We start from the raw sequence: 72,089 nt of genomic DNA on the forward strand, positions 1-72,089 counted from the left end.
CGTAATGAAGTCCATAGAAACTGAAGACCATGGTCGGTGCAGAATAGGCAATGGCTGGAGAAGTCCATACGGACGATGTCGAGGGATCTTGGATCTTGAACAAACATCACAAGAAAGGACAAATTCCTTCACATCCTTCCACATTTGATGCCACCAAAAATCTCGTGAAATGAGCTCCAAAGTCTTGTTGAATCCAAAATGTCCCGCAGCTGGAAAGTCGTGGCGAGATTGAAGTACTCGGAGTCGAGTTGGTCCTTTTGGGATATACAACCGCTCCTCAAAATACAAAAGATCTCCCTCCACCTTAAACTTGTCATTATCGACACGTTGTTTGATGTCAAGAGCTATAGAATCCTCAATGGTCGCAGTACGTACCTCGCTGAGGTAGCCGTCATCGATAGTTGCAACAGTAGCAAAAATCCTGAATTTTTCTGGTTTCAACAATGTTATACATTGTTGATCAAACGCTGCTTCTTCAGCCTTTAGCGCAAGATACGATCTCCTCGATAATGTGTCAGATAATCCTTGCTGTTTTCCAGGGAGGTAGGTGATAATAAAGTCAAATCACAATAGAGACATATTCCATCGAGCTTGACGACGATTCAAAATTCGAGCTGTCATGAAGTACTCCAAATTCTTGTGGTCCGTATAAACAGTCACTGGATGTGCAGCTCCTTCGAGGAAGTGACGCCACTCTTGGAAGGCATCCACTATAGCAAGCAGCTCTTTGTCGTGGATCTCGTAGTTGATCTCAGCAGCAGAGAACTTCCGTGAATAGAACGCAACTGGGTGAAGCTTCTTGTCTATGCCCATCTGTGAAAGCACAGCTCCCAAAGCAAAATCTGAAGCATCGGTCTCTAAATAGAAAGCCTTTGCAAAGTCAGGGTGTACCAAGATTGGAGCCGTAGTGAATGCCGTCTTGAGATCTTGAAATGCTTTTGCTGCTTGTGATCCCCATTCGAGCTTGTCTTTGCTTGTTAGACGCGTGAGTGGTGCAGCAACTTGAGAATAATTCTTGATGAAGATCCGATAGAAGTTAGCAAATCCAAGAAAACACTGAACATCTCTAACCGTCTTCGGAACTTCCCAAGATATAATTGCTTCTACCTTTTTTGGATCCATCTTCAAGCCCTCTGTAGTCGCAATGAAGCCCAAAAATTCCATCTCATTCTGGTGAAATTGACACTTCTCCAACTTGGCGTAGAGTCCTCGTTTGCGTAGTTTTTCAAGAACCAAACAAACGTGCTTCTCATGTTCTTCTTCATTCTTGGAAAATATCAAAATATCATCTAGATAGATGACAACAAAGTCATCGAGGTACTCCCGAAAGATGTCGTTCATCATATGCTGAAAGACCGCTGGAGCATTGGTAAGACCAAAAGGCATGACATTGTACTCAAAATGGCCATACCTTGTACGAAAGGCTGTCTTCCATTCATCTCCTTCTTTGATTCGCACAAGGTTGTAGGCTCCTCTTAAATCAATCTTTGTAAAAATCCTTGCACGTCCAAGTTGATCTAAGAGGCCGGAGATCAAAGGTAAGGGATAGCGATTTTTCTTGGTCACCTTGTTGAGTCCTCGGTAGTCCACGCACATCCGCAGTGAGCCATCCTTTTTCTTCACGAATAGGATTGGTGCTCCAGCTGGCGACTTTGAATATCGAATAAAATTCTTGGCTAGATTCTCATCGATGTACTTCCGCAATTCTGCCAACTCCGTCTGCGATAGGTTGTATATTGGACCAAAAGGTGGTTGCGCTCCTTCCTCTAAGTCTATGGCGCAATCATATGGTCGATGTTCCGGCAGTATATCGGCGTTCTTCTTGTGAAACACGTCTTCAAAATCCCTATATTGCTCTGGTATATTCGATGTTGAGATATTCTCGCCGCTAGTTGGAGCTGCATAAATGACAAATGGTGCGCCTTCCTTGGACGATCTTAGGAACGCTCTCGCTCCAATAAACATGGATTTCTTCATGTAGGTTCTACCAACAGGTTTATTATTATTTTTTTCAGGAAATTTTATCCTTCCTAGCCTCCAATCAATGGACGGATTATGATCTTCTAACCAAGAAAGACCAAGGATAACAGGGCTTGATGGGGTTCTAATAATATTAAAAATAACGTGACTACTATGGTCCTTAAACACCACTTCTATAGGTTCTGATTCGTGGATAACGTTGCCTGACAATAAGGGTCGTCCATCTATCACCTCTACGTGAACAGGTTTGGACTTCTGTACTAAACGGATCTTGTGGCATTTAGCAAACTCTTCATTTAAAAAACAAGTAGATGCCCCCGAATCCAATAAAGCTAAAGTTTTTTGTTTTTGAGGGCCTAAAAACAAAGGAATTGTAAAACAACGGGCAGGTTGGACAGAGAAGGAGGAACCTGATTGTTGTCGTGATATTAGATTGTCCAGCCGCACGGTTCCTACTGTGGCTGGGCGTGGTCATTTTCCGGAATCATCGCACTTCTAGTCTTGACAGGGTGCCAATTTTGCTTCTTTGGGCAATTTCCAACCTTGTGACCTTCTTCTCCACAGTACAAACATAACCCTTCCTCCATACGCCATTTCTTCTCTGTTGGAGTAAGAGATCGGACACGCGCCATGTCGATTTGCATGTCTGTTGCCTCCGAATGTGAGTTTAAGCTATTTGCAGACATAGTCACGTCGTAACCAGTCATTTGGTGTCTTGGACGTTGGTCTTGGCGACGCTGGAATAGGCGGTTGTCACACTTTACAGCTTGGCTAATAGCTTCGTTGAGCGTTTGAGGATCAGGAAGAGATAACAGCAAGTCCTTCACATCATCCTTCAAGCCCCAATAAAACTGACTCACCAACGCCTCTTCACCCCAATTAATGTCACTTGCCAATTGTCTGAAATCCGAGGCATAGACTGATGCAGAGCGTGTTCCTTGTCGTAGCGATCGGATCTTTGTTGTAGCCCATCGAACTTTATCATGCTCGCCAAATGCTTCTGCAAACGCCTCCAAGAATGTTTCAAAGTTGCTCAGGATTGGCGATCGCTTCTCGAACAAGGAAGTAAACCAAGACAGAGCTTGTGCTGTAAGCAAGGTTCCAACAAGCCCAACACGCGCTTCCTCCGTCGGATAACGTTTGGGCTGTAAAATTGTTATCAACCTGATTTGGTTGACAAAACCTCGAAACTTGGAACGAGTTCCATCAAACTTATCCGGAAGACTAACTCGAGGCTCCTTTCGTTGTAGGACTACTCGATCTTGTTGAAATGGAGGTAGAACTGCTTCTTCTGGCGCAGAAGTTTGAGGCTGATATGCTTTAGATGGCGCTATCCCAGATGCTCCATTGTTATGGAGTCCTACCATGACTCCTTCGATCTCTGTTGTCCTATGTGACAACGAGGCAAGAGCATTTATGATGGTGTCTAGTTTGGATTCCAAACTTTCAGCCATTTTAATGTCTTAACCTTCGGCTAACCTTCAGAAAGAAGAAAAAAGAGTTTTGACAAGAGGACAATATTGGTTCAGAGGAGAGTACTCCGCAACCTCTAAAACGCCTTAAGACTCCAAGATGAGGGGTAATCCACTCTCTCCAAGAAGAATAAGGCTCCAATGTTGAGAAAGAAGAGATATCAGTTTAGAGGAGGGTAATCCGCAACCTCTAAAACACTAGCACACCTTCAAGAAGAGGGGTAATCCACTCTCTAATAAGAAGGAACTAGCTCTGATACTAGTGAAAATGGAGTCTCGACAAACTGTCACGGACACAAAATACAGACTTGAAATCTAACAAGAAGTTCAAGAAGAAGTGGTAGAACTAGATTAAACAGATGAGTACAAGAACAACACCAGAAAGGTGAGCTAGAACTCCAAGAGATGTGTTGTCAAGACTGAAGAACCCTTCAGCCTCGACTCCTATATATACTACTGAATAGGAAGCTTCTCGAGCTACTTCCGCTAACTAGGACGCTTCTCTAACAACTTCTACTAATTAGGAAACTTCTCGAGCAACTTCCTAGAATCTATCAAAATATTCTAGAACCTTCTAAGAGAATCTTTAGGAAATATTCTAAGAATCTTCTAGAACCTTCTAAAAGAATCTTTAGAGAATCTTTAGAGAATATTCTAGAAGAATATTCGAAGAATCTTCCAATGTATGTCCATGACACTTGGGTATTGGCCGGCCTCCTTCTCTAATCTTGATACTAATCTCCCAAAGTCAATATCTCTCTTTTTCACCATTCGATTGATGTCAAAATTTTCATACATATAGAAAAAGAAGTCTTATATTCTCTCATATAAATTTCACTCCGATCTAACTAGTAGATTGCAAGAAATCTTAAAAACCCTCATTAGACCTAAAATTCTACTTTTTAAGACCTTGACCCACTTAAACCTCAATAACCTTCAATTCAATCATTAGATCGAGCTAAGATTCACAATGCATATTAAGCACACCTATGACCATTAATCCACAAAATTTTACTTGTAGATCTGTTACAAAACTCTTAAAATCACTAAAAACATCAATCCTATTTTATTTCACAAAACCCAAGTCATCTGAAAATAATCTTGACTTTGTAAAGCTTTTAAAAATTCATAATAAATCTAAATTGCCCAAAACCAATGCTCATAAAAACCTTATCCCATCTCCTATCAAACTCCACTCTTTGATTTCCAAAAGAACCCCAGAGTTGTCATCGAGACTCGATTTTGTGCCTCAAGGTCTGATTTCGACTCTAGTTCATAACTGGCCTTCTCCAAGTATCAATGTCTAGTTTTTTTAAGTAAGTTTTACTAGAATTTACTCTTAATTTCCTTCTAAACATGCCTATATCATTTATTTTTCCAATATACTTTGTTTTGCCTTATTTATGGTCCTACAAAGTAAGTAGAAGTCACCTTTTTAAAAAGGCAGCATTACTACTAAAAGTTTTACTACCTTCCTATCTTTCATCCATATTTTTCTACTTTTTCTTTTAACTTGGTTCTTCTATAATAAGATCTATATTATTATCTTTCACCATATGGTTGTGTTACAACATGATACCATAATAAAATCCATAGAAATAAAAGACCATAGTTGTTCTGGAATAGGTAATAGTTGAAAAAGTTCATAACATTGACAATGGAGAGTTTTTGATCTTGAACAAATGTCACATGACTGAACAAAGTCTTTCACACCCTTCCACATTTGTAGCCACCAAAAATCTCTAGATATGAGTTCCAAAGTCTTGTTATATCCAAAATATCCTAGTGCTCGAAAGTCATGACATGCTTGAAGAACATGTAATTGTGCTTCTCCTTTTGGAACATATAATTGACCTTTGAAATAGAGTAGGTTGTTTTTGAACTCAAACTTAAAAGTATCTTGGAACTTTGAAGAAGGATTCTTGATATTATGAACAAGAGGATCAGAAGACATACTTGATTGGATTTGTTTCACAAGGATTGAATCAACAACCAACGTTGATTTCATTATTCAAAGATGAAAATACTCTGGCTTTAAAAAAATTATTCTTTACTAATCAAAAGATGCATCTCTTTCTTTTGGTGTAAGATAAGAACGTCTAAAAAGGAGTCTGACAAACCTTGTTGTTTTTTGGATCAATATGTGATCTTGAAATCAAAACTTAATAAGAACATGTTTCAATGGACTTAACAACGATTTAAAACACATGCTGACATGAAGTACTCAAGTTTCTTGTGATCCATATATACCATGACTGGATTAGAAGCACCTTCTAGATAATGATGCCACTCTTGAAATGAATCCATGATTACAAGAAGCTCTTTATTATGGATTTCATAGTTAATCTCGACTGTTGAAATTTTTTTGGAATGTAAAGCTATTAAAAGAAGTTTATCATCTGCTCTTATTTGTAATAATACAACATTCAAAGCAAAGTCTGATGCATTTTTTTCCATAAAAAATACCTTAGAAAAGTTGACGCAATACAAAATTGATACAAAAATAAAGGTTGATTTCAAAGTTTCAAAAGATGCTTGAACTTTTTTATTCCACTTAAGTTTATCTTTGCAAGTCAAATGTATAAGTTGAATTACAACTTGCAAGAAGTCTTTGATGAAGATCCAATAATAATTGAAAAAGCCTAAAAAGCATTGGACATCTCTTATCGTTTTTGAAATCTTTCAATCTATAATCGTTTGAATTTTTTTGAGATCCATCATTTGAAATGATATATCATAAGAAGTCGACTTGAGTAGTATGAAATACACAATTTTTTATCTTGATATAGAATCCTCTATTTCTTAATTTATGTAACACATGACAAACATAAAGTTCATGTTCATCTATTTTCTTAAAATAAATCAAGATGTCATCTAGATAACAGACAACAAAATTATCTAAAAACTCTAAAAAAAATATCATTCATTACATGTTGAAAAGCTGTCAATGTATTTGTAAGTCTAAAAGACATGATATATTCAAAATACCCATACCTAGTTTGAAATGCATTCTTCTATTCATCTCCTTCTTTAATACGTATTAGATTGTATGCTCCTCATAGATTTATTTTTGTACAGATCTTAGTTTGATTCAGTTGATCGAGAAGTGTGAGTATCAAAAGTAGAAGGTACCTATTTTTTATGGTGATCTTGTCGAGTCCTTCATAATCAACATACATCCGCAATGATCCATCTTTCTTCTTTATAAATAAGATTGGAGCTCGTGTTGGTGATTTGAAATGGCGTATGAAATTCTTGGCCAAATTTTCTTCAATATATTCCTTGAATTCAGCCAATTCATTTTGTGATAAACTATAGATTGGTCCAAATCGTCGTTGTGTTCTTTCTTGAATGTCAATTGAGTAGTGATAGGGATGATGTTCTGGAAGAGTATCTGTATTCTTCTTCTCAAATACATCTTAAAATTCTTCACATGGGTAGAAATGCCACTTGAAGTCTTCACATCATTAGAAATAAGTGTGGCATAAATAACACAAGGTGATCTTTCTTTTGCAGCATGCAAGAAAGCTCTTGCTCCTACAAACATAGGTTTAATTGTACTAGACTTATGACTTTCTACTGAATTAATTTCACCTTTAATTATGCTTTTAGAGAAGTCAAGGATATGAGAAATCTAATCTATGCAAGGATTATATTTTCTAACTATGATAAACTTAAAATGACTGGATTAGAGGAAGATCTAATTATATTAAAGATTATGCAACTACTATGACCATTTATTACTATATCTATAAGAAGTGTTTCATGAGTAATATCTCCAAAAGATAATGGACGACCATCTATGACTTTTACATGAATAGGTTTGGTTTTTTGAACTAACAATATTTTATGACTTTTAACAAATTCTACATCTAAGAAACAAGCTGAGGCTCCTGAATTTATAAAAGTAGAGGCTTTATAATTATTAGGTCCTAAATACACATCTATTATAAAATAAAGAGAGGGTTATAAGGAGAAGATAGGACCTTCATTAGAAATTGTGTAAGATTCCAGCCGCACGGTTCCTATTGTAGTTGGACAAATTTTTTTTTTGACATATTATCTTCTTTGACAGATGTGCTTCTCATTTTGTGATTTCATTGCTTCTTTGGATAATGTTGAGCACTGTGTTTAGATTCTCCATAATATAAGCACAATCCTTCTTGATGGCGACAAGTCTTTTCTTGTTTGATAAGAGGTTTAAAACATACTACATCAATTTATATATCTTTTACTTTTGATAACATATATATTTACTTTTTACATCAATTTATATATCTTTTATTTTTAAAACATACTACATCAATTTATATATCTTTTAATTTATATATCTTTTATCTTTTACAAATGTTGATGTTGCCATCGAATTATAGTACCGTTGAGGCCTATTTGTACGACTCTCAAATTAAAATTCAAAAAGTCAATTGTTGCATTCCATAGCAAAGTCAATTGCTTAACTCAATGTTTGAAGATCAGGTAAGTTGAGCATCAATTTCTTTACTTCATATTGTAATCCATAGAAAAATTGGCTAATAAGTGCAGCATCATTCCACTTGATATCAGTTCCAAGTTGTCAAAAATGTGAAGCATATAACATTCCAGATTGATTTTTTTGTCATAAAATATGGATCTTGTTGGTTGCAACACGAATTGCATCATGTTCTCTATACATGGACCAAAATTTTGCCAAAAGTGCTTCTAGATTATCCAATATTGGATCTTGTCATTCAAGAAAAGAGGAAAATCTCAATAGTGCTGAACCTAAAAGAAGTGTACCAATGAATCTAACTTGTGATCCTGAAGTTAGATAGCTTTGACGTTGAAGTTCAATCACAAGTTGTACTTGATTGATAAATCCTCAAAATTTAGATCTTATGCCATCAAACTTCTCGGACATGACAACTCTTAATTCTTGAACACTTAAAGGATGTTTCATTGTGGCTAGAGGGACATGATTTGTTGTAGATATTGAAGCACGTCTAATCATCTCTATGTCCTCACTTCCTACCATTCTTGTTGATTCTTGTGGTAGTAAGCTAAGTTGATGCATCGCAAGCATCAATTCTTTCAATTGATCTTGCATTTGTGCGATTGCACTCTTTATTTCAACAAGCTTTGTCATAATAATACTCAAAAAAATATCTAATATTACTCAAGACAAATAGAAAAAAGGACTTGAGGACAAAGAAAATACTAAGAACAATATCAAGTTAGAAGAGGGTAATCCGTAACTTCTAATATCCTTATGTCTTATCATGAGAAAGGAGTACTCCACTCTTAATCAAGACAAGACAAAGCTTTGATACTGTAAGTGTACTCTTATCAATTTGTCAAGGACATGAACTAAAAGATGATGCATAAATCAATGAAATCCATGTCAAAGAAAGAGTGACAAATTGAAATAAAGAAGTACATATATTAAAAGAAAATAGAATGGCTTATTGCCAAAAGACAAGAAAACTTGAGACTCTTGAAAATAGATTAGAAGCAAGAAAGGAATTGATAAGAGTGAAGAGGGCTTCACTCTTGTCTCTATATGTACTATCTAACTAGGGGCTATGTGGCAATGTTCTATAGGACCTCCAATATGTGTTGACTTTGTAGGCTACATGCCTTGACTTACAAGGCAAGTTTTTCTAAGTGTGGGCCATATAGTTAGCTTGGTCTTCAAGCTAACAACATGTATAGCATATGGCTAACTTGTTGACCACATTTCTAACCCAAAAAGACAATTAAAGACACCTATAAATTCAAGGTAGCATCTATGAAGCTTTTATAGAAGATATTATAGAATTAACTTATTTTTACCTACTTCTATTTACTTTTATTTATTTATACATGTAATTATTGGCTTACATGCATATATCCATGATATGTATCTTTTTTTAAAATAACATAAGTAAAGATGATCATGTTGGCAACAAGATGTGATTACTTCATTATAATATCAAGATATTTAATGTTTTTGATAAATTAGATTATTATAGACTAAAATTATTTCTTATTTATAAAGAAAGCAATTCAATTACTTATTAATTACACATATCAAAGTCTATGAAGATTCATCTTGCCTTTCATATATCTCTTTATAAGCCATTCAATATAGTGGATATATTGCGAAGAAGACAAATACCATCTTTTCTTATAGAATTTGATAATTATTAAGTTTTTAAAATTAAAAAAAGTCTTAGACTAAAGGCAATACCAAAATAGGTCAAAATATTTTGTTTATTCGTGCAAATATATGAGCTCTCAATTATGATCTAAAATTTAATTTTTTTTATTTTCCTATTTTATATTAATTGAACATATTAGATTAAGATTTATATATGTAGAGTTTGGTTTTATAGAATTTTTAGGATTGCAATTTTTGATGGTACAAACTACAGTCTAATTCCTTGAATTAGGTTAATTAGGACCAAAATGATAAGAGTTAGAAAATTAAAATAACAACTTAGTTACTTTTAATAACTTAGAAATTGTTAGTCACTACTATGAAGGTTGACTAAAAGCCTATGAATTCACCTATAATCATTTCACATAATTTAGAATGAATTATAATTATAATTTTATAAAATATTAAGTAAAATTTAGCAATGACAATTTTAAAATTTCCTCCAATTCAACAAATTCAAGCGGCATAGTAGTTCTTCTAATTAATGGAAGCCTTTTTAATGCTATAGTGACACAAAATTCACCCCATGGAGTGAAGAAAATAAGATCAGCATCCTTTCCTTTAAAATACAAGTAGAGCAGTGAAATTCTCATTTTATAGGATTTTACAATAATTGCTAAGATCCTTAAAGGTAAAAACTTTCATAAAAATTACAAATGAGCATGGATTGAGGCATGAAAGTAGTCGATTTTAGCATAAAAAAGTATTTTGAATACAATGATGAAGTTAGATTTATCAAAAGGTGCTTTCTTGACCACTTAGAAGAGCCATCAGCTTTGATAACGAAATTGGCTCTTGGATGAATGAAGGCTACAGATCTACATAAGGGATCTTAGAGATCAAAAGAAGAGATGTTGCCACCCTCCCACAATCCACCACTAAATTTGTATAAGAGTGTCTTGGTTCTCCAAGCCTTTTCTCTCTCTTCTTTTGGTGAAGGACAAAGTCATGCTAAATTTTGGCTCTAAATTCTAATCTTAATTTTATTTTTGATTTTTAATCTCATTGTGAACTTATAGTTGTGTATGTATGGATCTTAAGTTGTGAATCATGGTCATTGGATTTTAAGACATAGGTCATTGTGATAGATAGCTCCCTTGTATTAAAATAAATGGAAGATAAGTTAGAAGATAAAAGATATTATCTTAGATAAGTTGCTAATGGTCAAAGGGTAGACAAAGGATGAAAGAAAGTTACTAAGGTGGCGGCTAGGGTTTAAAGTGGCGGCTAAATTAAGAAGATTCTAGGGTTTAGTTGGATGAAAGTAAGATAAATACTAGCCAAAATGGATGTAACCTCTACCTATAAGTAAAAGGATTTGAAAGTGAGAGGCATCTCATTCCACACTTCTCTTGTGTCTAACCTTGCTGATTTCTACTTATTTGTGTCTTGTTTATAATGTTTTTTTAATAGGTTATGGGCCCACACACACTTTGTTGTGCTATTCAAATAAGTTGAAGTCATTTGCTGGTTGTTGCTCTTGTGTGGAATAGATCCTATGGTATTTGCTAATATTAGAGATTCTATGATCTAATCTGGTGTTTTGACATGTGGAGGTTATGATTTGGGCCTTATAGATCTCATACATTAGTTTGAAGGTTCTTAACTCCTAGGATTAAGTGATTAAGACCTTATACAAAGACCTTGATAGTGTCTTTAATTTTATAGTGAAAAAGTGAGTTTTATGAGTCGAAGTACTTTATAGTAAGGATGATTCGAGTTCACATACTTGTAAGAGGCTTCAAAAGTTGATTTGGGAGTGTTTGGAGTGAAGAAATATTCATTTGTTTACAAGAGGGCATTCAGAGATTTTGCTAGTACAAAATTATTTTAGTGCTTTTAAGCACATAGAGACTCTTTTTCTTGATATATTTTGATAGACCTCTTCTAAGACATGGCTTCACGTAACGGTGAAGGTTTGAGAGTGATTGAGAAGTTTAGAGGTGACAATTTCTACCATTGGAACGTCAAAATGGAGCTTTTGTTGGAATCTTTGGACCTTTAGGACATTGTAGATGAAAATTTTTCTAAAAAAATAATAAAAATAAAGAATATTTTTTATATTCTAAGAATAAAAAACTAATCTATATATAATTCAAAAGTTTATAGATTTAGAATTAAAAGTTTTGAAAAGAATCAATAATTGTGGATTCATTGAAAAATATTGTGATTTTTTTAAAATATATGATAGTAGATCCAACATCAAATAATTTGATTTAAGGTGTTTATTTAGAATTAGATGATAATAAGACACTAAAAGATGATTATTTCACTAATAAGTCTATTTTATTTCTTTAAAATTATAATATTAATGAGTTAAATTAGCATGCTATGTAAAGACTTCTTAAAGTTTTATGTATTTATTTCAATGTAAATATAGCAATTATAGAAGATGGTATAGATAATGATAATTATTATCCAACCAAGTATTTGAAAAGTTTAAATCCATCTAAATTGCCACTATTTAGCTTAAAACTTAAGATTAGATGTTTTATTATACTATTGTAAAATATTATTCTGCATCAAGGACTTTGCAATGGATCATGGTTTATCATCACGCAATTGATTAATTGAGTTTTATAGAGGTAAGTCTTTTATTTAGAGACTACAAATGACGATTGGCTTTCAAAGATCATATTATGTCTATCATCTAAAGATATTCCTTTCAAGTTGCAACAAAGAAAGTTTCTAATAAAGGTAGGATTTGCAATGACCATTAACAACTCTCAAGGACAATTGCTAAAGAATATAAGAATAGATCTTAGAACCTTGGCATTTGTACATAGACAATTGTATGATGCCCTATGATAATGCACTTCTTTGAATATGATAAAGATCCTATATCCAAAAAATAATGATGATGAAAATACCACCATAAATGCAATTTATCTAGAAGTTCTTATAACTTAGTTATTTTAGTTATTGTTAATATGAAATATAAAAAATCGTATGTGTAAATTAAAATAAAGAAACATTAATTTTTCTATCTTTATGCATATACTCTTTTTCTTATATTGTTTTAGAAGTGGTCAATTTTTAACTTACCAACTAAAAGTTAAGATTTTACAACTTCTTTGTTGCCAAAAACTCAAATTTCAACTAATAAATTTCTAATAATTAATAATTAAATAATTTAATTTCTAATAATTAATAAATTTCTGTTATTGATTGTGTTTTTATAGATGGAGGTGTGTTTATGAACGAATTAGTATACTTTTACACATATGGTTTTTACACAATTGGATGTTGCACATGAGCTGGTTATTTGTTGAGGCAATTCGATGCCTAAGGCAAAGATCTTTATTAAACATATTTTAGACAATTCAATTGCTTGGGGACATTTTTTTTAAAGCTATAACTCAATAACCCTGGTTTACATATGAAAAAAAAAAACAAAACAGACCAAAATAAAACAAATAGATAAAGCTGGTTTTTATATATATATATATATATATATATAGACATATACATATGTAATTAAAATTTCAGTTTGAGGAAATGATGCATCTGTAACTTATGATTGTGTGTAATTTTCTGTTTTTCATCCATAACCCTGATCATGTTAATTTATTGTATTTTGTAAATGTAAAATAGTTCTTAACAAACGACTCAGAATAAAGTCACATGATACATAAATTAGAAAAATGAAATGTAGTATTTTTGAATAAATTTGATTTTTTTTATTTATTAAAGTTTCAAAAAAAATACATAAAAGGAAGGTAAAATAGATGAATTGGTATATATACATATATATATAAAAAAATATATTAAAGTGTAAAAAGAAGCTTTTTCATCAATAACACTATGTTGAGTAAATTATTTGGATTTTGATTTTTGACATATTGAAGCCTTAAGTATAAAAATAGGTACTAATGCCACATTAATTTTTTTATAATTTCTTTTTTAAATATGCTTCAATAGATTTTTAAAACTTTGGTGCATTTTTAAATGTTTTGATTAAGAATACCATTGAAAAAAAATCTGAATTTGTAATTTGTTTTTCATTCATTTACAATCTTTTAAAAATTATAATCTTCACTTCCATGACTTCTTGATACTATATTGCACTTGAGGATTTGTATCTTTATGGATTGATTCGTTTGTAAGTGAACTTAGTACTAATTTGTAGAATTACATTACATAAGACAATAAGTTCTTACATTTTATTTTGGAAATTTTTTGTGGTCAATGGCACGGGTATCCACTAATGTATATATATACATATATAAGAGAGAATGTAAAAGGAACCCAAATTTTTACTAAATTGATCTACCTCTTTAAACTATCATTGCATTTTCTTGACCCATGTCTTGGTTCTCTTTGTTTTCTACATTTCCATGCCCTCGTTTTTCATTTTGACCTTTCAAACTCCATCTTTACTCGACCTCTCTTCCTCGATTTTTAACAACTTGCTTCTTGTGTAGGAGGTAGAAAAATAAGAAGACTTCACCATAAATTTTATATTGTATTAGATGAAATTATAAACCTATACCAAGTTTAGGTTAAGTTGCATCAAACTACATTAGATTCAATATTGCATTGTTATAATTTCATATACTTGAATAATAATTTTTACATCCATTATTTATAAATCTATATTTAATATATACATCACAAAACCATTTGTTACATCTTCACTTGTTGTCGTATTGTAGTTATTTATAGTATATAAAAATTAACTAAAATATTTAATATGTTTATAAGTGTTGATGTACATTAGAGTGGTTAGTAGATTAATTTAAAGAGAGTTGATGTAAGAATATTTATTTTGAGGTTTATTTATTTTAATTATAGTATTTAATTTATATAGGATTTAGATACGTAGTATAAAATTTAAGGAGAAGATTGGAAATCAAAGATGAAGATCCAAACCTCTAAGAAACTTATTTGAAAGGATGAAAGTAAGGTATGGATGGATGAAGGTAAAAGGTAAAGATCTTCATCCCTATTGATCAAAGACCATGCCCAATAGGCATTCAATAGGTTGTTTGCCACCATAACAAGGATTTTGGCAACTTTAGAAGGGACATTTGAGAATAAAAAATAAGGATTTTAAGGTTTAGGATTTGGACTATAATTTGTGCATAGATTTTAGAGGATTTAGAGTTAGAATTATGAAATTATAGCCATTTGAAATTAAGGTGTCTTTTAAAGATATATTGTTGCTCTTTTGAAAATACAAGGAGTTTTATGACAAATTTTGGAGATTGGAAGGTGTAGCCGCAAAGGTGACTTCAAAATCTACATGTTTCATGGAAAAAAATTACATTTGGAGTTTGTATAAAGAAGTTATAGAACATTGAAGATAGCACATGTAATTCAAAGGCAATAAGTGAGTCGTTTTATTGATAGTAATGGTTGGAACCATATCTTGAGTTTCCAAATGAATTTTTAGCTCAAAATTTTTTAAAGTATATGTTATTAGATTAAAAAGCTATATATCAAAATTTTATGATATTTGAGTGCTTAATTTGTGAGATATAAAGAAAATTACATATATATATATATATATATATATATATATAAGCAAGGATTTGAAGCTACTGTTAGATTTTTGGTGATATCTTAAGTTCCGTAATAAATTTGTAATTGAAATTTGTAGTAATAGTTATAAAAAGTACATTAGTACTTCATGTAAAATTTTGGTTTTTTTGGATGGTCGAATTTTGAAATATGAGCTATTGAAGTTTGAAAAAAATCCACCTTAAGGATATATAAGGTTTTATAATATTTTTATTATATTTTGGATGATCTTTGGTACTTAGGGCTTATGTATTAATGTAATTGCCTCTATAGGAAACGTTTTATATATAAACTTGGTATTTTTTTAATCTTGAGTTTTGGTTGAGCAAATAGTGATAGCCAAAAGTCCAATGCTTTCTTAAGGCAAGTTTTTTCTAGCCTGACATCACCACCTCCAACAACTATACCTTCTATTGCCTCAGACTTTCATCTATTTTTTCCTTTTTTAGCTACTTATTCAAGAATATTAGTAGGCCTAGCTCTTTCTTGTTGAACTTTACAAACAACCCTTCTTAATCTATTTGCAACTCATTTTTGTTAGATTCCATGCATGAAAGAATCATTGGTAGGAACTCACATTTTATCAATAACTTCTTGCTCTTATGTTCCTTGTCTTCTTCTTGCTCCAACTTGTGCACATCTTATTTCTTGATATCCTTACATAAGAACTTGCTATGAGTGCACCTAAACCATCCAACTATCATCTTCAACATCTTTTTATTTTTAGATTCTACTTTGATTCTAATTCCTTACAATTAATCAATTGCACCTCCATTCAATGAAGTCAAGATCTTTAGCACTTGTCTTTGATCATCTACAATTGCACGACAATAAATGGACTAAGAAAAATAATGGTTCCAATGTCACAATGTCATATTATGTGGCGTTTGGCTTAAGAATGCACCGGACACGTCACTGTAGAAGATAAAAGAAAAATTGCAACAACAAGTCTTAATAACTCTAATAGATTCTTAAACAAATTAAAATTAAAGATTATCAAATATAATCAAACATACAATCAAATTCAATCAAAATTTCACAAGAATTATGTAAGAAACATAAAATATTCTTAAAGGATCTTAAACAAAAACATAAAGAAATAATATAGAATTCAAAAATATACTAAAATAGAAATATTAATAAAATATTAAAATAGAACCTTAATTAAATCCTAATCAAATCCTAACCAAATACTAAATAAATCCTAATCAAATCCTAACAAATCTTAATCAAATACTAATCAAACCTTAATCAAATCTTAGTCAAATCCTAACCAAATCCTAAATAAACCTAAATAAACCTTGACCAAATTCTAATCAATCCTAAACATACCCTAACCAAACTCTAAATAATCTCAAGTAACTCCTATAGTAGATACAAACCTCAATAACTAATAAATTAACCATTGATTTTAACTCAAATTTTGCATATCTCTTCAAAATTAAGTTAACAATAAGCACAAATATTTATTTTAAGAAGATCAAACTCACCAAAAAGAAGATCAATCCTAATATTTGCTCGGACATTGGCCGGCTTCCTTCTTCAATCTAAATGTTAAACTTCCAACATCAATATTTCCTTATCCAATTGTTTGATTGTTCTCAAAATTCTCACATACGTATCAAAATATGTCTATTATCCATGCACCTAATTTTTATTCCAATCCAATTGATAGATTGTAAGAAATCTAAGAAACCCTCACTAGACCTAAAACTCTACTTTCTGAGACCCTAACTCACTTCAACCTCAATAATCCTTGATTTACTAATTCAAAATTGAAACTTTTTATTTCAAGGTTATAATTTTTAGTTTCAATAGAGAATCTAAGATTCATTACATTTCAAAAGAAAAACAATCAAGCTCTATATTTTAAAATGCTATGATTGTTTATAATTGTGGACTAAAAATGAACTTTGTGAAGCCAATTACATGCTAAAAGGCCATTGCACATATTTACAGCTTCTTATTGCAAGGCAAAGCTTTTGTCTACCAAATCCTCAAAATAAGTCATATACAAAATTTTAAAAATAAAAAATAAAACTATCTAACTTCTCCATGGTGTCTACATCTCTTATAATGCCTTTAAAGGGAAAAAAGTCTTTATAAATTGGTATAACCAATGTCTCTATTGTCATTGTCTATACAATATTTTTAGTCATCCTAGAATACAAAAAAAGAAAGAATATTTACATCAAATTAGATATATCAACTTTGACCTAAAATGGTTCTTTACATTGACCTCCAAGGATGTACAAATGTTCTTGACTCAAAGCAAGTTGTGGTGCATAATAACACACTTGGATGATTGAATACTTGAAGCAATTATGAGTTACAACAGTAGTATAGACACTAGTTCTATTATATGTAGTAGTAGACAAGTAAGGGCTACCTACAAAATTAGGCACATGAAACATTTATATTAATCAGTACCATTGCTCATAGACTCACTCTATTTGGTTGTATTACAAAGCAAATTTTGGTATTCTTCCAAAGCTTCCAACTATCCGAATAGTTGAAATATCCAATGACATCTTAGCCTCTAGATTCCCATCTCAATTCATCATAAAATTTGCAATAAAGTCCTCTCATTTTTCTACCTCCTAAACAAGAAGTGAGCTGTTGAGAAACAAGGACAAGGGATTAGATAGGAACGTGATTAAAGAGGTTGGAACATGGGACAAGGGTATGGAAACAAGGAGAACATGGATATGGGACATGAAGATGCAATGATGGTTTAAAGAGGTGGATTGATTTAGTAAAAATTTGGATTGCTTTAACATTCTCTTCTCTCTTTTTCTATATATATATATATATATATATATATATAAAATATCACATCAAAAACATATTATTTATGTCAATTCAATTTATGAGCAATACTTTCAATTTTCAATTTCAATCAATTAGGTGGTTTTAATAAAAAAAATTTATTAGTACAAATTTAATGCTATTTAAAAAGAATTAATTATAAAATAAAAAAAAATAAAAAAATTGATAGTTTTTATTACACATACAGCCTCCAAAGGTGAAATTAAATATTATAAGATGTGTTTAGTCTCAGAAAAACTTCGTCCATGAAAATTTAATCTAATCCAGTATGTTATAAAAAAAATGGCAAGTTTAAAAGCAAATGTGTGAAGTAGGAATAATTATGCATTTATTTCAAGGGGAGAGATATTTTTATGTTCACTAAAAAATTAACAAATAGATGCTATGCTGTGTGTGTTATTATGGCCCCAATATTTGAAAATCAAGTACCAAGGTAGAATCACAAATATTTTATAAATATTTTTGCTTCAGTTGCTTCAAAAAAGTGGAGATCAATCTTTGTAAGAATCTCAATTGAAGTTTTGCTAGTTCATGGCCTTAAAAATTCCAGTAATTTGTAGCCAATTAGATACATATGTCATGGATGACCATATTTTCTACAATTTACAAGTAAAGGATAGTAAAAAGAAAAAGTAAAAAAAATGTCAGAAAGAACTTAAAATTACACAAATGTGCAGTAGATTAATTTGTTTGATTGGTTTTTTCATGTGTTTTGTTTTTTTTGTTTTTTTTTCATTCATCAATAATTAAACAGTTTTGTTGCGTTTTCCGAAGCCTCAGAACATTGGTGAGGTTGTGCATTTGGTGGAGTGGATCCCGTCGCGGGGAGCGAGAATGAGAAGCTGCGGTTGAATTGTTTCAGATGTGGACATTTGCAGCGACATGTACAATAGAAGGAGCGTGTGTGGGTGATGGCACAGACAACACAGACGTGCAGCGACATGTACAATAGAAGGAGCGTGTGTGGGTGATGGCACAGACAACACAGACGAGATGCAGCCTTGTCGGGCGAACGCTGGCGGGACTCATTTCTTGGGCGCAGCTGGTGTAGTGGTATCATAGTACCCTCCCACGGTACTGACCGGGGTTCGATTCCCTGGCTGCGCACGAACCAGCTTGGCTTGCAGTCGCAGCTTGCAGTCGCAACGTCCAACTACGGATGGGCTTCAGTTACCCTTTTTTTCAGTTACCCTTTTTGGTTGCGCATCTCATCCACATCCACGCATGAGAAATGGCGAAATGGAGGGCTAAAATGGAGGGCTCATGCGGCACTACCTCATCTTCTGTTGTTGCAGATGATCAAGGAACAGGTTGTAGCCTTTGAGCGTGCCCGGTCATATCACCGCCCACACTGATATTGAGCTCCCCAACGGCCCTATAATCCAGTTCCGAACACTCACCGCAAACGCTATGGCTCATCTGCCCACCCCCAACCTCCACCATCTTGTGAAATTACACGATGTGACATGCGCGACGAATACAAATAACCATGCTTGTTAAGATACTTGAGTATCAATCGCCAAGAGTTCCGAGTCAGTTGGGGACGAATTAACCCGAGAAAACCAGTCCTCAATTGTAACATAGATTTTTCCTAATCGTTGGCGGCTCCTTATCAGCTTGTCAGTGTATCGAATTTCTCGCACTGACCTCAGATTTCACTTCACTCTCCCCACAGTCTCGACCTTTTCGATGACCCAGCTTTCTTCCATCCTATCGCCTTTTCGCAGTTGGTGCAGGGTCTTGCAAAGTTTGCAGCGCAGGCTCTCATTTTCTAGACCAAACGAAGGTGTCAGTTCCAGTGGTCGTAATAAATTCCCGTAAGCTATCAGGTAGGACTGTCTCCTCGTCCCAAACCCAGTTCGCCGAAGGGACGGAGTTTTATCACTGTCGCGATCGTCCTCTACCATTCCGAGGAGGTTTCGTTGATATCCGGGAAATTTCATCCTGGAAACATATCTGGGTAGTAGCGAAAGAGAGAGAAATGAGCACAAATTTTGAGTGCACAGAAGGTATGGCAGTGCTCTTTGTCCAACACAGCATTCCACTAAGAAGGCTCAAAACTGAAACGATTCTGCCAATTCGTGCATGAAGGAGATTCTTATCGTGGAGAAATTCGCTCCCCTCGAAAGTCTCCGAAATCACGGTTGAAGACGACCTGTCCGTGCTCGATGTTTGATCCGGACCGCAGACCAGACCGCGATACGCGTTGGTGGATGGACTGTCAACCTCACATCCGCGCCCTTAGGGAAGTCATGTACTCAGCCGACGCGAACAAAGAAGTGGAGATACTCTTGCACAAGTGTGTCTCTGTACATGGCCACGATCAACTATAATTCGTCGCTTGACAATGAGAAGATTTACATTGCTCTCACAGGTTGAACGAGTCGCCCCGCTCTCATTGCGATCATTTCTCTGTACCCTCTTGTATGCGATATTTGTTCAGAACGTCACGAGTTTGCGTAATTTGTTCAGAACTTCTGAACTTTGCGTAATCTGACCAATCTGATCAACTTCACATCATTTCTCAGGACGTTTCGTCACATGTAAGGAGGCGTCCTTGCTGCAAGGGAGCGAAATAAAAGGGCTCATACTGCACTGCATCTTTCATCGAGCTAGATGGTCAAGGAGCAGGTTGGGCCCTCGAACCGTGCCCGATCATATCACCGCCCACACAGGTGCCACTCCCCCCAGCGGTCCTATACTCCAGTTCCGAGCACTCTCCACAAACGCTATGGCTCATCTGCCCACCCTCCATCCTCACCTCGCCGGCTTCGCTCCTGCTGTCTACAACGTCTCTCGGTCCGGCTATCTTCACCCCAAGCTTGCACAATATGCCACTTACCCTTTTCACACGTACTCACAACCTCAACACCGAAGTACCACTTCATCACACTATCCCAAAACATTTCTCAATGCATCGGGCACATTTCATGTGGAGTCGCTTAATGTGCACATAGATGCGGTGAATGCACTTGCGGTGTACACACAAAATGTCCCTCTCTACAGCGGCTCCGGCGATACCACCATTAAGGTGTTTCAGAAGCAGGAGATGTCGTGTGAAGGGCGTAGTACCTCATGGGGCAGGCACGCAGCTGTGAAGAGCGTGGGTGCTGGCGCTTTCTTCAGCGTACAGGGGCCCAGTGGAAGCTCTGTGGAGGATGGCAAACCAGGAACATATTCTATTGTGCAGGATCATGGATAAAACAGCTTACAGATTCTCACCTGAGGTAATCCCTACCACAAGTGATGGTCTCGAGTAGCTAGATGACGTGCTCAAGAGGTGACTACTCAATCCTGGACGATTTGTTCCATAAAGGAGAGTGCTCAACGACGGCAAATATTCTTATTATCAAGCCTTAAACCGCAAGATGTTTTCCACCCAAGCTGCTGTGCTCATACAGATTCTAGGACTGGAGGACAATGAAAGTAAATTTCACCAGTCATGCAAATTCACAAACGTTTCTGATGAAGCTGATTTTGATCAGCCTATTCCGCATTGATTGATGGTGTTTCCCTCGTTGCTGGACATCTAATTGCTTTAGAAATCTTTGGTTGAACAGAGCCTAATTATGACCTATGCAATCCAATCCTAACAGGTTATACTTTGTGTACCTACATTGCGTTTCGCTCATAAGAACAAAAGACAGATGAACAATAACAGTGTAACTTATGAAAATCATGCAATCTTCCAATCGTCATGAATAGCACATATGACACAATAGATAGACTTTATTTTTACACACTTTCCATTTACAATATGCAAAAAAGATAGAGAAGACGATCAATACCATAAATATCTCTACAGCTTGAGTAAGTGTGTATCCATCTATAGCTTGAGTAAGTGTGCATCCATTGATAGGGTTTTTAGTAGTGTTGCGTGAGATTTTCCACCCAAAAACTCAGCTACTAGATTCAGCCATTTCTTCTTTCATACTACTTTTCAGCAATCAACCAATAAATTAAATTACTATACACTAGAACATCAAAGTACTTTTGGCACATCACTTTTTTGCACTTTGTGCAAGTAGTGGAGCATTGAAATAGGTTTGAGCTCTCATTTAAATTGTTATTGTTCTTTTTCCTCTACAATCATCTTGTCTTATCATTTTTGATTTTCTTCTTTTTGAGTTAAGAGTGTGATTAGTTCATCCTTGTGTTAGGATTAGCCTTGAAATTGATTTATTTTTTGATGAATCTACCTCCATTATAGCTATAAGCACATCTTTGTTGCTTATAAGCATCTGCATATGTGTGAGCACCTTCTTTAGTATATACCTACTCAGTGAAGTATCAAACATCAATTTTGGTATTACACACATTTTCTTCTAATAATCAAACTTGTATAAGGATAATATTTAGCATGTATCAAAGTACCTAATTTACAAATATTAATAAAATGGCATTCAAGTTATTGTTTTGTTTTCTTTAGTGGAGTTATTCAATAATATAAGCATCATCTATGATATCATTGGTCACACTTTCTTTGTCATAGTGCACTATTTTCTTACACTCCTTCTTGCACTATACACTATCCATTGATTTTTCAAGAATTTCCATAATTATCACATTTTTTGAAGGTATCTTCTTTTTATTAGTGAGTTGCAAGAGAATCAATTTAGGAAAGTTAAATTAAGATCATTGAAGGTTTATGTTGTTTAAACAAAGTTGGTACTTGATTTGTATACCTCTTGAATTAGGTATGAGCAAAAAGTAAAAGATTATAATTTAAGAAGTTTTAAAAGCTTTAAACTAAAGAATACAGATTGGTTAAAGGTGATGATTTATAGTCTAGGATTTATAATTAGTAAATATATTAAAAATTTTAAACTAGTCTTAGAACTAGGCTTTTGCACTGATATTGTCAAAAACATGATTCTCAAAGAAAGAAAATCCTCGATACTCTCTTGTATTACTAAAAGGAATGAAAAAGTCAATCAAAGATGATGTGATATTGAACTAGAATGGCTATTACTAAAAAAAAGACTAAAAAGTCTTTAAACAACGCTAAGCATTAGAAAGTATTGAGAAGAGTGAAGAATACTTCACTCTTACCTCCATATATACTCTCTAACTAAGAGCTACATAGCAATATTCTATAGGACCTTCAACATATGTTGACTTTGTTATCCACATGTCTTAACTTGCAAGGCAAGTTATCTATGTATGTGCCACAAATTTAGCTTATTTCACAAGGTATAACATGGAATTAACTTATTCCACAAGCTACCAACAAGTGGTTAACTTGTTGGCCAAGTTTCAAACCTACAAACACATCTGAAGTCAAAACCGCATCTATAAAGCTTTTAAAAAGCTTTTCTAGAATATTTTATGAAATTAATCTATATTTATGTACTTCTACCTAATCATTTAAATAACCATTGGGATAAATGTTTATATCTATGACAAGTTTATAATACAATTAGTTAAAATTAATGAATTAAGATTAAATAATTAAAAACCTTTAACCTTTAATATCATCAACTACATCAATGTCCTCCACTTTCTAAATATCATTATTAAAGCTATTTAATAACTCATACTTAAATACTTAAATACTTGATGAGTTATTAAATTTGTGCATAGATTAAATTTATGACAAGTGCAATTGTAGATGATCAAAGACAAGTGCTAAAGATCTTGACTTCATTGAATGGAGGTGCAATTGATTAATTGTAAGGAATTAGAATCAAAGTAGAATCTAAAAATAAAAAGATGTTGAAGATGATAGTTGGATGGTTTAGGTGCACTCATAGCAAGTTCTTATGTAAGGATATCAAGAAATAAGATGTGCACAAGTTGGAGCAAGAAGAAGACAAGGAACATAAGAGCAAGAAGTTATTGATAAAATGTGAGTTCCTACCAATGATTCTTTCATGCATGGAATCTAACAAAAATGAGTTGCAAATAGATTAAGAAGGGTTGTTTGTAAAGTTCAACAAGAAAGAGCTAGGCCTACTAATATTCTTGAATAAGTAGCTAAAAAAGGAAAAAATAGATGAAAGTCTGAGGCAATAGAAGGTATAGTTGTTGGAGGTGGTGATGTCAGGCTAGAAAAAACTTGCCTTAAGAAAGCATTGGACTTTTGGCTATCACTATTTGCTCAACCAAAACTCAAGATTAAAAAAATACCAAGTTTATATATAAAACGTTTCCTATAGAGGCAATTACATTAATACATAAGCCCTAAGTACCAAAGATCATCCAAAATATAATAAAAATATTATAAAACCTTATATATCCTTAAGGTGGATTTTTTTCAAACTTCAATAGCTCATATTTCAAAATTCGACCATCCAAAAAAACCAAAATTTTACATGAAGTACTAATGTACTTTTTATAACTATTACTACAAATTTGTGCATAGATTAAATCTATGACAAGTTTATAGTACAATTAGTTAAAATTAATGAATTAAGATTAAATAATTAAAAACCTTTAACCTTTAATATCATCAACTACATCAATGTCCTCCACTTTCTAAATATCATTATTAAAGCTTTTTAATAACTCATACTTAAATACTTAAATACTTGATGAGTTATTAAATAGCTTTAATAATGATATTTAGAAAGTGGAGGACATTGATGTAGTTGATGATATTAAAGGTTAAAGGTTTTTAATTATTTAATCTTAATTCATTAATTTTAACTAATTGTATTATAAACTTGTCATAGATATAAACATTTATCCCAATGGTTATTTAAATGATTAGGTAGAAGTACATAAATATAGATTAATTTCATAAAATATTCTAGAGAAGCTTTTTAAAAGCTTTATAGATGCGGTTTTGACTTGAGATGTGTTTGTAGGTTTGAAACTTGGCCAACAAGTTAACCACTTGTTGGTAGCTTGTGGAATAAGTTAATTCCATGTTATACCTTGTGAAATAAGCTAAATTTGTGGCACATACATAGATAACTTGCCTTGCAAGTTAAGACATGTGGATAACAAAGTCAACATATGTTGAAGGTCCTATAGAATATTGCTATGTAGCTCTTAGTTAGAGAGTATATATGGAGGTAAGAGTGAAGTATTCTTCACTCTTCTCAATACTTTCTAATGCTTAGCGTTGTTTAAAGACTTTTTAGTCTTTTTTTTGGTAATAGCCATTCTAGTTCAATATCACATCATCTTTGATTGACTTTTTCATTCCTTTTAGTAATACAAGAGAGTATCGAGGATTTTCTTTCTTTGAGAATCATGTTTTTGACAATATCAGTGCAAAAGCCTAGTTCTAAGACTAGTTTAAAATTTTTAATATATTTACTAATTATAAATCCTAGACTATAAATCATCACCTTTAACCAATCTGTATTCTTTAGTTTAAAGCTTTTAAAACTTCTTAAATTATAATCTTTTACTTTTTGCTCATACCTAATTCAAGAGGTATACAAATCAAGTACCAACTTTGTTTAAACAACATAAACCTTCAATGATCTTAATTTAACTTTCCTAAATTGATTCTCTTGCAACTCACTAATAAAAAGAAGATACCTTCAAAAAATGTGATAATTATGGAAATTCTTGAAAAATCAATGGATAGTGTATAGTGCAAGAAGGAGTGTAAGAAAATAGTGCACTATGACAAAGAAAGTGTGACCAATGATATCATAGATGATGCTTATATTATTGAATAACTCCACTAAAGAAAACAAAACAATAACTTGAATGCCATTTTATTAATATTTGTAAATTAGGTACTTTGATACATGCTAAATATTATCCTTATACAAGTTTGATTATTAGAAGAAAATGTGTGTAATACCAAAATTGATGTTTGATACTTCACTGAGTAGGTATATACTAAAGAAGGTGCTCACACATATGCAGATGCTTATAAGCAACAAAGATGTGCTTATAGCTATAATGGAGGTAGATTCATCAAAAAATAAATCAATTTCAAGGCTAATCCTAACACAAGGATGAACTAATCACACTCTTAACTCAAAAAGAAGAAAATCAAAAATGATAAGACAAGATGATTGTAGAGGAAAAAGAACAATAACAATTTAAATGAGAGCTCAAACCTATTTCAATGCTCCACTACTTGCACAAAGTGCAAAAAAGTGATGTGCCAAAAGTACTTTGATGTTCTAGTGTATAGTAATTTAATTTATTGGTTGATTGCTGAAAAGTAGTATGAAAGAAGAAATGGCTGAATCTAGTAGCTGAGTTTTTGGGTGGAAAATCTCACGCAACACTACTAAAAACCCTATCAATGGATGCACACTTACTCAAGCTATAGATGGATACACACTTACTCAAGCTGTAGAGATATTTATGGTATTGATCGTCTTCTCTATCTTTTTTGCATATTGTAAATGGAAAGTGTGTAAAAATAAAGTCTATCTATTGTGTCATATGTGCTATTCATGACGATTGGAAGATTGCATGATTTTCATAAGTTACACTGTTATTGTTCATCTGTCTTTTGTTCTTATGAGCGAAACGCAATGTAGGTACACAAAGTATAACCTGTTAGGATTGGATTGCATAGGTCATAATTAGGCTCTGTTCAACCAAAGATTTCTAAAGCAATTAGATGTCCAGCAACGAGGGAAACACCATCAATCAATGCGGAATAGGCTGATCAAAATCAGCTTCATCAGAAACGTTTGTGAATTTGCATGACTGGTGAAATTTACTTTCATTGTCCTCCAGTCCTAGAATCTGTATGAGCACAGCAGCTTGGGTGGAAAACATCTTGCGGTTTAAGGCTTGATAATAAGAATATTTGCCGTCGTTGAGCACTCTCCTTTATGGAACAAATCGTCCAGGATTGAGTAGTCACCTCTTGAGCACGTCATCTAGCTACTCGAGACCATCACTTGTGGTAGGGATTACCTCAGGTGAGAATCTGTAAGCTGTTTTATCCATGATCCTGCACAATAGAATATGTTCCTGGTTTGCCATCCTCCACAGAGCTTCCACTGGGCCCCTGTACGCTGAAGAAAGCGCCAGCACCCACGCTCTTCACAGCTGCGTGCCTGCCCCATGAGGTACTACGCCCTTCACACGACATCTCCTGCTTCTGAAACACCTTAATGGTGGTATCGCCGGAGCCGCTGTAGAGAGGGACATTTTGTGTGTACACCGCAAGTGCATTCACCGCATCTATGTGCACATTAAGCGACTCCACATGAAATGTGCCCGATGCATTGAGAAATGTTTTGGGATAGTGTGATGAAGTGGTACTTCGGTGTTGAGGTTGTGAGTACGTGTGAAAAGGGTAAGTGGCATATTGTGCAAGCTTGGGGTGAAGATAGCCGGACCGAGAGACGTTGTAGACAGCAGGAGCGAAGCCGGCGAGGTGAGGATGGAGGGTGGGCAGATGAGCCATAGCGTTTGTGGAGAGTGCTCGGAACTGGAGTATAGGACCGCTGGGGGGAGTGGCACCTGTGTGGGCGGTGATATGATCGGGCACGGTTCGAGGGCCCAACCTGCTCCTTGACCATCTAGCTCGATGAAAGATGCAGTGCAGTATGAGCCCTTTTATTTCGCTCCCTTGCAGCAAGGACGCCTCCTTACATGTGACGAAACGTCCTGAGAAATGATGTGAAGTTGATCAGATTGGTCAGATTACGCAAAGTTCAGAAGTTCTGAACAAATTACGCAAACTCGTGACGTTCTGAACAAATATCGCATACAAGAGGGTACAGAGAAATGATCGCAATGAGAGCGGGGCGACTCGTTCAACCTGTGAGAGCAATGTAAATCTTCTCATTGTCAAGCGACGAATTATAGTTGATCGTGGCCATGTACAGAGACACACTTGTGCAAGAGTATCTCCACTTCTTTGTTCGCGTCGGCTGAGTACATGACTTCCCTAAGGGCGCGGATGTGAGGTTGACAGTCCATCCACCAACGCGTATCGCGGTCTGGTCTGCGGTCCGGATCAAACATCGAGCACGGACAGGTCGTCTTCAACCGTGATTTCGGAGACTTTCGAGGGGAGCGAATTTCTCCACGATAAGAATCTCCTTCATGCACGAATTGGCAGAATCGTTTCAGTTTTGAGCCTTCTTAGTGGAATGCTGTGTTGGACAAAGAGCACTGCCATACCTTCTGTGCACTCAAAATTTGTGCTCATTTCTCTCTCTTTCGCTACTACCCAGATATGTTTCCAGGATGAAATTTCCCGGATATCAACGAAACCTCCTCGGAATGGTAGAGGACGATCGCGACAGTGATAAAACTCCGTCCCTTCGGCGAACTGGGTTTGGGACGAGGAGACAGTCCTACCTGATAGCTTACGGGAATTTATTACGACCACTGGAACTGACACCTTCGTTTGGTCTAGAAAATGAGAGCCTGCGCTGCAAACTTTGCAAGACCCTGCACCAACTGCGAAAAGGCGATAGGATGGAAGAAAGCTGGGTCATCGAAAAGGTCGAGACTGTGGGGAGAGTGAAGTGAAATCTGAGGTCAGTGCGAGAAATTCGATACACTGACAAGCTGATAAGGAGCCGCCAACGATTAGGAAAAATCTATGTTACAATTGAGGACTGGTTTTCTCGGGTTAATTCGTCCCCAACTGACTCGGAACTCTTGGCGATTGATACTCAAGTATCTTAACAAGCATGGTTATTTGTATTCGTCGCGCATGTCACATCGTGTAATTTCACAAGATGGTGGAGGTTGGGGGTGGGCAGATGAGCCATAGCGTTTGCGGTGAGTGTTCGGAACTGGATTATAGGGCCGTTGGGGAGCTCAATATCAGTGTGGGCGGTGATATGACCGGGCACGCTCAAAGGCTACAACCTGTTCCTTGATCATCTGCAACAACAGAAGATGAGGTAGTGCCGCATGAGCCCTCCATTTTAGCCCTCCATTTCGCCATTTCTCATGCGTGGATGTGGATGAGATGCGCAACCAAAAAGGGTAACTGAAGCCCATCCGTAGTTGGACGTTGCGACTGCAAGCTGCGACTGCAAGCCAAGCTGGTTCGTGCGCAGCCAGGGAATCGAACCCCGGTCAGTACCGTGGGAGGGTACTATGATACCACTACACCAGCTGCGCCCAAGAAATGAGTCCCGCCAGCGTTCGCCCGACAAGGCTGCATCTCGTCTGTGTTGTCTGTGCCATCACCCACACACGCTCCTTCTATTGTACATGTCGCTGCAAATGTCCACATCTGAAACAATTCAACCGCAGCTTCTCATTCTCGCTCCCCGCGACGGGATCCACTCCACCAAATGCACAACCTCACCAATGTTCTGAGGCTTCGGAAAACGCAACAAAACTGTTTAATTATTGATGAATGAAAAAAAAACAAAAAAAACAAAACACATGAAAAAACCAATCAAACAAATTAATCTACTGCACATTTGTGTAATTTTAAGTTCTTTCTGACATTTTTTTTACTTTTTCTTTTTACTATCCTTTACTTGTAAATTGTAGAAAATATGGTCATCCATGACATATGTATCTAATTGGCTACAAATTACTGGAATTTTTAAGGCCATGAACTAGCAAAACTTCAATTGAGATTCTTACAAAGATTGATCTCCACTTTTTTGAAGCAACTGAAGCAAAAATATTTATAAAATATTTGTGATTCTACCTTGGTACTTGATTTTCAAATATTGGGGCCATAATAACACACACAGCATAGCATCTATTTGTTAATTTTTTAGTGAACATAAAAATATCTCTCCCCTTGAAATAAATGCATAATTATTCCTACTTCACACATTTGCTTTTAAACTTGCCATTTTTTTTATAACATACTGGATTAGATTAAATTTTCATGGACGAAGTTTTTCTGAGACTAAACACATCTTATAATATTTAATTTCACCTTTGGAGGCTGTATGTGTAATAAAAACTATCAATTTTTTTATTTTTTTTTATTTTATAATTAATTCTTTTTAAATAGCATTAAATTTGTACTAATAACTTTTTTTTATTAAAACCACCTAATTGATTGAAATTGAAAATTGAAAGTATTGCTCATAAATTGAATTGACATAAATAATATGTTTTTGATGTGATATTTTTATATATATATATATATATATATATATAGAAAAAGAGAGAAGAGAATGTTAAAGCAATCCAAATTTTTACTAAATCAATCCACCTCTTTAAACCATCATTGCATCTTCATGTCCCATATCCATGTTCTCCTTGTTTCCATACCCTTGTCCCATGTTCCAACCTCTTTAATCACGTTCCTATCTAATCCCTTGTCCTTGTTTCTCAACAGCTCACTTCTTGTTTAGGAGGTAGAAAAATGAGAGGACTTTATTGCAAATTTTATGATGAATTGAGATGGGAATCTAGAGGCTAAGATGTCATTGGATATTTCAACTATTCGGATAGTTGGAAGCTTTGGAAGAATACCAAAATTTGCTTTGTAATACAACCAAATAGAGTGAGTCTATGAGCAATGGTACTGATTAATATAAATGTTTCATGTGCCTAATTTTGTAGGTAGCCCTTACTTGTCTACTACTACATATAATAGAACTAGTGTCTATACTACTGTTGTAACTCATAATTGCTTCAAGTATTCAATCATCCAAGTGTGTTATTATGCACCACAACTTGCTTTGAGTCAAGAACATTTGTACATCCTTGGAGGTCAATGTAAAGAACCATTTTAGGTCAAAGTTGATATATCTAATTTGATGTAAATATTCTTTCTTTTTTTGTATTCTAGGATGACTAAAAATATTGTATAGACAATGACAATAGAGACATTGGTTATACCAATTTATAAAGACTTTTTTCCCTTTAAAGGCATTACAAGAGATGTAGACACCATGGAGAAGTTAGATAGTTTTATTTTTTATTTTTAAAATTTTGTATATGACTTATTTTGAGGATTTGGTAGACAAAAGCTTTGCCTTGCAATAAGAAGCTGTAAATATGTGCAATGGCCTTTTAGCATGTAATTGGCTTCACAAAGTTCATTTTTAGTCCACAATTATAAACAATCATAGCATTTTAAAATATAGAGCTTGATTGTTTTTCTTTTGAAATGTAATGAATCTTAGATTCTCTATTGAAACTAAAAATTATAACCTTGAAATAAAAAGTTTCAATTTTGAATTAGTAAATCAAGGATTATTGAGGTTGAAGTGAGTTAGGGTCTCAGAAAGTAGAGTTTTAGGTCTAGTGAGGGTTTCTTAGATTTCTTACAATCTATCAATTGGATTGGAATAAAAATTAGGTGCATGGATAATAGACATATTTTGATACGTATGTGAGAATTTTGAGAACAATCAAACAATTGGATAAGGAAATATTGATGTTGGAAGTTTAACATTTAGATTGAAGAAGGAAGCCGGCCAATGTCCGAGCAAATATTAGGATTGATCTTCTTTTTGGTGAGTTTGATCTTCTTAAAATAAATATTTGTGCTTATTGTTAACTTAATTTTGAAGAGATATGCAAAATTTGAGTTAAAATCAATGGTTAATTTATTAGTTATTGAGGTTTGTATCTACTATAGGAGTTACTTGAGATTATTTAGAGTTTGGTTAGGGTATGTTTAGGATTGATTAGAATTTGGTCAAGGTTTATTTAGGTTTATTTAGGATTTGGTTAGGATTTGACTAAGATTTGATTAAGGTTTGATTAGTATTTGATTAAGATTTGTTAGGATTTGATTAGGATTTATTTAGTATTTGGTTAGGATTTGATTAGGATTTAATTAAGGTTCTATTTTAATATTTTATTAATATTTCTATTTTAGTATATTTTTGAATTCTATATTATTTCTTTATGTTTTTGTTTAAGATCCTTTAAGAATATTTTATGTTTCTTACATAATTCTTGTGAAATTTTGATTGAATTTGATTGTATGTTTGATTATATTTGATAATCTTTAATTTTAATTTGTTTAAGAATCTATTAGAGTTATTAAGACTTGTTGTTGCAATTTTTCTTTTATCTTCTACAGTGACGTGTCCGGTGCATTCTTAAGCCAAACGCCACATAATATGACATTGTGACATTGGAACCATTATTTTTCTTAGTCCATTTATTGTCGTGCAATTGTAGATGATCAAAGACAAGTGCTAAAGATCTTGACTTCATTGAATGGAGGTGCAATTGATTAATTGTAAGGAATTAGAATCAAAGTAGAATCTAAAAATAAAAAGATGTTGAAGATGATAGTTGGATGGTTTAGGTGCACTCATAGCAAGTTCTTATGTAAGGATATCAAGAAATAAGATGTGCACAAGTTGGAGCAAGAAGAAGACAAGGAACATAAGAGCAAGAAGTTATTGATAAAATGTGAGTTCCTACCAATGATTCTTTCATGCATGGAATCTAACAAAAATGAGTTGCAAATAGATTAAGAAGGGTTGTTTGTAAAGTTCAACAAGAAAGAGCTAGGCCTACTAATATTCTTGAATAAGTAGCTAAAAAAGGAAAAAATAGATGAAAGTCTGAGGCAATAGAAGGTATAGTTGTTGGAGGTGGTGATGTCAGGCTAGAAAAAACTTGCCTTAAGAAAGCATTGGACTTTTGGCTATCACTATTTGCTCAACCAAAACTCAAGATTAAAAAAATACCAAGTTTATATATAAAACGTTTCCTATAGAGGCAATTACATTAATACATAAGCCCTAAGTACCAAAGATCATCCAAAATATAATAAAAATATTATAAAACCTTATATATCCTTAAGGTGGATTTTTTTCAAACTTCAATAGCTCATATTTCAAAATTCGACCATCCAAAAAAACCAAAATTTTACATGAAGTACTAATGTACTTTTTATAACTATTACTACAAATTTCAATTACAAATTTATTACGGAACTTAAGATATCACCAAAAATCTAACAGTAGCTTCAAATCCTTGCTTATATATATATATATATATATATATATATGTAATTTTCTTTATATCTCACAAATTAAGCACTCAAATATCATAAAATTTTGATATATAGCTTTTTAATCTAATAACATATACTTTAAAAAATTTTGAGCTAAAAATTCATTTGGAAACTCAAGATATGGTTCCAACCATTACTATCAATAAAACGACTCACTTATTGCCTTTGAATTACATGTGCTATCTTCAATGTTCTATAACTTCTTTATACAAACTCCAAATGTAATTTTTTTCCATGAAACATGTAGATTTTGAAGTCACCTTTGCGGCTACACCTTCCAATCTCCAAAATTTGTCATAAAACTCCTTGTATTTTCAAAAGAGCAACAATATATCTTAAAAAGACACCTTAATTTCAAATGGCTATAATTTCATAATTCTAACTCTAAATCCTCTAAAATCTATGCACAAATTATAGTCCAAATCCTAAACCTTAAAATCCTTATTTTTTATTCTCAAATGTCCCTTCTAAAGTTGCCAAAATCCTTGTTATGGTGGCAAACAACCTATTGAATGCCTATTGGGCATGGTCTTTGATCAATAGGGATGAAGATCTTTACCTTTTACCTTCATCCATCCATACCTTACTTTCATCCTTTCAAATAAGTTTCTTAGAGGTTTGGATCTTCATCTTTGATTTCCAATCTTCTCCTTAAATTTTATACTACGTATCTAAATCCTATATAAATTAAATACTATAATTAAAATAAATAAACCTCAAAATAAATATTCTTACATCAACTCTCTTTAAATTAATCTACTAACCACTCTAATGTACATCAACACTTATAAACATATTAAATATTTTAGTTAATTTTTATATACTATAAATAACTACAATACGACAACAAGTGAAGATGTAACAAATGGTTTTGTGATGTATATATTAAATATAGATTTATAAATAATGGATGTAAAAATTATTATTCAAGTATATGAAATTATAACAATGCAATATTGAATCTAATGTAGTTTGATGCAACTTAACCTAAACTTGGTATAGGTTTATAATTTCATCTAATACAATATAAAATTTATGGTGAAGTCTTCTTATTTTTCTACCTCCTACACAAGAAGCAAGTTGTTAAAAATCGAGGAAGAGAGGTCGAGTAAAGATGGAGTTTGAAAGGTCAAAATGAAAAACGAGGGCATGGAAATGTAGAAAACAAAGAGAACCAAGACATGGGTCAAGAAAATGCAATGATAGTTTAAAGAGGTAGATCAATTTAGTAAAAATTTGGGTTCCTTTTACATTCTCTCTTATATATGTATATATATACATTAGTGGATACCCGTGCCATTGACCACAAAAAATTTCCAAAATAAAATGTAAGAACTTATTGTCTTATGTAATGTAATTCTACAAATTAGTACTAAGTTCACTTACAAACGAATCAATCCATAAAGATACAAATCCTCAAGTGCAATATAGTATCAAGAAGTCATGGAAGTGAAGATTATAATTTTTAAAAGATTGTAAATGAATGAAAAACAAATTACAAATTCAGATTTTTTTTCAATGGTATTCTTAATCAAAACATTTAAAAATGCACCAAAGTTTTAAAAATCTATTGAAGCATATTTAAAAAAGAAATTATAAAAAAATTAATGTGGCATTAGTACCTATTTTTATACTTAAGGCTTCAATATGTCAAAAATCAAAATCCAAATAATTTACTCAACATAGTGTTATTGATGAAAAAGCTTCTTTTTACACTTTAATATATTTTTTTATATATATATGTATATATACCAATTCATCTATTTTATCTTCCTTTTATGTATTTTTTTTGAAACTTTAATAAATAAAAAAAATCAAATTTATTCAAAAATACTACATTTTATTTTTCTAATTTATGTATCATGTGACTTTATTCTGAGTCGTTTGTTAAGAACTATTTTACATTTACAAAATACAATAAATTAACATGATCAGGGTTATGGATGAAAAACAGAAAATTACACACAATCTTAAGTTACAGATGCATCATTTCCTCAAACTGAAATTTTAATTACATATGTATATATATATATATATATATATATATATAAACCAGCTTTATCTATTTGTTTGTTTTGTTTTGTTTTTTTTTGTTTTTTTTTTTTTTTTTTTCATATGTAAACCAGGGTTATTGAGTTATAGCTTTAAAAAAAATGTTCCCAAGCAATTGAATTGTCTAAAATATGTTTAATAAAGATATTTGCTTTAGGCATCGAATTGCCTCAACAAATTACCAGCTCATGTGCAACATCCAGTTATGTAAAAACCATATGTGTAAAAGTATACTAATTCGTTCATAAACACATCTCCATCTATAAAAGCACAATCAATAAATTATAAGAAATTAAATTATTGATTATTAGAAATTTATTACATGAAATTTATTAGTTGAAATTTGAGTTTTTGGCAACAAAGAAGTTGTAAAATCTTAACTTTTAGTTGGTAAGTTAAAAATTGACCACTTCTAAAACAATATAAGAAAAAGAGTATATGCATAAAGATAGAAAAATTAATGTTTCTTTATTTTAATTTACACATACGATTTTTTATATTTCATATTAACAATAACTAAAATAACTAAGTTATAAGAACTTCTAGATAAATTGCATTTATGGTGGTATTTTCATCATCATTATTTTTTGGATATAGGATCTTTATCATATTCAAAGAAGTGCATTATCATAGGGCAACATACAATTGTCTATGTACAAATGTCAAGGTTCTAAGATCTATTCTTACATTCTTTAGCAATTGTCCTTGAGAGTTATTAATGATCATTGCAAATCCTACCTTTATTGGAAACTTTCTTTGTTGCAACTTGAAAGGAATATCTTTAGATGATAGACATAATATGATCTTTGAAAGCCAATCGTCCTTTGTAGTCTCTAAATAAAAGTCTTGCCTCTATAAAACTCAATGAATCAATTGCATGATGATAAATCATGATCCATTGCAAAGTCCTTGATGCAGAATAATATTTTACAATAGTATAATAAGACATCTAATCTTAAGTTTTAAGCTAAATAGTAGCAATTTAGATGGATTTAAACTTTTCAAATACTTTGTTGGATAATAATAATTATTATCTATACCATCTTCTATAATTGCTACATTTACATTGAGATAAATACATAAAACTTTAAGAAGTCTTTATATAGCATGCTAATTTCAATCATTAATATTATAATTTTAAAGAAATAAAATAGACTTATTAGTGAAATAATCATCTCTAAGTGTCTTATTATCATCTAATTCTAAATAAACACCTTAAATCAAATTATTTGATGTTGGATCTACTTTCATATATTTTAAAAAAATCACAATATTTTTCAATGGATCCACAATTATTGATTCTTTTCAAAACTTTTAATCCTAAATCTATAAACTTTTGAATTAAATATAGATTAGTTTTTGATTCTTAGAATATAAAAAATATTCTTTATTTTTATTATTTTTTTAGAAAAATTTTCAAATTGAATTTTCTTTTCTACTTGTATGTATAGCTCATCATATAGTTGTTTTCATGTTAGATATTTAAAAGTTATCTATTTTTTTAGTTAGTTTTAATTTCTAATCACATGTAAGTTTGCTCCAAAGTCGAAGAACCACTTACTTTTGAAATCAATGCATTACAATCAATATTTATTGTTGCTTCAATTAAAAGATTCAATACATATTCTTTCCTTTTGTCATCTTCTATTATATTGGTATAATCTCTTTTTTCCATTTTTGATAACATAAAGTTAAATTTATTATATTTGATTTTCATGATTTATTATATTAAATTACAAAGTAAAATATCTAAGTTTTTTACATTTATAATAAATAATGTATTATTTTGATTTTTGTTCAACTTTATTTAAGTAGCTACTTATTACAATTTGATGATAATTGTGCCATCTTTTTTGATGATGATGGATAAATCAGCATTTGCTAAATCTTTTGTATGAGCCATGTTTTTTGAATCCAAAACCTCAAAAAAAAATCCTCTTATATACAAAACTTGTTCTTTGTGATCTTTGATCTTCTTAAGTTAATAAGAAAGATTTTTTTTTGTAACAACAAACCTTTGAAATTCAAAAATATAGATAATTTGATCATACCTTTTATATTTTCTTGAAAGAAGATTAATTCTTTGATAAAATATTTAATATTAAAGTAAAAACAACTTTATTACACAGACATATATCTATTATGGCTAATTAGTTAAGAAGAAAATTTATTTCTCGAAATTTTTTTTCCAAGCTTTTCCTTGTCAAGGATATGAAATTACAAAGAACCAAGAAATCAATAAACTTTTAATCTACTAGAAAAAATTATGTAATCAATTAACATATAATATATAAATGTAGAATGGATATCATCAAAGATAAGAAGACCAAATATTGTTGAAATAAAATTAAAAAGAAAATAGATATTACCAAAATAAAAAATAATTCAATTTCGCCCATATATATACTACCTAATTAAAAACTACATTGTTGTATTACAAGAAGTCTTACTTGAAAATACACAAGATACTTAGTTGTGGAAGGTAAAAAAAAAATTTCAATAATAGATCCTAACAACTCTAATAGAATCATATATAAATTTTAATTAAAGATTATCAACCATAACCAAATATTAATTAAGCTCAATTAAAATTTTAAATAAATTATAAAAGAAACATAAAGAAATATTTAAAAATTTCTGAAAAAATAATAAAAAAAATTCTATCTTTAAAGAAATTTAAAATAAATAAAAAATAAATCGTAGATACATCTAAAAGAAATCCATGAGAATCTTAAAGAAATCCATTTGAAATCCTAAAGAAATTGTAAAGAAATTTAACAAAAATCCAAAAAATCCTACAAAAATAAAAAAATAAAAATCCTTAAAGAAATCCAAAAGAAATCTTAAAAAAACCTAAAAGAAATAGAAAGTAACCTGAAAAATCTCTTAAAAAATCTTAAAGAAATTCTAAATTATAAACCAAATTCTAAAAAGAACTCCAAAGTTGACATAGACATGCGGTTTTGTCTATTGAGATCTGACTTTGAATTAGGTTGATAATCGGTCTTCTTAGGATATCAAATTTTGATAATTTGATATAAATTTTACTTTGATCTATTATTAATTGTCTCTTAAACATACCTATAATAATTTCTTATTTCATTTATCTTGATTTGGCTCATTTATACCTCTTCAAAGTAAATAAAAGTCCCTTCTATAAAAAGTAGTATTAAGACTAAAATTTTTACTATCTTTCTATAATTTATCATTGATTTTTTAATACATCTTTTTAATAGTCTCTTCTAAAATAACATCATTTTTTAAAATTTTTCACCATATAGTCATATTACCATACAACATCGATGCTCTTTGAATCTATGCATCCTCTGGTATACACCAAATAATTCAAATCTTATTTGATTCATATTATATTCTCCATATCTCCATCAATTTCTTCTTCATTATTTTTTCTATTCAATTCAAAATCATCTTCTTGTCTTAAAAGTTTTTTGTCTTCAACAAGGTCTTCTATATTTATTTCGATTTGTCTTCCTTTGAATGTCTTCACTTATTTTTTTACAATTGATATTTTTAACCTTTTTCCATCTTGCCTTTGTAATGAGAAAGTAGGATTATCATGAATAGTTGTTACGACATATGGTCTAAATCATTGTTTAAAAAAATTCTTTAAAATACTATATTAATTTTTTAAGCTACTATTATAGACCAAAATTCAATCACCTTCTTCAATTGTCTTAAGTCTCAATTAATGTTTCTTATCAAATCGTGCCTTATTTTGTAACCTTACTCTTTTTAACCTTTTTAATGCTATTTATACATCTTTTGATCTTTGCTTAAGTTATTAAATTTTAATAGCTAGAAGTTCTTCTCTCATCAATTTATCTTTTTTTAGTAGCACACTCTAAATAAGTATTTTTTTTCAATTGGTCTAGTAGGTTTTTGATCTATCATGAGCTCAAAAGGCATATATTCTATTACTAAATTATGAGTTATTCAATCAACCTACAATGCAAGTGGCAAAAGTTAAGGCCATTCTCTAATCTTCCCATTACAACCTTTAATTAATGCTTTTACAATTGGTGGGTGACCACGTTCACTTTTTATACTTTCTTCATGATTATAAGTAGTAGATAATGACAACTTAATTCTATATCTTTTAAAGAATCCACAAGCTTCTTCTACATTTAATTTCCTATGATTTGTAGTGATTTTTCTCACATATACATAACAACAAATAATATTTTTAAGTAAAAATTTATAAATTTCTTCTATTGACTTTGTTCTCAATGCTCTACCTTTTACTTCATTTGATAAACCTTCACAAGTGAAGATCAAATACCTCATTTGTCACAATCCAATTGGCATAATAATCAATTTAATAATCCATTTAAAATAAATAGTCAAAGAATATGTCAGATGTAAGCTATCTTGATGTTGTATACTAAAATATGCTTGACAAGTTTTACATGATTCTATAAAAAAAAGTGCATCTCAATACATATTATTTTTTTATCAATATTATTTTTTAAGTTTAGCAAAAGTAGACCAAATTTTCCTATGTCTTGTCCATAAATTATTATAAAATCTCTTTAATAATTTTTGTTGCTTTTCTTTATTGCCTATCATTCATTATGGCATTCCAATTCTTTTCTTTAATCTCTTTTATAAAAATCTCTCTTGAAGCAAAAATTCATATGTATTTTTTTTATTTGTTTAAATATTTCTATAAACCAATTTCTTTGTATTATTAAGGTATTCAAATAATGACCAATATCCAATAATTATTCTTTCATAAAGCTCTTTAAAAAAAAAACTTATTTTTGTTACTAAGATTTGATACTAAATAGAATTTTGATTCTTCATCATCAATTTCTTCAACCATTTCATCTTCTCTTTTATATCTTGCCGAAAATAACATGTCTGCCACCAAATTGTCATTTTTTGCAACATGCTTAAATTTGGATAATGATTTAATATAAGCAATCTACTTAGTATTGAAATATCTAATGTTGAACAATTGGTAATCATTTCAAGGAATGGCAAGTAATTTGTTTCAATTACCACCATTGTATTAATCAAATAATATTTTTTTAACTTTTTATAGCCAAAACAACCTCTTATAGTTCTCTTTTGACTTATAAATATGCATATTGACAAGTATTTAAAACTTTAGCTCCAAATCAAATTACAAATTTTTTTCTCTTTCAAATCAGCTTAGCCTATAGTCTACTTAATAGCAATAAGACCTATATCTATAATAAATATTACTTACTTATTATACTCATAATTACTTCTTCTTAAGATTAGAGGCATCAATAATAATATCTTTAGCTTTTGCATTACTTTAGTATGCTTTTTTTTCCATTTAAATTGACAATTCTTATATAATAATTCATATAATGGATTTGCTATATGAACATAATAAGGAATCTATATACAATAAAATATAAAAGCTCCTAAAAACTTGCATACTTACATTTCTTTAAAATAATCTTTTTTTTACTAATAATAAGGGATTATTATATTTAAACTTCAATTTTTTGAAAAATTCTTTTATAAATTAATACAAAAGATTTTATGAATCTCTTAAATTTCTTTTCTTTTATATTACTTTTAAATTTTTTATTGAATCTTTTCATAAAAGTCTAGTGATAAGTTTTATCATCTTATCTATAATTTCATATTTTGTCTCTTCAATAAATTTTTGTACTTTAAAAGATTTAATTGGAGATTAATCTTTTATTAAATAAATTTCTACAATCTTACCATGTCATCGACATATATTTACTATAATTGTTACGTAGATAGAAGTAAGTAAAAATAGATTAATTTCATAATATCTTCTAGAGAAGCTTCCTTAAAGCTTCATAGATGTTGCTTCAATTTTACATGCGTTTATATTTGATTGATAGGTTAGAAACTTTGTCAACAAATTAACCACATGCCAGACATGTTGATAGCTTGGAGAACAAGCTAACTATGTGGTATCCATATACTAAACTTACCTTGCAAGTTAAGATACTTGTTGTGCAAAGTCAAAATATTTTTGGAGGTCCTATAGAACGTCGCTATGTATCTCATAGGTAGATAGTATACCTAGAAGTAAGAATGAAGCCTTCTTCACTCTTGTCAACTCCTTTCTTGCTTCTAGTTTAGTTTCAAGGATCTTTAGTTTCTTATCTTTTTACAATAGCCATTGTAGTTTCTTTTTTAATGTACATATTTAATTATTTCTTTTTTGTCATCTTTCTTTGAAAAAAATCTCACTTGTTTATTTATTTTTATCAAATTTTATCCTTGATAGATTAAAAAGAATGAACTTATATTATTAGAGCTTTGTCCTATCTTGATCAAGAATTGGTTATCCCTTTTTCTTTATAAGATATAATTGTAGTAGGAGTTGCGGATTACCCTCTTCTAAACTGATATTGTTCCTAGTATTTTCTTTGTTCTTAAGTCCTCTCTTCTATTTGTCATGAGCGATATCAAACATCTTCTCTTTTCTAAGTGTTATTATGGAGGACTTATTGAAATGAAGAGTGCAATGGCACAAATGCAAGAACAATTGACAAAGTTAATACTTGCGAGGCATCAACTCAATTTACCACCACAAGGAGCAATAAGATTAGCAAGAAGTAAAGATATATGGCTCAAAATTTCCATAAGTATGAGTTATTAAGTTAGAAAGCTATAGATCAAAGTTTCATGGTGTTTGAGTACTTATTTTGTGAGATATGAAGAAATTAGCACACAGGTATATGTAAGCTAGGGTTTAAAGCTACTATTAGGATTTTGGCGATATCTCAAGTTCCATAACGAATTTTCTGTTGAATTTTTTTGTGGTAGTTTTTGAAATCATATTAGTACTTCATGTGAAATTTAGGGTTGTCTGGATGGTCCAATTATAAGATATGAGCTATTAAAGTTCAAGAAACATCTTTCATAAGGATATATCAGGTTTTAAGATACTTTATCATATATTTGGTTGTTTCTTTGTACTTGAGCTTTAGTTTTGCTGTAATTTCTTTAAAAGAAAAAATATTATATGTATATATTTGATTTTTTTATATCTGACTTAATTGAGTATTTAGTGGCAACTAGAAGCCTAGCTTTTTCTTGAGGCAAACTCTTTCTACTTCGACAATGTATTAGCCAATTTCTCTACGGATTACAATATAGTGTAAGAAAATTAATACTCAAATTACTTAATCCTCAAACATTGAGTCAAGCAATTGACTTTGCTGTGAACTACAACAATCATCTTTTTGAATTTCAATTTGAGAATCGTACAAGTAGACCTCAAGATTATTATAATTCAATGGCAATATCAATATCTTATCAACACATATATTCAGAAGTAGAGGATATGTAAATTGATGTGCTACTTTTCAAACCTCTTACTGAGTAAGAAAAGACTCATCGTCGTGAGGAAGGATTGTGCTTATATTATGGAAAACCTAAGCACACTGCTCAACATTTTCCAAAAAAGAGATGCAACCATAAAATGAGGAATATAGCTATCAAAAAAGATAGTATGTAGGAAAACAAATTTGTCCAACTAAAATAGGGACCGTTGTCGTACTGTAAATGCTTATAGTATGTAAAAATTAGTTAAAATATATTATATGTTGATAAATCTAGATGTGTGTTAGAGTGGCTAGTAGATTAAATTAAAAGGAGTTGTTATAAGAAACTTTACTTTGTTTCTTTACTTCTTTTGATTTTGACATTAAATTTTATATATATATATATATATATATATATAAGACCAAAATGTTTAGTATGAAGCCTTAGGAGAAGGTGGAAATCTAAAGATAAAAATCTAAACTAGTAGCAGGCTAATTGGGAGGGATGAAAGCAAGGCATGATCGGATGAAGGCAAGGAATGGAAAACTTCATCCCTATTGGTCGAATACCATACCCAATGGGCTTCAAGGAGGTTGCCCGTGGCCTTATTAGGGATTAGGGTTCCTCTTTCGAGGGCATTTAGAGATTACAAGCTAGAATTGTAAAGTTTAGGATTTGAGGTACAATTTGTATACAAAAATTAGAGGATTTGGAGTTAAGATAAAAAAGTTATAGCCGTTTGAAGTTAAGGTATTCATTTAAGACATATTGTTACTCTTTTGAGCGTACAAGGAGTTTTACAGCAGATTTTGATGATCGGAAGGTGCAACTGGAACGGCGATTTCAAGGCCTACATCTTTCACGAAAGAATTATTGCTTTTGGAGTTCATATGAAGGAGTTGTAAGGAGTTGAAGGCGGCGCTTTCAAATCAAAGGCAGTAAGTAAGTGGTTTTGTTTGTAGTAATGGTTGGAGCCATAACTTGAGTATTCGGATGAATTTTTGGCTCAAACTTTTTGGAGAATGTAAAATTTTGTGTTAAAAAGCTATATATACAAATTTCATGGCATTTGAGCTTATATTTTGTGAGATATGAAGAAAATTGCACGTAGATGTATAAAGACAAGGGTTTGAAGTGACTGTTAGGATTTTCAAGATATCTCAAGATCTGAAATGAATTTGTAGTTGAAATTTGTTGTAGAAGTTAATAAGAATACATCAGTACCTCATGTAAAAGTTGAGTTTGTTTGGACGGTGGAATTAGGAGATATGAGGTGTTGAAGTTTGGCAAAATCTCCACATAAGCATAAACAAGGTTTTAGAAGATTTTATCATATTTTGGAAGTTGTGGGTTACTTGAAGATTGTGTATTGGGTGTAATTACTCAAAAGGAGAAAATTATATATAAACTTAGGACTTCCCTTATTTTCAAGCTTAATTTAAGCCCATCATTTTCTTGAGGCAAACTCTCTCTACCCCGACACGGTGCGGTTGGAACCTTGTCCAATACCTAGTGAAGGTCCTATTCTCTCTTCAAAACCCTGTCCTTGTTTTATGATAAATATTATTTTAGGACCTAAACATCAAAAAGCCTCTACCTTGTTAGATTTAGGAACTTCACCATGTTTCTTAGATGAAGAATTTGCTAAAGATATAGTATACTTTTAGTGAAGAAAACTAAATCTGTTCATGTAGAAATCGTAGATGGTTGTCCATTGTCTTCAAGAAATGTTATTCATGGAACCTTTCCTATAGAAGTAGTAACTAATGGACATAGTAGCTTTATAATATTTAATATCATTAGACCTCCCTCTAATTCAGTTATTTTAGATTTATCATGGCTAAAAAAATATAATCCTAAAATAAATTAGACTTCTTGTAGTCTTAAATTTTTTGAAAGTATAACTAAGAGTATAGTTAATCAAGTAGAAAGTCATAATTTTAGTATAATTAAACCTATATTTGTAGGTATAAGAACTTTCTTACATACTGTAAAAGAAAGATCACTTTATGTCATTTATGCCACATCTATTTCTACAGATGGAAAGACTTCAAGTAGCATTCTAAGCCAATATCAAGATTTTCAAGATGTATTAGAGAAAAAGAGTGCGGATACTATTCTATAACATTGTTTCTATGACTGCTCAATTGACCTTCAAAAAAGAGTACAACCACCATTTGGATCAATCTATAATTTATTACAAAATGAATTGGCTAATATCAAGGAGTATATTGAAGAGAATCTAGTCAAGAACTTCATATGCCATTCCAAATCCCTAGCAAGAGCTCCAATTTTATTTGTGAAGAAAAAAAATGGACCATTTTGGATGTATGTCAATTATCAAAGACTCAATAAAATCACCATCAAGAACAGGTATCTGCTACCTTTGATATTTAAACTCTTTGATTACTTGAATCAACCTAAGATCTACCCTAAAATAGATCTATGAGGAATATACAATCTGATACGCATCAAAAAAAGAGATAAATAGAAGATTACATTTCGAAGAAGGTATAGACATTTTGAACACAACGTCATGCCTTTTGGACTTACAAATGCACCAGCAGCATTTTAACATCTAATGAATGATGTTCTTTGGGAGTTTTTACATGATTTTATTTTTTGTTATCTAAACAACATCTTAATCTATTATAAGAACATAAAAGAATATGAACTTCATATTCATGATGTGTTACAAAAACTAAGAGATGCAGGACTCTACGCCAAGATAGAAAAGTGTGTATTTCATACTACTCAAGTCGACTTCTTAGGATATATCATTTCAAATGATAGACTTATGATGGATCTTAAAAAATTTCAAGCTATTATAGATTAGTATATTCTAAAAATAGAAAGAGATGTCTAATAATTTTTGGAATTTGCCGACTACTATTAGATCTTCATCAAAGACTTCTCTCAAGTTGCAGCTCTACTTACACATTTGACTTGTAAAGACAAACTTCAATGGAATCAAGAAGTAGAAGTAGAATTTAAAGCTTTGAAAATAGCCTTTATTTTTGTACAAATTTTGTATCATGTCGATTGTTCTAAGCCATTTTTTATGGAAACAAACACATCAAACTTTGCTTTGGGTGTCGTATTATCACAAATGAGAACAAATGATAAACTTCACCTAGTAGCTTTTCATTCCATAAAATTTTCAATAGCCGAGATCAACTACAAGATCCATGACAAAGAACTTTTTATAATTATAGATCTATTTTAAAAATGGCATCATTATCTAGAAGGTACTCTTAGTTCGGTGACCATATATATGAATCATAAGAACCTTGAATATTTTATATCAGCACGTATTTTAAATCGTCGCCAAATCTAATGGAGTTTGTCTTTGTCAAGATTCAAATTCAAGATCACTTATCGACCAAAAAAATAATTAGGTTTGTCAGATATACTCTCTAGATGATGTTACCTTGTACTAAAGAAAAGAGATGTTACTTTTTATCAGCAATGGACAATTCTCTTGAAGCTAGAACATCTTCATCTTCAAGCGATGAAATCAACACTAACTATTGATTCAACTTTCATTAAACAAGTTCAATCAAGTATATCTTTTTATCCTTTTATTTATGATATTAGAGAAATCCTTCAAATTCTCATGATACTTCTAAGTTTGAATTCAAGAATAATCTATTATATTTCAAGGAACGCCTATATGTTCCAGAAGGTGAAGCTTGATTATATATTCTTCAAGCTCGTCATGACTTTTCATCAGTAGGATAATTTGGATACAATAAAACTTTGGATCTAATATCATGGGATCTTTGGTGGCTCTAAATGTAGAAGGTAGTCAAAGATTTTGTACAATCTTGTGATGTTTGCTTAAGATGAAAAACTCCTCGTTATTGACCTTATGGACTTCTTCAGCCATTATCCATTTGAGAACAACTATGATCTTCTGTTTCTATAGATTTCATCACTAATCTTTCAATCTGAGGTTTTTATGACTCTATATTTATGATAGTAGATCGTTTTATCAAGATAGCATATTTTGTACTATATACATAATCTATCACATGTAAAGAAATAGCTAAGCTCTTTCTTGATAATATCTATTGCTATCATAGATTATCCAAGGATATTATATCAAATAGAAGAACTCAGTTTGTATTAAGATTTTGGCAGTCTCTTTTTAAGATTCTAAAAGTGGATATAAAACTATCTTCAACATTCCATCTTCAAACTAATGCACAAATAGAGCGTGTTAATCAAGTTTTGGAGTAGTATTTAAGATGTACCATCAACTACCTACAAGATGATTGGACAATTCTTTTGTATTGGCAAAGTTTGTTTATAATAATATAATATATTCTTCTACAAAATAAACACCTTTATTTGCTAATTATGGTTATCATCTACGACTTGATACTTTTGACTTTTCAAAAGTTGATAATCTTGTGGCAAAAGATTTGGCAATTCATTTTTTAGAGCTACATGTAATGATGAAGGCGTAGTTAAAAGAAGTTCAAGAATAACAAAAGGTCAATGCGGATGTCTATCAAAAGGAACAACCACTATTCCACATGGATGATAAGATATGGTTATTTGTTGCAATATTAAGACCACTCGTGCTTGTGATAAGTTGGACTATTGATGGTTTGGACCATTTTTTTATTTTTGCACAAATCAATCTAGTTGCATATTGTTTACACCTATCAGAGTTATTAAAAATCCATCCAATATTCCACTTATTTCTTCTTGAAACATACAAGATGATGGACATACTAAGAAGAATACAAGCTCTACCTCCTCCTATAGAAGTGGACAATAATGAAGAGTTCAAAGTGGAAGAAGTCTTAGATTCAAGGTGGCACCAAAATAAATTGGAATATCTTGTCCATTGGTGTGGATATGATATTAATGAACATACATGGAAGCTAGTAAAGAATCTTGCATATGCAACAAAAATGATGGAGGCTTTTCATCGATGATATTTATCAAAATTAAGATTAATACTTTCCTTAAAAAAGAAACAAGATCTAGGCAAGATAACATTCTACTTTCAACCCATGTTTGTAGCTTCTTTGTAGTTGTGATGCTGAGAAGATGGAGAACCAACAACCAGCAAATTCGACTCAAGAACCTTTGTTTACTGACCTATCAGACAAGACATTAGGATTGTCACAACCTTTAAGTCGACGCAATCAAGATGAAGATCTTCAAGAACGACTTGTTCTTCCTCGAATAGATGGCAAGATATAATGCATTTGATATGACTATCTTGGAAGGGACTCTCGATGTTTGGTGATTTTATTAGAGGTAAGAACAACTCTTGACGGTGTTTCAAATATTTTATTTGAAAGAAGTTATGAAGGCCTCAACAATGATCAAATAAGTAGGTAGTGTTCCTGCTTAGATATGGGATACTATTGATAGTTGAAAGGTCCTAGCAATCATCTTTAAAAAAAATAAAGATCAAAATATGTGGCAAATACAATTCGTCTCATCATAGATTTCCTCAACATATAATCACTACTTCTTGTGGAACTCGTCTCTAGAAGGAGGGATAATGTCATGGACATATATTTATTATAATTATTATGTAGATATTATAAATAGGTAGAAGTAGGTAAAATTAGATTAATTTCATAATATCTTCTAGACATTGCTTTGACTTTACATGTGTTTATACTTGATTGGTAGGTTAGAAAATTAGTCAATAAGTTAACCACATACCACACATGTTGATAGCTTGCAGAATAAGCTAACTATGTGGTGTCTACATAGAAAACTTACCTTGCAAGTTAAGATATGTATTGTGTAAAGTCAACATATTTTTGGAGGTCCTATAGAACGTAGCTGTTGGAGTAGAGAGAGTTTGCTTCAAGAAAGCGCTGGGCTTGTGGCTGCCACTAAATACTCAATGAAGTCTAAGATATAAAAATATCAAATTATATATGTAATATTTTCTTTTTTTGGGCAATTACATCAAAACACGAGCCTAAGTACCAAGAAAACACCCAAATGTATGATAAAGTTCTTAAAACCTTATATATCCTTATCAAAGATGTTTCTTGAAATTCAACAGCTCATATATTACGATTGGACAGTCTAAATAATCCTTAATTTTACTCAAAGTATTGATATACTTTTAAAAACTTTCACAAAATAATTCAACTGCAAATTCATTATGGATCTTGAGATATCCTCAAAACCCTAACAGTAGCTTTAAACCCTAGCTTACATACACCTATGTGCTAATTTCTTTATATCTCACAAAATAAGTATTCAAATACCATGAAACTTTGATCTATAGCTTTTTAACTTAATAACACACACTTATGAAAATTTTGAGTTAAAAATTCTACTAAGAACTCAAGATATGTCTCCAACCATTACTATCAATAAAATGACTCACTTATTGCTTTCGAATTACATATGTTGTCTTCAAATGTCTATAACTCCTTCATACATACTTAAAATTCATCAAAAAGTATATATAAAAGATAGCCAAGAAAGTGTCTTCTCCAACTTCAGTCGCCGATCTTTCATTGCTCTCTGTGTGCATAAGTTATGCTTCAAAGAGTGACAATAGGTACAAATTTGATACCTTAACTTTGAACACCTTTATCTCCTTCATAAAAACTTGAAATCACACAAACTCTACACCCAAATTATACCCAAAACTCTGAACTTATTGATCCTAGCCTCCAAAGATCAAATGAATTCGAAAGAAAAATCCTAATCTCTAATAAGGCCTCGGGCAGCCTCCATGAAGCCCATTGGGCATAGCCTTCGACCAATAGGAATGAAGTTTTCCATTCCTTGCCTTCATCCAACCATGCCTTGATTTCATCCCTCCCAATAAGCCTCCCATTAGATAAGATTTTCTTCTTTAGACTCTAATCTCCTCTCAAGGCTTTATACTAAACATTTAGGTCTTACAATTTTTTTAAATGCTATAATCAAAAAAGATAAAATTCAAAATAAAGTTTCTTAAATCCACTCTCTTAAAATTAATCTATTAACCATTCTAACATACATCTAAATTTATTAACATATAATATATTTTAACTAATTTTTACATATTGTAAGCATTTAAAATACGACATCGCCATGTATCTCATAAGCAGATAGTATATATAGAGACAAGAATGAAGTCTTCTTCACTCTTGTCAATTCTTTTCTTGCTTTCAGTCTAGTTTCAAGGGTCTCTAATTTTCTTGTCTTTTGGCAATAGCCATTCCAATTTCTTTTTTAATATATATATTTAGTTATTTCTAATTTTTTATCTTTCTTTAAAAAAAGTTTTACTTATTTATTTATTTTTATCAAGTTCTTTTCCTTGACATATTATCATCTTTTATTATAATAGATACAATTAACTTCAAAGAATCTTTTAATCCATTATCTTCATAAATACCTCAAATTCATTCATCATCTTCTAATATATCAAAAACAAGAATTCAATGAAAGTAAAAAAATAAGTGAGGCTCACTCAAAGAAATATGACAAAATGGAAATAGAAAAGTATGTATATTAAAATTAAAACTGAAATGACTATTATCAAAAGACAAAGAAACTAGAGACTCTTAAAACTATATTAGAAGCAAGAAAGGAATTGATAAGAGTGAAGAGGGCATCACTCTTTCTTCTATATATAATATCTACTTATGATCTATGAGGCAATATTTCATAAGACTTCCAAAAATATGCTAACTTTGCATGATACGTATCTTAACTTGCAAGGTAAGTTTTTTATATGGATGCCACATAATTAGCTTATTTTCCAAACTACCAACACATGTGGCATGTAGTTAGCTCATTGACCAAATTTTTAACCTATCAATCAACTACAAGTACATGTAAAGTCAAAAAAATATCTAATAAGCTTGTAAGAAGCTTGACTAGAAGATATTATGAGATTAATCTATTTTTAACTATCCATATCTATTCATATTATCTTGGTTATAATTATAATAGATATATATCTGTGATATAACTCCCCTTCTAGAGGAGAGTTCTGAAGGAGCAATGATCACATATTGGAAAAGTCTAGGATACATCAAATTATATTTTCTATATATTCTAATCTTTATTTCTTATGAAGGTAGTTGATAGGTCATCTCAGCCATTAGTAATATTCTATTTTAAGATCAAAAGACCACCCTATTATTTGATTATTGTTGAAACCTTTGTAAATTCTTTCAAATAAAATATTTCTAATACCATCAGGAGTTGTGTCTACCTCTAATAAAATTATCAAACATTGAGAGTTCCTTTTTAGGTTGTAATATTAAATGCATCATAGCTTGCCACCTATTCAAAAAAGAATATGTCATTCTTGAAGGTCTTCATTCCTATTATATTATCTTAAAGGTTGTAATAATTATAATATTTTATTTGATTAGTCAGCAAATGATGGTTCTTGAATTGAATCCATTGGTTATTGATTCTCCATCTCTTTAATGTGACAATTATATAAAAACTGCAAAAAAGGATAAAAAATAAAATATAATATTTTTTAAATTTTATTTTTTCTATAACAAAGGTTTGTTATCCTTTATTTTAGTTTTGATAGATGTCGTAGATAAAAAGTTTTGATCTTTTCTACTATATTTGTAAGATTTTTTACTGGCTCTTATGTATATTTACTAATATTATATCTGTACTAATAAATGGGTTATTCTAACCTATATTGATGTTGCTTTAAGTCTAAGAATTCTTCTACCTCAAATTCTAGATTATTACCTACTTCTATAAGAAGTGATGGTATTTGTCTTCTTCCAGGGATATTCACTATCTTATATGGCTGTAAAAGAGATACATCAAATATGAGATAGATTTTCATAGATTCTAATAGGTATAATAGATAAACAACTAGATTGACTTGTTTATAAATAAAAAATGGTCTAAGTCTATGATATTTCAACTTGTGACAAAGTTGAATAGTTTTAATATTACAACAAAGTAACCATATCTTATCACCAATATAGAAATGAGGTTGTTTCTTATGATAAGTATTTATATTGCTCTTTTGTTGTTTTTGAACTTCTTTTAGTTATCCCTTTATTGTTGTATAGCTCAATCAAATGATTTATAAAATCTTTTGTCATAAGATTATCAACTTTAGAAAAGTCAAAAGCATGAAGTTGTAGATGATAATCATAATTAATAAAGAAAGGTTCTTATTTTATAGAAGAAATGTACCGTATTATTATAAGAAAATTTTGCCAATGGTAAAAGAGTTGCCTAATTATCTTGTTGGTAGTTCATGATATATTTCAATTATTGCTCCAAAACTTAATTTACATGCTCTATTTATCCATTGATTTGAAGTTAGAAAGCTAAAGATAATTTTATGTCTACTTTTAGAATCTTAAAAAATATTCTTCAAAATCTTGATACAAACTAAGCTCTCTTATCTAATATAATATCTTTAAATAATCCATGATAGCAGTAAATGATATCAAAGAAAAGCTTGGCTATTTTTTACACCAGTGATAGCTTTTGAACATGGTAGAAAATATGCCATCTTGGTGAAATAATCTACTATAAAAAATATAGAGTCATAAGAACCTGAGATTAGAAGATCCATGATAAAATCAATAGAAAAAAAAGTCTATAGTTGTTTTGGAATATTTAATGATTGAAAAAGTCCTTAGAATCAATGACAAGGAATTTTTGACCTTGAAAAAATGTCATATGACTACACAAAGTTTTTCATTGCCTTCCATATTTGTGGCCACCAAAAATCTTTGGATATAAGTTCTAAAGTCTTATTGTATCTAAAATGTTAAGCCATTAGAAAGGCACGACATATTTAAAAAACACATTGTTGTATTATGTGAAGACTTGCTTAAGAATGCACCTAACACATGGCTATAGAAGATAGAAGCAAAATTACAATAATTAGATCCTAAAAAATCTAATAGAATCCTAAATAAATTCTAATTAAATTTTAATAATATCAATCGAGCTTTAATCAAATTCAAAAGAAATTTTAAAGAAATTATAAAAGAAATATAAATAAATCTTAAAAAAATATTAGAAAAATTTAAAATAAATCTTAAGTAAATCCTAATCAAATCCAATTTAATTCTAATTGAAATCTTAATGGAAATTAACTAAAATTTAGGTCAAATCCTAACTAAATCTTAAATCTTAAATCCTAAATCAAACCTTAGATAAATCCTAAGCCTTAAAAAATCCTAAATCCTAAATTCTAAATAAATCTTATATCGTAAATGAAATCCTAGACAACTCCTAAATCCTAAATCAAACTGTAAAAAAATCACAAGTACTAAATAAATCCTAAATCTTAAATCAAATCCTAAAAAAACCCTAAATCCTAAGCTCTAAATAATACTTAAATCCTAAATCAAATCTTGGACAAACCTTAAAACTTAATAAATGAATTTATGACAATAACCAGATAAACTCTAAATCCTAAGCTCTAAATAAATCTTAAATCCTAAATCCTAAATCAAACCTTGGATAAATCTTAAATCCTAAACCAAATCCTATAAAAATCCTGAACAAATCCTAAGCCCTAAATAAATTCAACTTAATCCTAAGTCAGATTAAAATTCCAACATCTATTAATAAAATTGTTGTTCTTACTGAAAAATTTACACACCTCTCAACTTCTTGATTGAAAATAATTAAATATAATTTGAAGATAATCATACTTATTAAATAAAAAAAAATCCTAAATTTTACTCAAATATTAATTGGCATCCTACTCCAAGCTAAATGTTGAAATTCTAGTACCAATATCTCTCATTTAAATTATTTTATTTCTCTCAAAATTCACTTAAATTCTTGAGAGTCAAGTCTAGTCTCTATAAAAAAATATTTCATTTCAATCCAATAAATAGATTGCTAAAGATCTTAAAAATACTCCTTGACTTTGAAACTCCAATTTTTAAAACCTCAACCAACAAAATCTTTCATACACTTTGATCTAATTGTTTTATTGATCTTAAATTCTCAAAACACATCAAACAAAGTTATATCCACTAATCCATGAAAGTATATCTATAGATCTGCTATAAAACTTTCAAAATTGCTCAAAATGTCAATCTCATTTTATTTCACAAAAATCCAAGCTATCTCAAACAACTTTGATTTTGTAAAGCTCTTACAAAGTCATTACAAATTTAAATCATAAAAAACCAATGCTTATGAAAACCTTATCAAGTTGACTCTCAAATCTTATTCTTTGATCTACCAAAGAAACCCAAAGTCACCATAGGTGCATGGTTTTGTACCTCAAGATCTGATTTCAATCCGAATTGATAACTAGTCCTCTTTGGATATCAATTCTTAACTTCTTGAAGTAAATTTTGCTAAAATCTATTCTTAACTCTATCTTACACATGCCTATATAATTTTATTTTCCAATCTACTTTGGATTGCCTTATTTATAGTCATACAAAGTAAATAGAAGCCTATTTTCTTAAAAGATAATAATAATATTGTTTAATTTTACTATCTTCTAACTATTATGTATATTTTAAGATAATTCTTTTGTAATATTTTAAGAAAAAATATTCTATGATATAATGATTATTTCTCTCTTTTATTCATTATTCATGTAACATCACAACAACATAAATATGCTTCTCTTTTTGTAAAATATAGGCATCTTTTGAAATAAAGTATGTTGTTTTTGAATTCGAACTTCAAAGCATCATGAGACTTCAAAGAAAGATTTTTGATATCATAAACAAGAGGATCAAAGGACATACTTGATTGAATTTTTTTGATAAATATTGAATCAATAGTCAATGTTGATTTTTTTACTTGAAGATAAAAATACTCCAACTTTAAGAAAATTATTCTTTGTTGATCAAAAGATACATTTCATTCTTTTAATATAAGATACAAATATCTAAAAAAGGCATCTAAAAAATCTTATTATTTTTTGGATTGATAAGTAATCTTAAAATCAAATCTTAACAAAGGCATGCTTTAATGGGCTTAGCAACAATTCAAAACACGTACTGGCATAAATTTTTTAAGATTCTTGTGATTTAAATAAATGATAACTAGATTAAAAGCACCTTCTAGATAATAGTGCCATTCTTAAAATGAATCCATAATTACAGGAAGTTCTTTGTCATGAAGTTCGTAGTTAATCTTGACTATTAAAAAATTTCTTGAATGAAAAGCTACTAGGTGAAGTTTATCACTTGTTTCTATTTGTAATAATATGAAATTTAAAGAAAATTCCAATACATTTATTTTAATTAATAAATGGCTTAAAAAAATCAATGCAATACAAAATTAATACAAAAATAAATGTTGTCTTTAAAACTCCAAATACTACTTCTACTTCTTTATTCCATTGAAGTTTGTCTCTACAAGTCAAACATTTAAGTAGAGCTACAACTCAAGAGAAATTCTTGATGAAGATCTAATATTAATTGATAAGTTCTAAAAAATATTAGATATTTTTTATTATTTTTAAGATCTTATAATCCATAATAGTTTGAACTTCCTTAGAATCTATCACAAGTGCATCATTTGAAATAACGTATCCTTAGAAGTCGACTTGAATAGTATAGAATATACACTTTTTTATCTTGGGATGGAGTTCTACATCTCTTAATTTTTGTAATATACAACAAAGATGAAGTTCATATTCTTCTATGTTCTTAAAATTAATCAAGATGTCATCTAGATAATAGACAACAAAGTCATCCAAAAACTCTTAAAAGAGATCATTTATTAGATATTGGAAAGCTATTGGTGCATTTGTAAGTTTAAAAGGCATAATGTTGTATTCAAAATATCCATACCTTGTTCAAAATCCAATCTTCCATTCATCTCTTTCTTTGATGCATACCAAATTATATGCTCTTTGTAGATCTATTTTTGTATAGATCTTAGCTTGATTCAACTGATCAAAAAGTCCAAATATCAAAAGTAGCAAGTACCTGTTCTTGATGGTGATTTTATTTGGTCTTCAATAATTAATATACATCTGAAATGATCTATCATTTTTCTTGACAAATAAAATTGAAGCTCGTGTTGGAGATTTGGAATGGCATATAAAGTCTTTGGCTAGATTTTCTTCAATATATTCATTGAGCTGAGCCAACTCATTTTGTGATAAATTGTAATTTGATCCAAATGATAGTTGAGCTCTTTCTTGAAGGTCAATTGAGCAATTATAGGGACGATGTTTTGGTAGAGTATTTACATTCTTTTCAAATATATCTTAAAAATCTTAATATTGGCTTAGAATGTAATTTGGAGTTTTTCTATTATTAGAAATAAATGTAGCATAAATGACATAAGATAATCCTTCTTTTATAACATTGAAGAAAGCTCTTATACTTACAAATAAAAATTTAATTGCATTAGAATTATGACTTTGTACTTGACCAACTATACTCTTAGTTAAACTCTCAAAAAAGTCGAGACTACAAGAAATCCAATTTATTTTTTATTTATATTTTTTTAACCATGATAAACTTAAAATGATTGGATTAAAGGGAGAAATGATATTAAATATTATAAAGCTATTATGACCATTTGTTGCTACTTCTATTAAAAAGATTTCATGAATAATATTTTTTAAAGACAATGGACAACCATCTATGTCTCTTATGCAAATAAGTTTAGTTTACTTCAAAAAAAAAAGTTATGTCTTTTAGGAAATTCTTTATGTAAGAAATATATTGAGGCTCTTGAATCTAACAAGGTAAAGACTTTGTGATGTTTAGGTCCTAAAATAACATTTTTTATTAAATAAGGAGAGGGTTCTAAGGAAAGAATAGGACCTTCATTAGGTATTGTATAAGATTCCAACTATATGATTCCTATTGTAGCTAGAAAAACTTATTTTTTAATATACTATCTTTTTTGACAACTGTATTCTTCATTTTATAGTTGTGTCATTTCTTTGGATAATGTTGAGCCATTTGCTTAGGTTCTCTATAATACAATCACAATCCTTCTTGATAACAATAAGTTTTTTTTTTCTTAATAAGAAGTTTGAAATGTATTGCATCAATTTACATATTCTTTACTTCCAAATATATATGTTGAAAAGATGTTGGTATTATCATTGAATTATAGTAATGTGAGGTGTACTTGTGCAATTCTCACATTGAAATTCAAAAAATCAATTGTCACATTTCATAGCAAAGTCAATTATTTGACTCAATGTTTAAAGATTAGATAAGTTGAGTATCAATTTTTTTACCTCATATTGTAATTTGTAGAGAAATCGGCTAAGAATTACACCATCATTTTACTTGATATTAGTTGTAAGTTGTCAAAATTGTAAAGTATATAATGTTATCAATTAATTGCCTTGTTGTAAAATATGGATCTTATTGGTTGCAATACAAATTATGTCATGTTTCCCATACATGGATCAAAATTCTTTCAAAAAAGCCTCCAAATTATCTAATATTAGATCTTGTCATTCAAGAAAAGATAAAAATCATGATAATTTTGAATTTTAAAGGAGAGTACCAATGAATCTAACTTGAGATTCTAAAATTGAATAGTTTTGGAATTAAAGTTCAATCATAAGTTACACTTGATTGATAAATCCTTAAAAACTTAGATCTTATGCCATCAAAATTCTTGGCTAGTGCAATCCTCAATTCTCTAATATTTAAAGGATGTTCTATCATAAGAGAAAAGATATGATTTAGTATAGATATTGAAGCAGCTCCAATCATCTCTAAATCTTTATTTTTTACCATTCTTGTTATTTTTTGAGGTGATAAATTGAATTGATGCATTGTAAGCATTAACTCCATCAATTTTAATTGCATTTGTACCATGTTACTCTTCATTTTAAGAAGTTTTGCCATGATATTATTTAAAGAAAGAAAGATATTTAATATTATTCAAGATAAATAAAAGAGAAGACTTGAAAACAAAAAAAAAGTATTATGTACAATATCAATTTAAAAGAAGGTAATGTGTAATTTTTTATAACTTAAGACTTATCAATAAAAATAGATAAATTCTTTAACTGGTCTTAGCAACATTATTTTCTCAACACATTTCAATTTTGTTCATGATTAAAAGGTGCAATTAAAAAATATTTTGGTTTCTTTTTATGTCTACAATATATTCATGCATAGGCTAAATCATCATCAAACACTTTTGTTTCTATCCGTATTGTTGTAATATATAGCTATCTTAAAACCACTAGATAAGTTGTTATGTTTTGAAAAAAGAAATAATACTTTGTTGCAACAACTTGAATCCAAATTTTAATATTTGGACATGCTCCATATAATTTGTCTCAAGTATTATTAATTGCTGATGTTGCCCATATATGTTCCATATTCATTGGCTATCTCTATTTCTTATAAAAATCCTTAGACATAAGATTTATCTAAGAACCATGATCAACTAAAATATTAATAAGTTCTTCTATATCTTCTACCTTCACTAATATTTCTATAGTTGCCTTTGTCTAATGCTTTTGAGTACAATGGCTTAAAGCTTCTATTTTCTTATCACTATAATTTTCAAAATGTACTAATTGATTATAACCATTCCTTTCACTTGGTGATTGCTTGTAACAATTATCAACCTCTTCTTTATCTTTGTATATCCTCACATTAATAGTATGATTCATTCCAGCTTCACCTATTAATTGTTTCTTCTTTTTAATGTTGTCAATAATAACATTATAAAACTCCTTTATAATTCCTAAAATCTCTTTCAATGGGAATTCCACCTCAATATTTAATACATATTCTTCCAACATTTCTTTCAAATTTGTTACTCTTTCAATATCTAAAAGTAGTTTAAAAGCTGTTGATTTATCTTTATCTTTTGTCTCCTTTGATTTGTCCTCCAATAATCTTGAAATATCCTTTGTAGGCAATTCTTGTGAAGCTGCCTTATAAGCTTTATCTTCCCAAATTTGTATCTTAAAAGAATCTTCTACTTTTATATTGTCAAAAATTTTCTCTTTTCTTTTCTTCTATTAAAGCTTTATGTTGGTTTTGAGCAATACATGTATGAACTAAAAGAGCATCTATAAGATCGTTCTAACTTATTATACCTTGTATTATAGCTATAATTTATAATAATACTTTTTTAAGCATCTTTTTTTTTTACATTATAAAAACAAAAAAGCATAAAATCCACTTATCTCTATATTTTCTTAAAAGTCATCATCTATCCTAGTACCATAACTTGTAATTTTTTGTATTACTATCTCATGTACAACTAGATAGATTTGAATCAATGCTCTCTATCCAAAATTGGTTTGAAAGAGGTCCTATACATCCTTTAATGCTACCTTTCCATCTTTTTAAAAAATAACTCCTTATACATATTTTGTCTTTTTGTAAAACTCTACCTTCCTATTACAACCTTTAATTAATGCTTTTACAATTGGTGGGTGACCACGTTCACTTTTTATATTTTCTTTATGATTATAAGCAGTAGATAATGACAACTTAATTCTATATCTTTTAAAGAATTCACAAGCTTCTTCTACATTTAATTTCTTATGATTTGTAGTGATTTTTCTTACATATAAATAACAACAAATAATATTTTTAAGCAAAAATTTACAAATTTCTTTTTTAGACTTTGTTCTCAATGCTCTACCTTCTACTTGATTAGATAAAACTTCATAAGTGAAGATCAAATACTTCATTTGTCACAATCCAATTGGCATGATAATCAAATCAATAATCCATTTAAAATAAATAGTCATAGAATATGTCAGATGTAAGCCATCTTGATGTTATATATTAAAATATGCTTGACAAGTTTTACATGATTCTATAAACAAAAGCGTTGTCATAATACATAAAATCTTGCTTGAGAATGCTCCGGGCACCTGGCTATAGAAGGAAGAATGGAAATTACAATAACAAAATCTTAATTCTAATAGAATACTAACAATGCTCTAATTAGACCATAATAATGGTAATCAAGCTTAACCAAATTCAAAGAAACCTTAGAGAAATTTCAAACAAACAATAAGAATTCTTAAAGAAATATTAAAAGAATCACAAATATCACTCAAATACATTTTAATTCAATCTTAATTTAATTCTAGTTAAAATCCTATTGAACTTCATTCAAACTTTAAACCAAAACTAATTGAATCTTAAATCCTAATAAAATCCTAAATCCTAAATCAAACCCTAAAAAAACCTTAAATCAAACCACAACCAAATCCTAAACCAAATCCTAATCAAATCTTAAATCTTAAATCAAACCCTAACCAAATCCTAATCCAAATCCTAAATCCTAAACCAAACCCTAATCCAAACTTTAAATCCTAAACCAAACCCTAACTAAATCTTAAATTCTAAACCCTAAATAAAATCCTAACCAAATCTTAAACCAAATCCTAAACCAAGTCCTAAATCAAATCCTAACCAAATCCTAAATCCTAAATAAAATCCTAATCAAATCTTAATCCAAATTCTAATCCAAATCCTAAATCCTAAACCAAATCTTAACCAAATCCTAAATCAAACCTTAATCAAATTCTAAACCCTAAATCAAATCCTAATCCAAATCCTAAACCCTAAATCAACTCCTAACCTAATCCTAAACCCTAAATCTAACTCTAATCCAAATCCTAAACCCTAAACCAAACCTGAGTAATTCCTACAACAGATTTAAACCTCCATAACTAATGAATAAACCATCGATCTTAACTCAAATTTTGCACACTTCTAAAAAAATAAGTTAAAAATAAGCATAAAAAATATTGAAAATGATTGGAGTTATCAAATTGATGATAACCTCAAAAATGTGCTAAAGTATTGGCCGGCCTCCTTCTCTAATCTTCATGCCAATCTTCTAGAGCCAATATCTCTCTTTTGTCCATAAATTATTATAAAATCTCTTTAATAATTTTTGTTGCTTTTCTTTATTGCCTATCACTCATTATGGCATTCCAATTCTTTTCTTTAATCTCTTTTATAAAAATCTCTCTTGAAGCAAAAATCCATACGTATTTTTTTTATTTGTTTAAATATTTCTATAAACCAATTTCTTTGTATAATTAAGGTATTCAAATAATGACCAATATCCAATAATTCTCTTTCATAAAGCTCTTAAAAAAAAACTTATTTTTGTTACTAAGATTTGATACTAAATAGAATTTTGATCCTACATCATCAATGTCTTCAACCATTTCATCTTCTCTTTTATATCTTGCCCAAAACAACATGTCTGCCACCAAATTGTCATTTTTTGCAACATGCTTAAATTTTGGATTTAATGATTTAATATAAGTAATCTACTTAGCATTGAAATATCTAATATTGAACAATTAGTAATCATTTCAAGGAATGACAAGTAATTTGTTTCAATTACCACCATTGTATTAATCAAATAATATTTTTTTAGTTTTTTATAGCCAAAGCAATCTCTTGTAGTTCTCTTTTGACTTATAAATATGCATATTGACAAGTATTTAAAACTTTAGCTCCAAATCAAATTACAATTTTTTTTCTCTTTTAAATCAGCTTAGCCTATAGTCTACTAAATAGCAATAAGACTAATATCTATAATAAATATTACTTGCTTATTACACTCATAATTAATTCTTCTTAAGATTAGAGGTATCAATAATAATATCTTTAGCTTTTGCATTGCTTTAGTATGCTTTCTTTTCCATTTAAATTGACAACTCTTACATAGTAATTCATATAATGGATTTGCTATATGAACATAATAAGAAATCTATATACAATAAAATATACAAGCTCCTAAAAACTTGCATACTTTTTTTAAAGAGTCACATATTTTCTTCATCATTGCAATTGCATCAACTTTGCTTGGATTTAATTTATCTTATAAAATCCATAAAATATCCAATAATGATAATTTTTTATATTCTAAATTTATATTTTTTTAAAATTATAAAATAAACTTCTTTAAATTAAGATAAAGTCTTTTTACAATCTTGAATATGATCAATAACATACTTGCAACACCTCCTTTTATCTAAAGTCTTAACTTTTTTTTTCTTCTTCTTTACAAACTTTGATAGAAACATTATTTAAAAAAATCATAATTTTTTAAGAAAAAAGTCTTTCAATACCTTGTTTATTTCATTTATTACATGTATAATTTAATTTATAGTATCTTATAGAAGAATACATATTTTAAGCCATTCAAGTCACATTCTCATTATTATTAGATTTCTACTTCTATAGAGAAGTTAAAATAGATCATAACCCAAATATAAATCATCCATTGAATAAATTATTCTTCTTCCAAATGTTTTTGCAAACTGATCTATTAAAGATCCTATAATCACATTTTTAATAGTTATTGCATTCATTGGCTACATATCTTGAATAAATCATAATGATCCATTTTTTTAAACATTATAAATCAACAATTAGAATAAGGAGCTAAAATAGGCTCTAAATCCTTATTTGCATCTTTTTTTTCAATAATTTCATTAATTTAGCCAAGTATGCTCTAGATAAAGGAATTGGTATTAAGTTCGAAGGCACATGTAGTATTGTGAAGTTAAACAATAGAAGCAATAATATTAGAATCTACACATCCTATGTCATGAAGTCTAAAGGTAATTGATTTACTATTTTCTATAAGTATTTCTTTAAAATATCCAATTTTTGCTAATAATAAGGAATTATTAAATTTAAACTTCAATTCTTTGAAAAAATTCTTTTATAAATTAATATACAAGTTTCTATGAATCTCTTAAACTTCCTTCTTTTTATATTACTTTTAAATTTTTTATTGAATATTTTTATAAAAGTCTAGTGATAAGTTTTATCTTCTTATCTATAATTTCATATTTTATCTCTTCAATAAATTTTTGTGCTTGAAAAGATTTAATTGTAGAATAATCTTCTATTAAATGAATTTCTACAATCTTATCATGTCATCGACATATATTTAATTGAATTATTACGTAGGTGATATGAATAGGTAGAAGTAGATAAAAATAGATTGATTTCATAATATCTTTTTGAGAAGCTTCCTAAAAGCTTCATAGATGCTGCTTTGATTTTATATGTATTTATATTTGATTGATAGGTTAGAAACTTGGTCAATAAATTAACCATGCGCCACACATATTAATAGCTTGCGGAACAAGCTAACTATGTGGTGTCTACATAGAAAACTTGCCTTGCAAGTTAAGATACGTTGTCGTATTACATGCTTTCCTGCTCGAGAACGCGCCGGGCGTCTGGCTATAGAAGGTAGTATGGAGATTCACCGATAGTCAAGCAGTCTATCAGTTTTGACTACTGGAATATAAACGACTGCAACAATGTACCGTAAATCTATACGGATGCTCTTTGACTGCTTGTCGAAGTCCTTTTTGCCCCAGCTGGTAGGTCTCTAGACGTTACAGAGAACCCCGAACAACCCAAACTGTTAATCTTCAATACCGCTTTGTACTTACGATCTTGTATCCACTGACTGTCTTGTTAGATTAATCCAATAAATTTCATTCACTCTGCATACTCAATCTTATAGACACCCTTTTAATCCTTCAATCACAGACGTAACTCGATTTCACAAAACAGTCAAGAGTATTCAAACCCACTTCATTAAAAATCCCGATTCACCATTACAATACTGACTTCAGCAGCGATTGCCTCTGTCTTCCCAAAACTCTACGAAGAAGAAAAATCCAAATTCTATGTCTTTCCTTCCCCAACCCAAAGCATGAAGCTCCTCTCTCTAATCCCCTTGATCTTCAAATGACATCTTCAAGCAAAAACCTACAAATCCCCTCTATAGATTTTGTCCTCAATGCTCTTCCTTCTACTTGATTTGATAAATCTTCACGAGCTAAAACCAAATATCTCATCTGCCATAATCCAACTGGCATAATAACCAAATCAACAACCCATTTAAAATGAATAGCTAGAGGATACGTAGGATGAAGACCATCTCGATGTCGGATATTAGAATACGATTGACAAATTTCACATGACTCTACAAATGAGAGCACATCTCGATACATATTTTTCCACCAATATCGTTCCTTGAGTTTAGCAAAAGTAGCCCAGATTCCTCTATGCCCTGTCCATAAACTATCATGAAACTCCTTTAATAATTTTAGTTTTTCTTCCCTTTTGCCTATCACTCGTTGTCGCATCCCAATTCCTTTCTTCGGTCTCTTCCATAAGAATCCATCTCGAAGTAAAAATCCATATGCTTTTTTTCTTATTTGTTTGAATTTTTCTGTAGACCAATTCCCCTGCTTAGACAAGGTATTCAAATAATGACCAATATCCAATAATTCTCCTTCATAAGCTTCTTCAAGAAATAGCTTGTCTTCTTTGTTGAGATTTGATATCGAATAGAATTTCAATCCGACATCATCAATGTCTTCAACCATTTCGTCCTCCCTCTCGTATCTTGCTCGAGATAGCATGTCTGCTACTAAATTGTCCTTTCCAGTGATATGCTTAAATTCTGGATTTAGTGACTTAATATAAGCAATCCATCTCAACATTGCAATATCTGGCGTTGAACAGTTAATAATCATTCCAAGCAATGGCAAGCAATCTGTTTCAATTACTACTACTGTCCCAATCAAATAGTCCTTTTCAGCTTTCATAGCCAAAACGACTCCCCAAAGTTCTCTTTTGACTTGCGAATATGCACGCTGACGAATACTTAAAACTTTAGCCCCAAATTGAACTGCAAATCTACTCCCATTCGAATCATCTTGATCCACAGCCCATCCAACGGCAATTGGACTAACGTCTACAGTAAGAATGACTGATCTATTGCACTTATAATCAACCTTCCTCAATATTAGAGGTGACATCAATAATTTCTTCAATCTTTGCATTGCTTGAATATGCCTTTCTTCCCATTTAAATCGGTAACCCTTGCGTAACAGTTCATATAATGGATCTACTATGTGAGCAAAATGAGGGATCCAGATTCGATAAAATACACATGCACCCAAAAACCTGTGAATCTCTGTTAAAGAATTACAATCCTCTTTCATCCTTCCAATTGCATCAACTTTAGTCGGATCTGGTTATCTTCCGTAGGATCCACATAAATGTCTAACAATTACAACCTCTCGTACTCCAAATACGGACTTCATACCCGATAATGTAAGATGAACTTCTCCAAGCCGAGTTAAAATCTTTTCACAATCTTGTATATGATCAACAACATATCTGCGACACCCCCTCGCATCTAAAGTTTCATCCTTGTCTCCTTCTCTGCACCCTTTTATAGGAACATCATCTAGAAAAGGCATAGTCTTTTCTGGCATAAAATCTCTCAATACCTTATTCATCCCATTCATCATATGCGCAATTGAGTTAGTCGCGCCTTGAGGAAGAGTGCACATTCTAACCAATCCAAGCGGTGTCCTCATCGTTGTCATATCTCTATTTCCTTCGGCAAGTTGAAATTGATCATAACCTGAATACAAATCACCCATTGAATAGATCGCCCTTCCAGCAAACGCCTCAGCAAATTCATCCACAATAGGTCCAATTCCTGCATTTCTGATAATTACAGCATTCACCGGCTGTATATCTTGAATAAACCGTAGTGACCCATTCTTCTTAGGTACCGTAAACCATCGACTAGAATACGGCGCAAATGAAGGTTCTAATATTTTCATCTTTATCTTTTCTTTCAATTGTTCTACCAATTTAAGTAAATGTGCCCTCGGTACTGGAATCGGTCTTAGATTCCAAGGTACATGCGGTACAGTGAAGATAACCATAGGTGTTATAATATTTGGATCCACACACCCAATTTCATGAGATTCGAAGGCAAACGATCTACCTTGTTTAGCCAACATCTTTTTGAAGCAAGTAATTTCCTCCAGCAATAAAGAACCATCAGAACCAATCTTTAATTCTTCAAAAGTCTCTTCAGTAAACTGATGTCCAATACTCATTGGATCTCTTAAACTTGCTTCTTTTGATGCTTCTCCCATTTGTTCTTTAGAATCCTCTGGTAATGGTCCGGCAACAGGCTTTACTTTCTTATCTGCCATTTTATATCTCGTCTCTACTGTGACTTCTGGTGCTTGAAAAGATTCAAGCATGGTATAAACCTCTCTCGAATGAATCTCAACAATCTTATCATTATCGCCTAACCCAATAGATGTAATCAATTCCAATGAATCTTCCAGTCCATTTTCTTCATAAACACCTAAAATCCTCTCATCATCTTGCAATGTACCTATCTTGCGTAATTGTCCTTCAATATTATATAATCTTTTTCTTTCTTTTCTTTTAAAATCATCAACTTTCTTATACATAATATTTCCATTCTCCAATATACCAATAAAACTCGCATCAAAGGCACCTTCATCTCGCGAGAGTACCTCTTCTTTTGTACCTCCATAATCTCGCTTTACAGTGGTACCTCTCCAAAATCCTTAAATCCTTCAACAATCTTTGGCAATGGTTTCTCCCTCAACCTATCTCGATTCCATTCATGGTTAGGAGGTACTGTTAGAAATTATACACCTTTCCTCCCATCTTTGCTCCGTACCCTTGCATAAGCAGAACCATCATCAAGTACTTTTGTTTCCATCCATGTTGCCGTGATATAAGGTTGTCCTAAAATCAACGGATAAGATGTTGTATCTTCAACGAAGAAATGTTGCTCCGTTGCAACATCCCCAATCGGAATTTTGACATCTGGACAAGCTCCATATAATTCGCCCCGTGTGTTATTAGCTGCTCATATTGCCCATCCATGTTCCATATCAATTGGCCATTTTTGCTTCTTATAAAGATCTTTAGACATGAGATTTATTTCAGAACCATGGTCGACCAAAGCAACTATTGGTTCATGTATATCTCCTACCTTCACCAATACCTCAATAGTTGCCCTTGCCCAATGCTTTCGAGTATAATGGCTCCAGGTTTCCATTTCCTTGTCACTAGAATCTTCGAAATGTACTCGCTGATTATACCTATTCTTTTCATTTGTTGATTGCTTGTAAGCAATATCAACCTCTTCTTCATCTCTACATATTCTTGCATCAATAGCATGGCTCATTCTAGTTTCGCTCATTAATTGCCTCTTTCATTTAATGCTGTCAATGATAACATCATGAAACTCCTTCTTTGCAATTGTCAAAACTTCTTTCAATGTGAATTCCACCTTAGCGTTTAATATACGTTCTTCTAACACCCCTTTCAAATTTGTTGCCGCTTCAATGTCAGAAAGTAGCTTATAAGCAATTGATTTGCCTTTATCTTTTGTCTTTGTTGTTTTTTCTCCCAATGATGTTGAGGTGTCCTTTACAGGCAATTCTTGTGAAGCTGCCTCCTGAGCCTTGTCTCCTCGAGTTTGCCTCTTAAAAGAATTTCCTTCTCTAGTATCATCAAAATTTCCTCGTCTTTTTTCTTCCATCAAAGCTTCATGTTGGCTCTTAGCAATATATGCATGAACTGAAAGAGACTCAACAGGATCCTCCCAACCTGTTCTTCCTCATATTGTAGCTGCAGTTCTCAATAACGCTTCTCGAGGTAATTTCCCTTCTTGCATTCTAAAAACGGCAGAAGCTTAAAACTCACTAGTTTCCGTACTTCCACCAATTTCATCATCTACTCTAGCACCATAACTTGCACTTTCTCGTGCTACTGTTTCATGCTCTTTTAAGTAATCTTGAACCAATGCTCTCATTATTCCCTTGCCAAAATTGGTTTGAAGAAGATCCTCTCTGTTTTTCAATGCTATCTTCCCATCTTTCCAGCAAATAATTCCCTGCCGTATCATATTATTAAATTCATTGCAATCTTTTCTAGTGTGTGAAGCATCATCATACCAAATGCATCTTTGTACATATCCTTGTTTTTGAAACATTCTTCGAATTGTTTATAGAAGTATTCTCTTCAAGTCTTGCCAATTTGATTTGAAGATCTCGCATTCCTCGTATAATTTCTTCCATGCCCATATCTGCGTTCTTTGACAAGGATGTCGAAGGTTGAACTGTAGGCATTGTTGGTGGTGTTGTATGTATTGGAGCTTTGGGTGCTTGTACTATTTTTGGAATATTGCTCCTATCCTTCTTCTTTTATTTTTTTGTAAGCAACCCCATCACATCTTCAACGTTCTTCCACTTCGTTGTCAATCCTTCATCTTCTTCTTTGTCTTCAAGAAGGGGTTCTAATTTCTCTTGCAATTCTCCATCAGCAGCTTGAAGAAATAGATCAACTTTCTTCGGCTCCAATGTCAATTTTTCTACCTTCGATAATTGAGAGTATTGCCTCTCAAATTCCCTTAGTAGCTCTGTTGCTTGTAAATTCTTATTGGGCCGTTCAATCCATCCCAGAAACAGCTTCTTAGTAAGCCGATCAGCATCTTCTAAGAAATATTTGTCTTTCAATGCATGTGAAAAATCCTCCCATAAATTCCCACAACGATCCGTAATCGATGTAATATGGTTCTTTATCTCCGGTATCATGGTAAGTCCAAATAGTGCAACCATTTTCTTCTCAGAAACCCGATTTAATTCCATTTCACGAACATAACATCTTAAATACCTTGAAATATTCCTCCCATCAAATTGATCAATTTTATTGACCACTGCTTGCAATGCTTTGGTTGCCAAAGCTTCCTTTCGATCATTGCTTTGCTATTGCTGCATTGACAATGAGAAGGCTTGAAACAAACTAGCAATAGATGGATCCATGTGCATACCTTGTCCTTTAGAAGACTCCCAGCAGAAACTTCTCTCAAAAATCCTTCAAAATTTTTATTTTCGTTTTCCATAAAATAAAGATAAAATCAACCAAAATCCAATACCTTCTACCTCAAGCTTTCACGTCGGATTCACCACTTTTGTCGTATTACGTGCTTTCCTGCTCGAGAACATGCCGGGCGTCTGGCTGTAGAAGGTAGTATGGAGATTCGCCGATAGTCAAGCAGTCTACCAGTTTTGACTGCTGGAATATAAACGACTGTAATAATGTACCGTAAATCTATACGGATGCTCTTCGACTGCTTGTCGAAGTCCTTTTTGCCCCAGCCGGTAGGTCTCTAGACGTTACAAAGAACCCCGAACAACCCAAACATTTAATCTTCAATACCGCTGTCGTATTACGTGCTTTCCTACTCGAGAACGCGCCAGGCGTCTGGCTGTAGAAGGTAGTATTGAGATTTGCCGATAGTCAAGCCCTCTATCAGTTTTTGACTGCAGGAATATAAATGACTGCAACAATGTACCGTAAATCTATACAGATGCTCTTTGACTACTTGTCAAAGTCTTTTATTTGCCCCAGCCGATAGGTCTCTAAACGTTACAGAGAACCCCGAACAACCCAAACTGTTAATCTTCAATACCCCTTTGTACTTACGATCTTGTATCCAGTGACTGTCCTGTTAGATTAACCCAATAAATTTCATTCACTCCGCATACTCAATCCTATAGACACCCCTTTAATCCTTCAATCACAGACGTAACTCGATTTTACAAAACAGTCAAGAGTATTCAAACCCACTTCATTTAAAAATCTCGATTCACCATTACAACACTGACTTCAGCAGCGATTGCCTTAGTCTTCCCAAAACTCCTTGAAGAAGAAAAATCCAAATTCTATGTCTTTCCTTTCCCAACCTGAAGCATGAAGCTCCTCTCTCTAATTCCCTTGATCTTCAAAAAACCTCCAATGAAACCGAACTGGTAACCTTGCAAAAGCTTGAAAACTAGCTCCCCCCCGATTCCCCAACAGAAAAAAACCTCTCCCCTCAAAACTATATCCCCACTAACCTTATCCTCTGAATTTCTTCAATCTTCTGTCTTAGATCCGGAATTGGCTCCCACCATCAAGCTTGGATCCAAAATTGGCTCTCGCCGTCAAAGCTTTCTCCTCCGTTTTTACCTTTAAGAAATCCATTTACCAAAAACAACGTTCCCTGAAACGGCACAGAGAACAGGACAGCCTGAAACAGAATCGAACCCCGTAATCAGGACCACATTGAGTCGCCCGACCAATTCAGGTCCTATATTGGGAAAGATGCCGTGGTAACCTGGATGTTCCCGTAATTAGGTCAAATTGGTCCTCGCGTCAGATTGGCTAAGACCCGTAGTAAGACCTGGATTTCCCATAATTAGACTACATTGGGTTGACCGGCCAATTCAGGTCTCATATTGGGTAAGAGGACCCGGATTGGATTATCGAAATTGGATCCAATTGGCTCCTCGAATCCGTCGTGTGAATTGGTCCTTCTCTTCCTGCTGACTTCCGTTATTGGAATCGAATGGAGTATTTCAATATGCCCCGGCTGACTGTAACGGGGTGAGTGAACCTGACCACTCAGTATTTGTACAGGAATTGGTCGATGCTCCCAATATTTGAGGTAACTAAATATTAATGAAATTCCCCTTTCTTTTTATTTTCACTATATACTCGTGTTACAACACGACATCCACCCCCTCTAAACTTGTGCATCGTCCGGTATACACCAATTTATCCAATTGCGGTTTGATTCAGAATATATCCCCTACGTCTTTGTCGAGTTCGTCTTCGTCACCTTCATTATCCAAATCACTTTCATCTTCTTGCTGCGGAATCTCTGTACCTTCATTAAGGTCTTTCATATTCATCTCTGTGTGTCTTCGTTTAAATATTTTTACTCGCTTCCCTGCAATTGGTATTTTCAATTTTGTACCATCTAACTCCCGTACTGAGTAAGTTGCATTATCATGAACAGTTGTTACAACATATGGTCTAAACCAACGTTTTGAGAATTTCCGCAAAGTACTATGTTGATTATCCAGACTATTATCATAAATAAGTACCCAGTCACCTTCCTCGATTGCTTTTGGTCTCAATCGATGTTGCTTATCGAATCGCGCCTTGTTTTGTAACCTTGTTCTTTTTAACCTTTCCAATGCTATCTGGACATCTTTCGTTCTTTGCTCCAATTGTCGAATCCTAATAGCTAGAAGTTCTTCTCTTGTCAATCCATCTTCCCATGGTAGCATACTCCAAGTAAGTACCTTTTTTTCAATCGGTATAATTGGTTTTTGACCTGTCATAAGTTCTACTGGCATATATCCTGTCACCGAACTATGTGTTGTTCGATCAGCCCATAATGCAAATAACAAAAGCCGTGGCCACTCTTTAACTTTCCCATTACAAGCTTTAACCAATGCTTTCACAATCTGTGGGTGACCACGTTCGCTTTTTGCATTCCCTTCTGGATTATAAGCAGTAGTCAGTGATAGTTTAACTCCACATTTTTCAAAGAACTTACGAGCTTCTTCTGTATTTAATTCTTCACGATGTGCAGTGATTTTTCCTACGCCCCCGTAACGGCAAATGACATCTTCAAGCAAAAACCTACAAATCTCCTCTATAGATTTTGTCCTCAATGCTCTTCCTTCTACTTGATTTGATAAATCTTCACGAGCTAAAACCAAATATCTCATCTGCCATAACCCAACCGGCATAATAACCAAATCAACAACCCATTTAAAATGAATAGCCAGAGGATACGTAGGATGAAGACCATCTCGATGTCGGATATTAGAATACGATTGACAAATTTCACATGACTCTACAAATGAGAGCACATCTCGATACATATTTTTCCACCAATATCGTTCCTTGAGTTTAGCAAAAGTAGCCCAGATTCCTCTATGCCCTGCCCATAAACTATCATGAAACTCCTTTAATAATTTTAGTTTTTCTTCCCTTTTGCCTATCACTCGTTGTCGCATCTCAATTCCTTTCTTCGGTCTCTTCCATAAGAATCCATCTCGAAGTAAAAATCCATATGCTTTTTTTCTTATTTGTTTGAACTTTTTTGTAGACCAATTCCCCTGCTTAGACAAGGTATTCAAATAATGATCAATATCTAATAATTCTCCTTCATAAGATTATTCAAGAAATAGCTTGTCTTCTCTGTTGAGATTTGATATTGAATAGAATTTCAATCCGACATCATCAATGTCTTCAACCATTTCGTCCTCCCTCTCGTATCTTGCTCGAGATAGCATGTCTGCTACTAAATTGTCCTTTCCAGTGATATGCTTAAATTCTGGATTTAGTGACTTAATATAAGCAATCCATCTCAACATTGCAATATCTGGCGTTGAACAGTTAATAATCATTCCAAGCAATGGCAAGCAATCTGTTTCAATTACTACTACTGTCCCAATCAAATAGTCCTTTTCAGCTTTCATAGCCAAAACGACTCCCCAAAGTTCTCTTTTGACTTGCGAATATGCACGCTGACGAATACTTAAAACTTTAGCCCCAAATTGAACTGCAAATCTACTCCCATTCGAATCATCTTGATCCACAGCCCATCCAACGGCAATTGGACTAACGTCTACAGTAAGAATGACTGATCTATTGCACTTATAATCAACCTTCCTCAATATTAGAGGTGACATCAATAATTTCTTCAATCTTTGCATTGCTTGAATATGCCTTTCTTCCCATTTAAATCGGTAACCCTTGCGTAACAGTTCATATAATGGATCTACTATGTGAGCAAAATGAGGGATCCAGATTCGATAAAATACACATGCACCCAAAAACCTGTGAATCTCTGTTAAAGAATTACAATCCTCTTTCATCCTTCCAATTGCATCAACTTTAGTCGGATCTGGTTATCTTCCGTAGGATCCACATAAATGTCTAACAATTACAACCTCTCGTACTCCAAATACGGACTTCATACCCGATAATGTAAGATGAACTTCTCCAAGCCGAGTTAAAATCTTTTCACAATCTTGTATATGATCAACAACATATCTGCGACACCCCCTCGCATCTAAAGTTTCATCCTTGTCTCCTTCTCTGCACCCTTTTATAGGAACATCATCTAGAAAAGGCATAGTCTTTTCTGGCATAAAATCTCTCAATACCTTATTCATCCCATTCATCATATGCGCAATTGAGTTAGTCGCGCCTTGAGGAAGAGTGCACATTCTAACCAATCCAAGCGGTGTCCTCATCGTTGTCATATC

General features: G+C 31.5%; 2 protein-coding genes and 2 non-coding genes across 4 annotated transcripts; 2 read left to right on the top strand and 2 right to left on the bottom strand.

Annotated features, from left to right (window-relative positions):
* The first annotated feature begins 19,015 nt into the window (after positions 1-19,015).
* TRNAG-CCC (transfer RNA glycine (anticodon CCC)) lies at positions 19,016-19,086 on the top strand. Its single transcript has one exon. It is a non-coding gene; the product is annotated as a tRNA-Gly (tRNA).
* A 978-nt stretch (positions 19,087-20,064) lies between these two features.
* Positions 20,065-21,320, top strand: LOC112273952 (uncharacterized). The gene is made up of 2 exons (XM_024503050.3): positions 20,065-20,353; positions 20,508-21,320. The coding sequence occupies exons 1-2, from the start codon at positions 20,293-20,295 to the stop codon at positions 21,179-21,181; spliced, it is 735 nt and encodes a 244-aa protein (XP_024358818.1). The 5' UTR covers positions 20,065-20,292; the 3' UTR covers positions 21,182-21,320.
* Positions 21,321-26,709: 5,389 nt separating this feature from the next.
* Positions 26,710-27,965, bottom strand: LOC112273887 (uncharacterized). Its single transcript, XM_024502919.3, has 2 exons — positions 27,677-27,965; positions 26,710-27,522 (listed from the first exon to the last, which is right to left on the bottom strand). The coding sequence occupies exons 1-2, from the start codon at positions 27,735-27,737 to the stop codon at positions 26,849-26,851; spliced, it is 735 nt and encodes a 244-aa protein (XP_024358687.1). The 5' UTR covers positions 27,738-27,965; the 3' UTR covers positions 26,710-26,848.
* A 962-nt stretch (positions 27,966-28,927) lies between these two features.
* On the bottom strand, positions 28,928-28,998 carry TRNAG-CCC (transfer RNA glycine (anticodon CCC)). Its single transcript has one exon. It is a non-coding gene; the product is annotated as a tRNA-Gly (tRNA).
* Positions 28,999-72,089: the final 43,091 nt, after the last annotated feature.

The sequence above is a fragment of the Physcomitrium patens genome, chromosome 2 (assembly GCF_059467195.1).
Source record: "Physcomitrium patens ecotype Gransden chromosome 2, ASM5946719v1, whole genome shotgun sequence".
In the NCBI taxonomy this organism is placed as follows: Eukaryota; Viridiplantae; Streptophyta; class Bryopsida; order Funariales; family Funariaceae; genus Physcomitrium; species Physcomitrium patens.

Bases quoted from the DNA above. Each gene is read 5' to 3' on its own strand.
- LOC112273952 (XM_024503050.3), top strand. From the start codon at position 20,293: ATGGCCACGATCAACTATAATTCGTCGCTTGACAATGAGAAGATTTAC. The intron at 20,354-20,507 runs GTTGAACGAGTC...ATCATTTCTCAG, and splicing joins GATTTACATTGCTCTCACAG to GACGTTTCGTCACATGTAAG.
- LOC112273887 (XM_024502919.3), bottom strand. From the start codon at position 27,737: ATGGCCACGATCAACTATAATTCGTCGCTTGACAATGAGAAGATTTAC. The intron at 27,523-27,676 runs GTTGAACGAGTC...ATCATTTCTCAG, and splicing joins GATTTACATTGCTCTCACAG to GACGTTTCGTCACATGTAAG.